The sequence below is a fragment of the Panthera pardus genome, unplaced genomic scaffold (genome assembly GCF_024362965.1).
Source record: "Panthera pardus isolate Hobbes unplaced genomic scaffold, ASM2436296v1 HiC_scaffold_13, whole genome shotgun sequence".
Lineage (NCBI taxonomy): Eukaryota > Metazoa > Chordata > Mammalia > Carnivora > Felidae > Panthera > Panthera pardus.
The window spans coordinates 145,295,128-145,366,103 of record NW_026526688.1 but is presented as its reverse complement, the minus strand read 5'-3'; the positions used below and the strand labels follow the sequence as shown (position 1 = coordinate 145,366,103).

At 40.4% G+C, this 70,976-nt stretch overlaps 4 protein-coding genes, 1 long non-coding RNA gene and 1 other non-coding gene across 6 annotated transcripts; 5 read left to right on the top strand and 1 right to left on the bottom strand.

Moving 5' to 3' along the window:
- The first annotated feature begins 4,375 nt into the window (after positions 1 to 4,375).
- LOC128776757 (U6 spliceosomal RNA) lies at positions 4,376 to 4,483 on the top strand. Its single transcript, XR_008421935.1, has one exon. It is a non-coding gene; the product is annotated as a U6 spliceosomal RNA (small nuclear RNA).
- A 23,124-nt stretch (positions 4,484 to 27,607) lies between these two features.
- On the top strand, positions 27,608 to 29,797 carry LOC109277752 (alveolar macrophage chemotactic factor-like). Its single transcript, XM_019467690.2, has 4 exons — positions 27,608 to 27,824; positions 27,988 to 28,120; positions 28,242 to 28,325; positions 28,696 to 29,797. The coding sequence occupies exons 1-4, from the start codon at positions 27,617 to 27,619 to the stop codon at positions 28,712 to 28,714; spliced, it is 444 nt and encodes a 147-aa protein (XP_019323235.1). The 5' UTR covers positions 27,608 to 27,616; the 3' UTR covers positions 28,715 to 29,797.
- A 3,761-nt stretch (positions 29,798 to 33,558) lies between these two features.
- On the bottom strand, positions 33,559 to 62,943 carry LOC109277750 (uncharacterized). The gene is made up of 4 exons (XR_002085304.2): positions 62,830 to 62,943; positions 35,592 to 35,697; positions 34,374 to 34,488; positions 33,559 to 34,157 (listed from the first exon to the last, which is right to left on the bottom strand). It is a non-coding gene; the product is annotated as an uncharacterized LOC109277750 (long non-coding RNA).
- On the top strand, positions 38,455 to 40,290 carry LOC109277729 (platelet basic protein). The gene is made up of 3 exons (XM_019467620.2): positions 38,455 to 38,698; positions 39,042 to 39,177; positions 39,330 to 40,290. Exons 1-3 carry the CDS (start codon positions 38,506 to 38,508, stop codon positions 39,430 to 39,432), a joined length of 432 nt encoding a protein of 143 aa, XP_019323165.1. The 5' UTR covers positions 38,455 to 38,505; the 3' UTR covers positions 39,433 to 40,290.
- Positions 44,833 to 45,834, top strand: LOC109277732 (platelet factor 4-like). The gene is made up of 3 exons (XM_019467634.2): positions 44,833 to 45,061; positions 45,366 to 45,489; positions 45,609 to 45,834. The coding sequence occupies exons 1-3, from the start codon at positions 44,959 to 44,961 to the stop codon at positions 45,694 to 45,696; spliced, it is 315 nt and encodes a 104-aa protein (XP_019323179.2). The 5' UTR covers positions 44,833 to 44,958; the 3' UTR covers positions 45,697 to 45,834.
- On the top strand, positions 62,546 to 64,257 carry LOC128772516 (growth-regulated alpha protein-like). The gene is made up of 4 exons (XM_053901486.1): positions 62,546 to 62,762; positions 62,850 to 62,973; positions 63,086 to 63,169; positions 64,008 to 64,257. Exons 1-4 carry the CDS (start codon positions 62,675 to 62,677, stop codon positions 64,015 to 64,017), a joined length of 306 nt encoding a protein of 101 aa, XP_053757461.1. The 5' UTR covers positions 62,546 to 62,674; the 3' UTR covers positions 64,018 to 64,257.
- Positions 64,258 to 70,976: the final 6,719 nt, after the last annotated feature.

Below are 70,976 nucleotides of genomic sequence, written 5' to 3'. Positions count from 1 at the left end.
TATCATTGCATTAGAGTCTTTCTTAGGACGCTCTATATCATATATACAGATGCATCATCCATGCACACTTTTTTCCCCCTTATTCATCAACTGTCACCCCCAGTATAATACTTGTTCCTTGACAGAGGAAAGTTGATTGATCTATTGTTATGTCTTCAGTGCTGGGAGAATTGTTTGGTACTTAGGAGAAGCTCAATAAATAGTTGATGAATGAATAAATGTCGTGGAGAAGAGATGGTGAGACATATAAAACATGGACGGGGATGGGTGGCATGAGCATGGAAAGTTCATGATGGCATCTTTGACACACCTGCCTTGTCATTGAAATAAGTCAAATTCCATCCTCAGCAGATAAAGTTGTGCACGTGCAAAGTGGGCCTTAGGAGAGGCAAGGAAGGCTATCAGGCATCAGTTATCTGAATTGGGTCTGCTGTCAGAAGGTCAGGTTTTGAACTACAGTTCCACCATGTTCCCGTGTGATGTTAGCCAAGCCACTCAGCCTCTCTAAACTTCTATGTGCTTATCTAAAAATGGGCTAAAGGAGTTTGTTGTTAGCAGGATTAAATAAAGATAATTCATAAAATGTACTTGACACAAAGTAGTTGTCATTAAATATTAGCTGCTGTTTATTATTACATGATAGAGTGGGGCTGGCTAATGGTGAAATAATGAAGGAAAGAGAAAAGGATCAGAAGAGCCAAGACATTGGGCTTTCTCTATAGCAAATATTTAGATAACCAAGGTATTTCTCACCTGTTAGAATGCTTGTTTAGAGTAAGAAGTAAATGGCATGGCAACAGTCACAATCTTTCTAGTACTGACCTAGTTAGACCTTTAGAGTTCATGAACAGAGGTAAGGCATAATTAGATCAAATGCCAGATGAAAAGAGGAAGACAGTTGAGAAAAACAAAAAGGCCTGATTCAGCAGAGGATTTAGTGCGTCATGTTATACCATATCCTGTTATTTTTGTCAGCCATTAACTAGTTACCATGTGTTCTAGCAGCATAATGAGAGTTAGGACTAATTTATTCGACACCAGTAACCATTGCCAGAGGCCACTAACTCCAGCTTTAGTTAACATGGCCATCAGATGATGAAGAAAAGTACAAACAAGAGATCTCTTTATAATCCCTGCATGTGGAAAAATGATAGATGAATTGTAGCATTGTGTAGATACAGAATTATATTTTTGTATCCAATAATAAATAAATAAAAAGCTTTGTGTTTTATTATATTTACTCTGTCATTTCTACTTTCTCCCCGTTTCCCCAATATATACACCTTTAGTAGGTTGTTAAATCCAAATATTAGTTCACATCCAATCATAGCATTTAAGATTTCTATGATTCATACACATGCTTGAATAGACACAGATAAATTCACAATTTTAGTATTTGCCAAAACATTAAATACTAAGATTATTGTATCACAAGTATCAACATGATTAAGGCAACCAGATTGCGGAAACCTCTCTCAGAGATGACTGATCTCAGAAACGGAAATGCGCAGTTGGGCATTAATATTGTTTTTATTGGGAAACTCCTATTTGGCACTCTAACATCTCATACTGCTAAATCAACAGACAGCTCATTCTTACCTTTGTCATTAAGTATCAGGGGTTTTCCATAAGCCCTAATGTTTGATGAGTTGACCAGTAATAAATAAATCTTTAAGTAAAACATTGAAGCAAAATAGTCTCATTGTTGAATGTGAAACAAATGTCTTAGTGTAAAATTCAAGGTTTAAATCACATCTGCTTTGGGACTCTGAGGAAAAGTATCTGCTCTGAAGATAGATATTAAGTAGATCTTGGAAAGGCTTTCCCTGTGTGTCCATCCATACAGAAAGAAGGCTGATACAAATCCCTATTGTGGTGGCCAACTGTGGCATAAACAAAACAACCATCAACCAACCAACTAGGGCTATACCAGGATGAGGTCTGACCCAGGCTTACAGCTGAGTGGATCAACTTGCCTGCCAGGCCTTTCTGTGATAAGAAGAAGACAAAGAAAGACGTGAATGAGGCTGCACTGATGATAAATCAGGAGGAAAAGTCTCTGGTGCTCTTTAATTCCTCACAAAAGGCAGAATGTTGGCCTAGTCATTGAGCCATGGACAGGTGCTAGAAAGGCAAGGCACAAGGCAAGCATGAAACATGCTGTCACAGCAGATTATCTCTAGCCAGTGCTACTCTGGATCGTGATAAATCAACTATAACTGGGCAACTTCTCAACGCCTGGAAACTAACATCTGAAAATGGTTTAGGGGTGAGGGGAATATATAAATGCAAGAGCCATTTCTAGAGAATAACAGACTTCATAACTTAATAACATCTTACATGCCAAAAGCCCACCTAGCCTGTTATAGCCTCGACACTTATGTTTAAGGCATTAAGTATTGTGTGTTTCAGGCAGGTTTGCTGTCTCAGGCGCAGAGGAAGAGAGAGGAATCACACATTTCCCCATCTCAGACATCACTATCCCTAGATAGAATTAGTGGGGGCATCCTTCCCAAATTGTGAACTAAGGGTTTGTATAACCTAACAAACTAAAGAGTTCATATGGACCCTTCCTATGTCTCCTGATCTTGACAATACCACCTGCAGATGATGGAACAGTTGTTTCACCACTTTTCTTGCTGTATCAGAGCCTTTAGATGAGTACATAACCTTTACAAGAAAGCGTGAATACATCGGCCTAGGGTTTGTGGGAACTGTCCAAGGTGGCAAAGAAAGAGACTCCCTTAGGAACTAATCTCTAAATCAGTAATCTCTAAGTAACCTATATAGTTATCCAAGTTTAAAAACAAAGTAAAAAGAGGGAATTTTTCCATAAGTAGAAGCCCCAGTTTTTTCTTAGTTTTCCAGGCACGCTTCTCTGAGGTTTGGACTATAATTCAGGAATTATAGTAATTGGATAGGTCTTAATGTTCATGATAGACTCTCTGACGTATCAAAAACTGTGTTTGTAGTCACAGGACTACATCTTTCTGGCAGGAAGCTAAATAATCTTGGAAAAATATAGCTGAAATAATCAGCTAAAAGAGAAAAAGACTAATGAACACAAGGTCCTCCTCTGAGGGCTGTTCAATGACCAAAGATTATGAATATCTCTGAGACTGTAGTCTTACTGTTAAAGATTATTGAGCAGATATTTGGAATATGGAGAAGAGAGAAAAGGAAAGGGAAGGGAAGGGAAATGAATGGAAAAGAAGGATATATATGTTAAATCCACCAAAAGACAGGAGAAAACAGAAATCTCTGAAAAACCTATTTCTGAAGATCGTGGAGAGAGGATAAATGGAGCAGATTCTGGAAGATTAAGGTTCACTTAGAAAATATGAAGGGGCACCTGGATGGCTCAGTCAGTTAAGCGTCCTACTTCAGCTCAGGTCATGATCTCACCATTCGTGAATTCAAGCCCCGCATCAGGCTCTATGCTGATAGCTCAGAGCCTGGAACCTGCTTCAGATTCTGTGTCTCCCTCTCTCTCTGCCCCTCCCCTGCTCACACTCTCTCTTTCTCTCAAAAATAAATAAACATTTTTTAAACATTTTAAAAAGAAAATATGAGAAGATACTAGCTGAAGCTAAGTTGGTCTTCTGTGTACGCATAGGTGAACTGAGAATGCTGAGTGACTGCCCCATCACCCTAATTTTTGGTGGTAGTAGCTAGAATTGGGGAGAAGCAAGATAGAGAAGTGGTATTTTGAGACTTAAAATAGGGACAAAAGGAGAAGATTACAAAGGCATCCATGGGATCTCAACTCATACCTTGGTTATAGGCACTGATGTGGTCATGACAGCATGTTGAAATCATGTCTTCCACACTGAAAGCTTTGGGGGTTGTGACTAGCCAAGGTTCCTTCCCTGAGTAGAGTTTTCACATCCTCAGTCCTTGAAAGACCAAGATCCTAGTGACATACTTGCATCTCTGCTACCACCCTGAGGCAACTTAGCTACCCACCAGAAGACCGCTGCTTGGAACTAAGAAAATGGCCTCTCAGAATCAGAGAAGAGACATAGGGATAGTAATAGTACAGAGATTTAGTCTCTTAATGACAAACTAGACTCTGAAGTACTAAAATCTATTCTCTTACTGCTAAGCCTCTATCAGAGAATAAACTGAGGGTAGAAGGAAGGAAGGAAAAATTTTGGGACCTTTTTCTGATTACCATCTGCCCTTCCTATCACTTACTGTTATACGACAATAGCCTCGCCCCTCCTACAGTTGGTGATCAATAATGTCTAGGGAATGAATGCATTAATAAGTTAATTCAGAAAAATGGGTCTTTGTGGTTTGAGTCCTGGTGATTTTTCAAGCAAGGGTACATTATGGAAAGATTGAAATTCTTTGATTATATTGTGAAATCGCAGTGCTTACTTTGGCAGCACATATTTCTAAAATTGGAACAATACAGAGAAGAGTAGCATGGCCCCCGTGCAAGGAAGGCATGCCAATTTGTGAGGCATTCAACATTGGTTAAAGGGGATTAAGAGGACACTTATATAGATGAGCACTGAATAATATATAGAATTGTTTACTCATTATATGGTATGCCTGAACCTAGTACGACTAGTGTAGCTAACTGTATGTTAATTATACTTCAATTTTCAAAATCGTGATATTGTAACAAGAAAGGAATGGATCATATGAATACTATATCGCATGGGAGTCCAACACAGACTATAGTAGTAATGACATTGATAGGACGATTTTTATCCTCTCTCATGTCCTGGTACGTTATCACAAGAGTAGTCTGGTAAAAATCAGTCACCTCACCTACTAGAAACTAGAGGTGGGGAGAAAAGAAAATGATTGATTGTTTCTTTTTCTTTTGAGGATCCTTTTTAGAAGACTCCAGGAATTGAGTTCAAATAGCTTTTAATTGATGAAAGCTAAATGATCTATGAATAGTAGAATGTATCAAAGGGGAATTCATGGCCAGGGTTACTGTACTTTATGTGAAATGAATATCGGCTATTCACAAGGCAAATAAGACATCAAAATGTTAAACGACTGTGAAAGTGTTAGAATAAACATGGGATAATTGCTTTATTAAAGATTAGTAACCTGAAGGCACCTGTTACCGAGCTGTTGGCTAACAATTGGCCAGAGAGTTATAATAGGATCCCACAACCCAAATGCCTCATCAATTGGAAAATAATTCTGGAAAATATCACGTGAATAACTGTTGAGTATGATACTGTTTTTTTTTTTTAATTTTTTTTTTCAACGTTTATTTATTTTTGGGACAGAGAGAGACAGAGCATGAACGGGGGAGGGGCAGAGAGAGAGGGAGACACAGAATCTGAAACAGGCTCCAGGCTCTGAGCCATCAGCCCAGAGCCTGACGCGGGATACTGTTAACTGTCTACCTAAAGTTGGCCAAAAAGCTGGCCCCCATGCCAAGCAAGATGCATTTTTTGGCTTGTTACAAAATTCGTATTTAGAATGAAGATGCTATTACTGGGTGCCAGCAGAGGATGAAAAATGAGGAAAATCCACCTTTGTGTCCTCAGTGAGGTTTCTCATGCATTTAAACAGATGTCTCAGGAGATGTTCTCAGAAGCCCCTGATAGGTTTCAGTACTTACTGAAGAAATTATCAGTGGCGAGACTCTCTAGAGAAGGTAGGGTGCTCCAGCATTGGGCGGTGGCAGTGATAGTGGGTACTTCTTGTTCCAGCTTCAGCAGTTCTCATGAAAGCGCCCACGGTCCAGCATCGCAAGGAGTAAAGCAAACAGTGGCGTCCATGATCATCGGGGAAGCTTGTGTTGTCTGCACCAGCCTGGTTCTGCTGTGTGGTTTTAGACATTTTTCTTGGCATGTATCTTTTGGCCTGGCTCTTTGGCCTTGCCGCATCTATTTAACACATGTCTTTTCTGTTTACATTGTTATTTCTTATTTGTAACTAATGACGCCATTGCCTTTAGCAAGGTATTAGAGGCACATGAGCGTCTGCATGAAGTCTCTTTGAACAGATCTCTGAAAAGGGCCAGCTTTGTGAAGCTTTTATGTACAATGTGAAGCAGATTGCACTCCAGGAGGGAGTGAACAGCAACGAGAAGTGACAGCTGACAGCACTGTCTAGCTGTATCCCACTAAATATGGCATAAAGACTTTCCCTAGGAACCAGTATGGCCCTAGGATCAGAAACTGCCATTTACAAGATAGGTAGCAAGACAATCACGCTCTCTGGAACTGTGTTTTCCTTACATGTATTCAAAGAATAATGGCATTTGTTTTGTAGGCTGTTCTAGGAATGATAGAAATCAATATGAAGTACTGAGCCAAATCCTGGAGATGAGAAGGGATCAGAAATGCAGAAAAGAAGGAAATGACTGAAACATGAAGACAGATACTCTCAGACTGGAGACCACCAAATATTGGAGTCCTCGAGCCACTTTTCTAGACCAGGGCCTCTTTCTAGCTCTCCCACTAGGTGGATTCCATGAGTAATTTTTTATGCTGATGTCACTCACACAACAGCTCTAGCACAGACCTCTTTCCTGAGTTTCACACTCACATACAACTTCCTTTTTGATGCTTCCACTTGGATATTTCTATGCCTAAAAGAGAACTCTCATTTTCACAACCATCTAAACATGTTCCTTCTCCAGTCTTTTACCTCTAAGTAAATATTGTTACCTTACACTCAATTTTTCCCATCAAACAACTAGAAATAATTCTTGAATTTTCTTTGCCTGCATCCAATCCATCAGCATGTATGGAAGGTTGCATCTCCAAATATATTCATAATCTTCCAACATCTCTACATCTCCATTTGATATTCCCATCAAACTTCTCATCCAGGCAGGGGTGGACAAACTTCTGTAAAGGACCAGACAGTAAATATTTTTGCTTTGTAGACTGTATGGTCCCTGTCAAAATTATTCAATATTGTCACTGTAGCACGAAAACAGTCATAGGCAATGTGCGTGAAAATCACCATTGGCTGTGTTTCAATACAACTTTATTTACAAAAACATGTGCCAGACCCATGAATGACAGCTTGCCTACTGTTCTCCTAAACTGTTAGAATTGCCTTTTAGTTTGTGTTTCTGTGTCCAAATTTCACACTACCGTTTCATGCAGAAGTTAGATGTTTTTTGAAACATAAAACAACTCCTATCTTCTTACAACATAAAATATTTGAAAGGCTTTTCATTACAAATAAAATAAAGTGTGAATTCTGTTCCTTGGCCTAGAAATTTCTGTATGACTTGGCTCGCTTATCCTTCTGACCTAACTCACACTGCTCTTCCTCTTTCTAACCAAATTCCAGCCATCGCCAGCCTCCTTTTACTTATTAAAACACAAGCGCTTTCCTACTTCTGTCCTTACTTTTCTTTCTGCCTGAAGCCCTCTTCACTAGGCTGTTTGCAGAGCTCTGTCATTTTGATGCTTCTGATGTCAGCTTAAAATGTCATCTCCTCAGTGGCCATTATTCTAACGTAAGCACTCCCGGTCCCTGTTCCTTTTTACCAAGCTATGAAATAGCATCTATCATGTATTGCAATTTCTATCTTGTTTCCTTGATGTTCTATTTTGACCTCTTTCACTGGATTATAAATTGACCACCCTGTTCATCATTGTATACTGATGAACAATGGAGATTTTTCAATAAATACAAGTTGTGTATAAGAATGAATGAATTAAAAAAAAAAAAAAAAGAATGAATGAATTAGGGGCGCCTGACTGGCTCAGTTGGTTGAGTGTCTGTCTCTTGATTTGGCCCAGGTCATGATCTCATGGTTCATGATAACCAAGTGCCACATCAAACTCTGTGCTAAGAGCGTGGAGGCTGCTTGGGATTCTCTCTGTCCCTCTCTCTGCCCCTCCCCTGTTTGCACTTTCTCTATTTCTCTCAAAATACATAAACATTTTTTTAAAAAGCTGAAAGAAAGAAAGAAAGAAAGAAAGAAAGAAAGAAAGAAAGAAAGAAAGGAGGGGAGGAGGGGAGGGAGGGAGGAAGGGAGGAAGGAAGAATTGGATGCTCACAGTCACTGATCATCAGGGTAATACAAATAAAAACTACAATGAGATATCACCTCACATCTGTCAGAATGGCTCAAATCAACAACAGAAGAATGAATGAATTAGAACAAGACAAAGCTAGGGACCAATATAGAAGGGTCTGAAGACAGGGAGATGTGAGTTGAGGAACTTTCTACCAGAGAAAGAGCACTTGAAGAGAACAGGTCAGGAAAATTTTAAACTACTGCTGAGGGGAACAGGAGAAAGAGCTGACCAAGAGAAAATAAAAGTTTTACATGGCATTGCATCAGCAGAAAGAATCTGGAGAACATGAAGTACTATAATCTGAATGAGTATATGATTTTTACAAATCTGCTTGACACGTGGTAGCCATTATTGTTGTTATTACTATAGGCTTATGAAAATTTTTTATTGTTACAAAGATCTATAAGGGCATATTCTGAACCCTTGATAAGAGAAAGGTGCCAAAAAGGGCATTCTAAGCACTAATTTGCTAGTCTTTTTTTTAAATTATTTAATGTTTTTTTAATATTTATTTTTGAGAGGGAGAGGGAGAGGGAGAGGGAGAGGGAGAGAGAGAGAGAGAGAGAGAGAGAGCAGGGGAGGGGCAGAGAGAGAGGAAGACACAGAATATGAAGCAGGCTCCAGGCTCTGGGCTGTTAGCACAGAGCTCAATGCAGGGCTCGAACTCATGAATCGTGAGATCATGACCTGAGCCGAAGTCAGACACCGAGACACCCAGGTGCCCCTAATTATTTAATGTTTTAAAATAGTGCTTCTAAAACCTAGTATACACAAAAATCTCCTGGAGAGCTTATTAAAACACAAATCCCTAGCAACCTCTCCACCACCCCAATTCTTATATAGTACTGCTAGGGCAAGGCCCCCAAATATTTTTTAAATTTTTTATTGGGATATGATTTATATACCAGAAAACTCACCCTTTTAATGCATGCAATTCAGTCCCTTTTAGTATGCTCACAAAGTTCTGCAACTATCACCACTAATTCCAGAACATTTTCATCATTCCCAAAAGAAACTCCATACCCATTAAAAGTGTCTCTTCATTCCTCCCTTTGTCTAGCCCCAGGACACCACTATGGATTTATCTACTCTGGACATGTTATATAAATGGAATCATACAATATATAGCTTTCTGTGTCTGGCTTCTTTCACTTAGCATAAGGTTTCCCAAGTTCATCCACATTGTAGCATAAAACAGTCATTTCAATGGCTAACTAATATTCCTCTGTATAGATATACCACCTTTTGTTTATCCGTTTGTCAGTTGATGGACATTTGGGTGGTTTCCATTTTTTTGTTATTACGAACAATACTGCTATGAACACTCATGGACAAGTTTTTGTGAGGACATATTGTTTCAATATGTTTGAATATATTCAATAGATTCAATAGATTCCTAAGATTGGAATTACTGGTTCACATAGTAATTCTATATTTAGCATTTTAAGGAACTGCTAACTTATTTTCTGCAGGTGCCACACTATTTATATTCCTACCAGCAAAGTAGGAATGTTCCATTTTCTCCACACACTCACAAAAGTCACAATACTGACTTTTTGATTACAGTGTTCCTAGTCAGTATAAATTAGCATTTCATTGTGGTTTCTTACTTGCATTTTCCTAAAACAATAATGATGTTGAATACTTTTTCATTTTCTCATTGGCCTCTTTTTAAAAAGCTTTTATTTTAATTCCTGTTAGATAATATACAGTGTTATATTAGTTTCAGGTGTATGATATAGTGATTCAACAGTCCCATACCACACCTGGTGCTCATCACAAGTGCCCTCCTTCATCCCTGTCACCTATTTCACCCATCCCCCTACCCTTCTCTCCTCTGGTAACCATCAGTTTGTTCTCTACGGTTCGGTTTGCCTGTCTCTCTCTTTTTTCTCTTTGCAAGTTCGTTTTGTTTCTTAAATTCCACGTATGAGTGAAATCATATGGTCTTTCACTGTTGGTAGGAATCCAAATTGGTGCAGCCACTCTGGAAAACAGGATAGAGATTCCTCAAACAGTTAAAAGTAGAACTAACCTATGATCCAGCAATTGCACTACTAGGTATTTTCCCAAAGAATACCAAAATACTAATTCAAAGGGGTATGTGCACGTCAATGTTTATAGCAACATTATCTAAAATAGCCAAATAATGGACACAGCCCAAGTGTCCATTGACTAATGAAGGGGTAAAGAAGATATGGTATATACACAATGGAATATTACTCAGCCACGAAAAAGAATGAAATCTTGCCATTTGCAATGACATAGATAGAGATAAGGAGTACTACGTTAAGCAGAATAAGTCAATTAGAGAACAGTAAAGGTCATTTGTACATTTTCTCTGAAGAAATGTACATTAGAATTTTTTGTCCATTTTTAATTGGGTCATTTGTCTTTTTAGTATTGAGTTGTAAGAGTTCTTTATATATTCTTGATACTAGATGCTTATCATATGTATGATATGCAAATATTTTCTACTGTTACGTGGATTGCCTTTTCACTTTCTTTATTATATCCTGTGATAAAAGTCTTTTATTTTGGTGAAGTGCAATTTATCTATTTTTTTCCTTGTTTCTTTGTTCTTTTGGTGTCATATCTAAGAAACCATTGTTTGGGCACCTGGGTGGCTTAGTCGGTTAAGTGTCCAACCTCAGCTCAGGTCATGATCCCACCGCTGGTGAGTTCAAGCCCCGAATCGGGCTCTGTGCTGACAGCTCAAAACCTGGAGCCTGTTTCGGATTCTGTGTCTCCCTGTCTGTCTGCCCCTCCCCCACTCACGCTCTATCTCTCTCTCTCTCAAAAATAAATAAAAATTAAATTCTTTTAAATAATATTTTAAAGAGAAACCGTTGCTTAATTCAAGGTCATGAAGACTAACATCTATGGTATCTATGTTTTCTCCTAAGAGTCATGTAGTTTTAGCACTTATATTTATGTCTTTGATTCATTTAGAATTAATTTTTGTGTCTGAGGTGAAGTAGAGGTCCCTTTAGTCTTTTGCATGTGCATGCATATCCAGTTGTTCACCACCATTTGCTGAAAAGGCTTTCTCTCCCCCATTTAATTGGCATGGCACCTTTGTTGAAAACCAGTTGATCACACATTTATTATGGATTTATTTCTGGACTCTCTCTTCTATTGCACTGGTCTGTTTGTCTACCTTTAAGCCAGTAGCACATAGCCTTGATTACTGTGGCTTTGTAGGAAGTTATGAAATTGAGAAATGTGAGGTCTCCAACTTTTCCTTCTTTTTCAAGATTGCTTTTGGCTCTTCTTGGTTGTCCTGCATTTCTGTATGAATTTCAAGAGCAACTTGTCAGTTAGACTGTCTTTTTAACTCCTCAGTCTCTGTGGGTAGAAGGAAAGCATGCCTGTTTGCTTATAAGGATATGTTTGTTGTTGTTGTCTTGGGATTTGCTTGTGGTTAGGCATATAAGGTTTTAGTGCATAACTGATAAAGGACCCTGGGCTGCCATTGCTGGACTGTAAACAATTCCTTTAGTTTACGTTCTAATATTAATTTTGAGGGTCTATGAATTTATTATATCAGGATAAAAAGGAAGAAGAGTTTATGAATTTTTTCCTCAAAAAAATATATCCGCTACTGACCCAACATGCCAAGATCTCTTCCTCTGAGGAAAGCAACAACAAATGTTTTCAGGGAGAATATGTCCAGTATAGAATATGTCAAGTATGAACTGACAACAACTTCCTCTCTTACCTGTGTCCTTACCAGAGCAAAGGTAAACGTAGATGGAGGGATTGCCAAAGGTATTTGGCAACCCTACTGATTGTAGCCTCAGCATATACTAAAAGTCAGATGATGGCAAAAAGAAGGCTGAAGAACTTTTTCAGTAAAAAAAAAAAAAAAAAATTCTTAAAGAAATAAATGATTCAAGAATCTGAACCAAAATAGGATTAAAATCCTTTAAAAAGGATTTAAAAAGAAACAGGCATTCCAAGCAAAATTTTAGATAAATAAATCAGAACTAATTTTGCTCCCAGAAGTATTATCTTTTATTCTAATAGTATTACTCTACAATTGTGATAATCTAGGAAGAGAAAAGAATCTAAAACTGGGATGAGTCCAGGTTGGCGTGGTTGATTCTTTGGCCCCAATGGCAGAAGACATCCAATGCAAATGTGAAACATGCCTGTTGAATATAAAACCAAGGAGATTTAATTCAGTCTTGTAGTTCATATACACTTAAGTCAAAGTTAAGGGATTATTAGAGTCAGCTATTGCAGTCTTGAAACAGGTTTATGCAAGGGGACAATATTTTGAAATATTAACTAATGTGTTCCCCTCATATCTGCCAGCAGATTGCAGAGTTAGCAGATTCTACCCAAAATTGTCACTCCCAGGGAGCCATCTGGAACCTAACCTAAAACCTGAAAATCTCCATTCAAATGAGCACTATATATGACCTTTGTTGAAATATATACTTTCTTCTGGTGGCCACTTTTGAAGACATACCCAAAGAATCATTTGGTATGCCATTCATTGAGCATCAAGACGTCATCATGACTATCCATCTAAACTTTGTTCAGCTTCTTTCTAAATTATGCCATGTAGATAACCCAGTTTTCAGGATCCCACTTATATATAATCTCAAAATAAAAAGTGAAATATTTCTAGAGTGTTCATGATGGTATAGAAAGGAAAGCCTGAATATGTAGTGGGGCAGAACTAAAGAGAAACTAACTGAAATTCTCCCCCTTTCCCAAGTCACAAGACTGGTGACACTCACTGCTACACACACGTATATACTAATTTTTTATACTTGTAATGCTCCTAATAATGCTGCTCCTGGTTTTGTTTCTGGTTTTTGTATGTTTGTTTTCGAGACTTGGTTAAGAGTTATGGCTGCCTATAGATATTTCATATGCGGTGGAGATTCTAGATGCTCAAAAAATATGTAGGTAAAAGAAGGGAGAGATTTAAAACAGCTAAAAAAATAGGAAGGAAGCATCCCAATTGGTCAATGCTATGGACTGTAACCAATGCACCAGTAATTGAGTATAGATTCAAGTGCAGCAAGCTAGTCCTTTTGTAAAACTCATTGGCTGTACCCTGAACATTTATAGAATTTGAGGAGTAGTAAATAGGTATAAAATAGCTGGTGATGGGAAAATTTCACCCTTCTGAGTCATGACAGAGTATGGCATATAATCTGTGTACATTGCAAGAAGAAAAAAATGAAAAGAAATGTACATATAATGAAAATCTCTTGCTAGTGACGGAACTGAAGTTAAATTTTAAGGCAATAAAATGAGACATTCTTCCTAGAAGCTTCTGCACAGAGTTGAGAGACAAAAAAGCTAAAAAGTGGGCAAAGAGGAAGGAGTATTTAATATTTAGGTTCACGGTCAGATGAATGAATGAAATTAACTTTGAACCCATGAAGTTACTCTGTAAGACTCTTACTGAAATATCATCTTACTTAACTTTACCTAACACGCAGTAATAGTTGCCGTAATATTTAACACTATTCAGCTCCTTACACTTTATTAAAAGCTTTCCAGGTCTTTCCTTCATGGCCACGATGGAAAAACTGCTACTAAATTTGCCCTTCTGCCAAAGACAATTAAAATCTAACCAAATTCATTAGGCAATCGCTTTCAGGCTCTGCACAAGAGGCAGTGAAGAATCGTAATCACTGAAAGAAGGGAAACACGTTGTGTGAACCCCTCAATCATTCTTCCATTCTGTGTTCAGGGATCTTTAACCTTCAAGGAGGAGGAAACCAAATAGAGCTCAGGCAGAGTGGATTTCTGAAGTAATTGCAATTGGTGTGGCAGGGAACTAGGGAAAATGGAATACTGCAGTTCCCTGGCCAAAGGCTGCTACAGGATGAGGCACTGAGGCTTAGAGAATACAGCCTGCTATGTGATTATGAGCTGGATAGTAATATCTGGAATATAGCAACGCTAGGAATGTTGCAACTTTGGCCTAGAAAGAGTAGAGACCTTGTCTGAATATCTCCATTATTCAAGTGAGATGCCAAAGCCCCTAAGATGTGTGCCCTAAAATCAAGGACAGATCCCAGGATTAAATACAAAACCAAATAGAAAAATAACCCATCCTGCAAGGACCAAAATAATCTACTGACACTGTAATACTATTCAGAACAAAAGTCAATACCCTTTAAAAGGAAACAACATTATTCCAACTCCTGACAATGTTGTATGTACAATGTTCTGCATATCGTCAAATATCACTAGACATATGAAGAAAAATATGACAAAAGCAAAAAGGAAAGAGGTAACTTAAAATAGACTGAAGCTAAAGCAGATGTTGGGATTGGCATACAAGGATTTTAAAACAGCAGTTATGAATATTTCCAAGAATTAAAAAATATATCATAATTAGTGAATAGAGGAGACATATCAATAAGAAAATGGCAACTATAAAACATGGAAATTTTAGAACTAAAAAGTGCAAAATTAGAAATCACAAAATAAGCATGAGAAGTAGGACACAGACATCAAAAAAAGCCCTTAAAATATAATTAGTAAACCAAAAACAATACGATAGGCTTAAAATTAGCCACATCAATAATTACATTAATGGAAATCAACTGAAACTTACAATATTTTAAGGACAATTCTGTAGAAGTTGCACGTAAGCTAGAGAAAACTGCCATCCTTCCATGACTGGGTATGGCTTATTCCCTCCTTGATATTTGTGTGCTAAGATTGCAAGTATGTAGGGGCACCTGCCTGGCTCGTCTGTGGTACATGCGACTCTTGTTCTTGGGGTTGTGAGTTCAAGCCCCACATTGGGTGTAGAGATTACTTTTTAAAAAATCCCAGTAAAAAGGCAGAGTTTGTGATGAGCACTGTGTTTTGTATATAAGTGATGAATCATTAAATTCTGCACCTGGAACTAATATTTCACTGTAAGTGCACTAACTGGAAATTAAATTAAAACTTGGGAAGGAGGGAGGCAGAGGTTATTAGACTAGATAAACACAACAGGACAAAATTACAAATTATCCAGAAGAAATGCACTTTAAATATAACGGCACATATACATTGAAAGTTATTGGATCGAAAAAGCCATACCATGTAATAAGTAATCATACAAAGCCTAGAATGGTCTTACTAAAATTAGCCAAAATATACTTCAATTAAAGGAGTTTTTCACCCTAGAATACCAGAGATTTAAAAAAGGACATTTTTATAATGATAAAGAGACAATTCATCAAGAAAATATAACAATCCTAAATATGTATGGTCCTAATACAAAGCTTTAAATTACATGAAACAAAACTTATCTTCAATCACAGTTAAGAGATTTTAGTACCACTTAATAATTGACAGGAGCAGACAAAAATATCAGTTAATAGACGTTTTCAACAACCCTATTAATCAACTTCACCTACTTGAAAGGAAGTAAGTCTCACTATTTCAACATTACATTATGCTGGAAGTTTTAGCCAGTGCAATAATGCAAGGAAAAGAAATAAAGGCATAAAAGATTGGAAAAGAAGAAGTAAAACTGTCTTTATTTACAGATTAAATAATCTTTTGTGTGGAAAACTCTAATAAAACAATCAACAAAATGAAGGTACAACATATGGAATGGAAGAAAATGTTAGCAAACTGTGTATCAGATAAGGAATAAATATCTAGAATATATAAGGAACTCATGCAACTCAATAGCAAACAAACAAAAACCAAATAATCTAATTTAAAGATAGGCAGAAGACTTGAATAAACATTTTTCCAAAGAAGACATACAAATGACCAACAGGTACATGAAAAGCTATTCAACATAACTAATCTTCAGGGAAATGCAAATCAAAACCTCAGTGAGATTATCACCTCACACCTGTTAGAATGGCTAGTTTCATAAAGACAAGAAATAACAAGTGTTAGCAAGCATCTGGAGAAAATGAAACTTTTTTTCACTGTTAAAGGGCATGAAAATTGGTGCAACCACTAAGGAAAGCAATATGGAATTTCCTCAAAAAATTAAAAATACAACTACTATATGATCTAGCAATCCCACTTCCATCAAAAGAAACAAAATCACTGTCTCAAAGAGATATTTGTATAACCCATGCTCACTGCAGCATTATTCACACTAACCAAGACGTGAAAACAACCTAAGTGCTCACTGACAAATGAATGGGTAAAGAAAATGTGTTATATATGTATATATCCAGTGGGATGCTATTTAACCACAAAAAGGAAGCAAACCCTAACGTTTGCAACCACATGGATGAATCTTGAGAACATTATGCTAAGTGAAATCAACCAAAGACAAACATTTCATGATATCATTTTTAAAATTTCTCTTTTAATGTTTATTTGAGAGAGAGAGAGAATAGGTGAGCAGTCAAGGGACAGAGACAGAGAGAGAGAGAGAGAGAGAGAGAGACTGAGACAGAATCTGAAGCAGGCTCCAGTCTCTGAGCTGTCAACACAGAGCCTGACGTGGGGCTCTGACTCACAAGCCATGAGATCATGACCTGAGCTGAAGTTGGACACCCAACTGACTGAGCCACCCAGGTGTCCCTGTATGATATCATTTATATGTGTAATCTACAAAAAACCAAACTCATAGAAACAGGGAATAGAATGGTAGAATGGTGGTGTTTGCCAGGGGCTGAGGGGTAGAACTAGTGGAGGTTGTTGGCCAAAGTGTACAACCTTCCAGTTATGAGATAAATATGACTGGGGGATCTAATATAAAGAGTGGGGGGGAGACAGATTTGTTAGAACTAATAAGTGAATATAGTAAGATTTCAGGATATAAAGTCAACATATTAAACTCTAGTTTACTTTTGTATCCTAACAGCAAATAATTGGAAATAAAATATCACTTATAATTCAACAAAATTATAAACTACTGAAGAATAAATTTAACAAAAGATATAAAAAATCTACACTGTAAATTATAAAACAGAGCATACACAAAAAAGGTCTAAATAAATGGATAGCTATTTATGCCGTGTTCATAGATTAGAAGATGCAATATTGTGGAAATGAAAATTCTCTCCAAATTGATATGTATATTCAGTGCAATATCAAACAAAAATTCCAGCAAGCATTTTTCTTGAGAAACTGGTACATGCCTTACAACATTTATATAGATAAGCAAAGGAATTATCACAGCCCATATAATTTTAAAAAGGAAGAACAAAGTTGGAGGAATCACACCATCTGATTTCAACACTTATAAAGCCACATTAATGAGCACTTGTGGTATTGACATGAGAATAGGCAAATAGGTCCATGAAACCAAAAAAAGTACATCAATAGACACACATGTATACCATGAACTGAGTTTTGATAATGGCTTCTACGAAACTCAATAGAAAAAGATTTCAGAAAATTTTCCTGGAATAGCTGGATATCTATATGGAAACAAAAATAAAGCAATGAAACTCACCCACTACTTTGAATGAGTCATAAGAATTTAATTTGTCACAGTCCATATCCCTAAACATAAAAGCTAAAAGTGTAAAGCTTCTAGAATTAAACACGAGAGAACATATTTCAACCTTGGAGTAGACAGTAATTTCTTAGAGGGGACATAAAAAAATTAATCATAAAAGAAAAATTTGGTAAATTGGACTTCATCAGAATTTAAAACTTCTCCTCAAAAACTTTCTTAAGAAAATGAAAATTTGGGATGCCTGGGTGGCTCGGTCCATAAACATCCCAGTCTTAATTTCAGCTCAGGTCATGATCTCACGGTTTGAGGATTGAGCCCTGCATCAGGCTCCGTGCTGACAGTGCAGAGCCTGCTTGGGATTCTCTTTCTCCTTCTTTCTCTGCCCTTTCCCTACTCATTCTCTCTCTCTCTCTCTCTCTCTCTCTCTCTCTCTCTCTCTCTCTTCTCCCTGCCCCTCTCCCTCTCCTCTCTCTCAAAATAAATAAATAAACTTGAAAGAAAATGAAAATTGCAGCCGTCTGAAACTTGGCTGGGCTGCCATGTACAAGATGATCACTCACATGATTGTCAATTTGTGCTTTTAGCTGTGAGCTCAGCTGATATCAATGGATGTGAGCTCAGCTGATATCAATGGATATCAGCTGGAGTGCCTGGGTGTCTTCTATATGGTCTCTGAATATATCAGGTAGTGTGCCTGGGTTCTCTTCCATATGGTCTCTGCACACAGCTCAGAACTCTCACGGCATAGCCGTGGGGTTCCAAGAAGGAACATTCCACCAAAAGACCAAGGTGAAAGCTGAAGATATACTTTTGTAAATTACACGGCATTGCTCCTGCAAAAGTATATTGATCAAAATGAGTCAGAGACACAGTTCACATGATGAGTATAAAAAATAGATGCCACATTTCAATGAGAAGAAAGGCAACAGATTTATGGCTATCTTTAGTCAACAATACACAAAAATATTTTATAATGTTTTTAGCTGCTTTATTCATAATAGCCAAATTGTTAACCAAAAACTGGAAATGGTCCAAATGTCCATCCACAAATGAATGGATAAACACATTTTCATATAGTTGAATAATTGAATACTTCACTTCAATTATTCAAGGCATATTCAACGTAATAAAAAGGAATATGTTACTATTATTCACGGTAACATGGATTTATCTCACAAAGTTTAGCAAAAGGAACCAAACATAAAAGAATACATATTGGATAGTTCCATTTATGCAAAGTCAGGTGTAGACCAAACTAAAAATCAGAATAGTAGTTTTCTTTGGAAATGATAGATTGAATTAAAAAGTAGAGGTTGTCTGAGACAATGAAAACATTCTATATTTTAAGTAATTGTTTTCATTTTTCAAAATTCAGCGATCTATATATTTATACTCAAGGTGTATGCATTTCACTGTGCAAATTTTATCTCAGTTGAAAACATAAAAATTAAGAAAATATTTTCAAAAGTTATCATAGCTATCCTGTTTGTTCCTTTCAATATAGTCTTGTGAAAAAAATAAAAGGTATTGGTAGTTTCATTTAAAGAAGTGATACATTTTTGTAAGATTACACATAAAGTTAGTGGCATAGAAAATAGATAGAATCCAAAAAAAATAAATAAATAAAAAATAAAAAATAAAAAAAATAAAAGAAATTAAAAAAAAAAGAAAGAAAATAGATAGAATCCAAATAAGGCAATAATTAATGACTGAAGAAATGTCTTTTTTCTTTTCAGAATTTAATTTTTAAATTTTTAAAATAGGCTTTATTTTTTTAGAGCAGTTTTAGGTTCACAGCAAAATTAAGAAGAAGGTACAGAGATTGCCTATGTATTCCCTTCCTTGACATATGCTTAGCCACCTCTGTTTTCAACACCCTCCCCCATCAGAGTGGTGCATTTGTTACAACTGATGACCTACATCTGGAGTCCACAGTTAACATTAGTGTTTACTCTTGGTGTTGTATATTCTATGGATTTGCACAAATATATAATGGCAGGTATCAACCATTACAGTATCACACGGAGTAGTTTCACTGCTCTAAATATCCTCTGTGCTCCTTCTCTCTAACACCTAACCCCCTGGCAACCATTGATCCTTTTACTGTCTCCACAGTTTGGCCTTTTCTAGAATGTCATATAGTGGGAATCGTATGGCTTTTCACATTGGCTTCTTTCGCTCATTAATACTCATTTAAGCTTTCTCCATGTCTTTTCTTCTCAGCCCTGAATAACACTCCACTGTCTGAATGTACCACAGTTTATTTGTTAATCTAATGAATCTTGCTTGTTTCCAACTTTTGGCAATTATGAATAAAGCTCCTATAAATACCCATTTGCAGATTTAAATGCAGACATAGTTTTCACCTCCTTTGGGTAAATACCAAGGAACATGATTGCTGGAGAGTCCTGTTTAGTTTTGTAAGAAACTGCCATTTTACATTCTCAACAGCAATGTATAAGAGTTTCTGTTGTTCCATGACTTCACCAGCTGTTGGTTACTGATATTCTGGATTTGACCATTCAAATAGGTGTGTGGTGATATTTCATTGTTTTTTTAATTTGCATTTCCCTGATGATATATGATGTGGACCATCTTTTCATATGCTCATTTGCCATCTGTATATATATTTTCAGTGTGGCGCCTATTAAGGTATTTGTGAGATTTTTCAATCATACCATTTGTTTTCTTATTGTTGAGTTTTAAGCATTCTTTGCCTATTTTGGACAACAGTCGTTTATCAGACATGTCTTTTGCAAGTATTTAATCCCAGTCTGTGGCTCAACTTTTCATTTTCTTGGTAGTGTCTCTACAGAACAGAAAATTTTAATGTTACTAAAGTTCAGCTTGCCAAGTTTTTCCTTCACCAATTGTACTGCCTCAATTTACATTATGATTTCATTTTCAAACCATCATAGAAAGCTAATTGGGTATACTTCATATACAACTTTCATAACTTTCATTTATTACAAAAAACTAACTTTCACATAATGACATTATAAAAGAAACCAGTGTTGGTCTTCTTCAAGTACATTAGAGATACTATTTTCACCTTTTCTATGACATAGTCCTTGGTCATAGCATTTATCATTCTGGTTCTCAAATTTAAAACAGGGAAAATTAAATTGTTTCCAAAAGGACATCCTGTTCCAAAGAAAATTACCTCCCATCTGATTTACTAATACTGAATTTTTGGGAAACCAAAATGATTCAAAGCAAAGCATTCTGAAGTGGTTTCGTCGATTTACTCTCCAGCAAGAAGCCATGTTTTAAAATTTCAACTTGTTAATAAGATACTCATAGTTCAGCAGTAGCCAGAATTTCTAGGATTTTGTGACTTGCTTTGGCATTGCAACACTTCTATGTCAATGGGATCAATTTCCTAATTCTTAACAATTTTGTTTTAGTTATGTGTCCATTCTGACCCATTAACTGTGGCCAGGGAGAAAGGGGTTTTTTTCTTTCTTTCTTTTTTTTTTTTTTTTTTTTTTGGTAAATTTTTAATTAATCAAATGTTTTTAAATTGAAGTATAGTTGGCATACAACATTATATTAGTTTCAAGTGCACAACATATTGATTGGACAACTGTATACATTATGCTATGCTCACCACAAATGTAGCTACTATATGTCACCGTACAACGCTATTACAATATCATTGACTATATTCCCTATGCTGTACCTTTCATCCCCATGATTTCTTCATTCCACAACTGGAAGCTCCCATTTCCTTCACCCATTTTGCTTAACCCCCACTCCCTCCTTTTTGGCAATGTTTCAAAAATGCATAAAAGTAGTTATTCACTAAGAATTCATAATCAGATTTACGAAAAAATTTGTGGCAAGAAATCAACTATAAGATATGCTCTGTTCCTATTTTTCCCTTGATCTTATAAACAACAGAAATTTATTTCTCACAGTTCTGGACACTGGGAAGTTCAAGATCAAGGTGCTGGCAGGTTCAGTGTCTGGTGAGAGCCTGCTTCCTGGTTCATAGATGGCACCTCACTCGTGCCTTCACTTGGTAGGAAGGGGTGCAGGAGCTCTGTGGGGACTCTCTTATAAGGACGCTAATCGCATTCATGAGGGATCTGCCTGCATGACTTAATTACTTCCTAAAGGTCTAGCCTCCTATTACAATCCTACAATGTTAGGAATTTCAATATACGAATTTGGGGAGGGAAGCACAAACATTTAGACTGGAGTATTGTTGCCGTTGATGGTGGCGGTGTGTGTGTGTGTGTGTGTGTGTGTGTGTGTGTGTGACTTTTAAGTTCATGGACATCATCTATTCAAGTGATGACAAAGGAAGACAACAGAGAGGGTTTTGATTATCTACAGAGTATATAAGCCACAGACAGGCAAATACATCACAATTATTCCTACTAAATCAGCTATCAAGGAGATTCTAATACATGTTAAATGAGAATGAAAGATATTGTGAGTTCATGAAGAAATGGATATTCTCCTAAATTAAAAAAGAAAAGGTAGGAAGGTAAATGGTAGTCAAAACACAGTATAGTAAATGACCATTATTATGCAAGCATTAGAAGCCTAATTTTTCATAAAGGACTCCGCAGTCAGTATCAGATAAATGACATCTCAAAGAAGTTATTTAAAATAGCTAAACCCCTAAAAGACTTTTGTTGTTTTGCTGAGCCCAAAACAAATTTCTGAAGAAAGTAATGAATGCTTCCTATTTCTGAGAAATCCAGGGTTTTTCAAAACATTTATGTTTTTAATCCTCATCTTTGTATCTTCTCTTGTCAACAAAACATTTTGCATCTTTGCACAGAGGAACAAAAATTACTAGCTACCCCATCCAACCAGGAAATTTCAAGAAAATGTTCCCTTAGGGTTCTCTGGAGTCCTGCTGAGTTTGGATTCAATTAAGGTTCGTTGATTTACTCCTTTCTCAAGCAGATTTCATCTGAAATGGGCAGCAAGGCAAATTAGATAATGGACAATAGAAGGGAAAACATTCCTGACATTTCACAGTGCAATCGGGGCAACTTTGAAGCAATGCTGTTCCCTACATAATACTGTTTCTTCATGGGACTGCCAGGCCAGTGTGGAAGCAGACAGAATGCATGGATATTGCAAAGTTAACCCAAGATGTAGCTGGCTTCTTCCTTTTTTTTTTTTTTTTTTTTTTTTTTTTTTGCGTGCAAGCAAGTAACTCTATCCTCTACTTAAACTCTTAGTGATTGAGAAATTCTTATACCGATATCCTTGATGCACCTAACCTGACAATTATATGTCTACATCTTTAATTACTGTAAGGCATATAGCATTTCTTAAAAGTAATATGAAGAGTAGTACAAATAAAGAACAATAGAAACTTAGAAAAATATTTTACAAGGCCTAAGGCATGATCATACAATTAAAGCTCTCTTTGATTATGTTGGAAGAGATCAATTTAGAATAATAGTCCCACTGTGAACATCCAATACAGCATAACTCAACCAGAAATTTCCCTTATCATTTATCTCCAACAATCTCTAAGTCCCAGAAAATACGTAATTTGGTTGATACTGTAGTTGTATCTGTACTGTTGATACTGTTTTCTTTCAATATCGAATATCCTGCTGGTTTCTGAACATTCTTTTGACTAGTTCAAGTTCCAAAGACTGAAAATATCATCTGAATTGTCCCTAATAATAATCAAGAAACAATTTCCAACACAGGCAAAGCTAATTCAAAATTGAGGAGTTCAAATGACTAATGGCAGCAAACCACCCTATTCTTTTCTCCTTGACTTTAACAGCCATTTGTAATTCAAAGAACACTGCAAAATAAAAGGTTATCATCATCTGTCATTAAATGTTCTTAGACTGTTACTGAACCTGGAACTTACAGAGATTAGGTGAAAGATGTAAGACATTACCACTGATCTTATTTTTTTAAGTTTTTATTTAAATTCAAGTTAGTTAAGGGGCACCTGGGTGGCTCAGTCCGTTCAGTGACTCTTGATTTTGGCTCAGATCATGATCCCAGGGTCACAGGATCGAGCACTGTTTCAGGCTCCAGTATGGAGTCTGCTTAAGATTCTCTCTCTCTCTCCCCGTCTCCCTCTGCTCCTCCCCTGCTCGTGCGCTTGCTCGCTCTCTCTCTCTCAAAATAAGTAAATAAACTTTAAAAAAAAACAAATTCCAGTTAGTTAATATACAATGTATTGGTTTCAGGTGTACAATATAGTGATTCAACACTTCCATTGTCCCTGATTTATAGTTGACTGGAAAGAGACAAAAGCACAATTAAGGAATAAGTAAACTCTGTTAATCAGATAGTTATTGCAAGTACATTAGATGTTCAAAGGCTGAAGATGAAAAGAAAATACATATTAATTGGCTTTGTCAGGATAAACCTTTCTCAAAGAAGATGGGACTTCACACAGGTCTTGAAGGAAGAGAGGAATTTGGAAAGCAGGTGATGGTTTCAGGCTGGAGAACCTGGAAATCTCTCAGATGTTTGACATCATTGTTGCTTCAAAGGCTAGGAATACACAGACTGAGGATTTCAACAGATTAAAATATGGTTGTTGGGCAATACAAGTGGCTAACCAGATGTGGACAGCCATGGGGTATTTGCTAGTGACTGTGTAGAACATGGTTTGTAATCTGAAAAACATTAACATTTTTTTGTGAAAAGAAAAAATAAACAAATGGGATTACGTTAAAACAAAGAGCTCCTGCACAGCAAAAGAAATCATCATCAACCTATTGCATAGGAAAAGATTTTTGCAAATCATACGAAGATTTTTGCAACTCCTTATCCGTTACATAAGGAATTAATATCCAAAATATATAAAGACCTCATACAGTTCAAAAACAAAGAAAAAAATCCAATTTAAAAAATGGAAAGAGGATCTAAATAGACAGTTTTCCAAAGAGGACATGCAGATAGACAACAGCGTCCAACTTCGTCTCAGGTCATGATCTTGTGGTTTGTGGGTTCAAGTTCTCCCAAACTGTGAGATCATGACCTGAGCCGAAGTCAGACGCTTCACTGACTGAGCCACCCAGGTGTCCCCAAAAATCTATTGCTTCTGTCAAACAAATAAATCTTTCAGGCTATCAAGATATCAATGTCATTTTGCAGATTGTTTTATTATAGTTTGGGACAAAAATATCATGTTGCCTTTCTCCACTACCTAGACAGAGTGCCGGAAAGGCAAATGGCTTCCCTTTAAAAGGGGAATAAAGAAACAACTGCTTTTATTTTTTTTTTAAATAATTTATTGTCAAGTTGGTTTCCATACAACACCCAGTGCTCGTCCCAACAAGGGCCCTCCTCAATGCGCATCACCCACTTTCCCCTGTCCTCCGCCCCCCATCAACCCTCAGTTTGTTCTCTGTATTTAAGTCTCCTTGGGGCACCTGGGTGGCTCAGTTGGGTCATGATCTCATGGTTTGTGAGTTCGAGCCCCGCATCAGGCTCTGGGCTGACAGCTCAGAGCCTGGAAACTGCTTCGGATTCTGGGTCTCATTCGCTCTCCGCCCCTGCCCCACTTGTGCTCTGTCTCTCTCTCTCTCTGTCTCTCAAAAATAAATGTAAAAAAAAAAAATTAACAGTCTCTTATGGTTTGCCTCCCTCCCTCTCTGTTTGTAACTTTTTTTTCCCCTTCCCCTCCTGCATGGTCTTCTGTTAAGCTTCTCAAGATCCACATATGAGTGAAAACATCTGATATCTATCTTTCTCTGACTGATTTATTTCACTTAGCATAATACCCTGCAGTTCCATCCACGTTGCTGCAAATGGCTTGGCCATAAGAAAGAAGAAACAACTGCTTTTAAAGAACTCTGCCTCCTATGGTACTTGGTGCTTTCATTCCCAACTGCAGGGAGTCTTTGGATCATCCCCATGCTTATCTGTCTTTGCAGAAGGCCCACACCAGCATTGCCTAGACAAGAGTTACACATGGGCAAAGGGCCAGCATGATTTCAGTGAGAACCCAGGTTAAGTTGCACACTGTTTCCTGGTTAGGTTGGGCAACCCAACAACCCACTTCTAGCGGGGACTTTCTATTATCTGCTTGCCAGCTGCAAAAAAAAATTTTTTTTGCCTTATATTTCACAAATAATCCACGGCAAGTTGATTCAGAGTACAAACCAAGTGAAGCAAGAAAAGCTATAAGAGTATCAGGAGGAACTGGAAATCACGTCTCATGACCGTTCTCCAAACTCACCATTTCATGCCAAAATAACTCATATGTTCATTTATATTTAAAATAGATTATTTGGAACTAACCTAAATACACACACACACACACACACACACACACACACACACACACCCCTCAATAACCTATGTCATTATGGTGGGTTTTTTCCCCCAGAGTCTTATCATATTGTGGTTTCCCCGCTTCGGTCAAGTTGAATTTAATTGCCCACGATTTTTAGTCACATTTTTGAACTTTTATTTTCTCCGTATCAGTGAGGTTTACCTTTGGTCTTTATATGCAGTCTAATCTCTAAAAAGCCAATCTAAAAAATCTGCAGGCTGTTTTCCCAGATTACCACTCCCTAGAAGGACGAAGGGTTGTATCAGCTGAGTCAGGTCTGATGCTGATGGTATCAGAAAGCTGTGCAGGATAGCGAACTTCCCATCTAGCTTCCCCACAAAGTGAGGCCAAGCCTCCCAGCCTCCCTCCACTAGAGAATTTTTCAAGTTTCCTTCCAGACCAAAAGTTCTAAAGGTTTATGAGACTTCCCCCTTGCCCGCCAAGGTGGTGGTGATGTTCTGCCCAGGAAGGTACATGGAGGAGTCAATGCAACTCCCCAGGGCCTTGAGGGACAAGGAAAGTAGTAGCTTCCAACTGCCATCATGTTTACCCATCGCCTTTGCTGGCCTACCGTGAGGACAAGGGTACCGAGAACAATCCCGAAGAGGATCTAGTTAGATTGCCATGAAAGAAAATCTAGGTGTCATTCCAATATCATACTCATGCCTTGCACGGAGGTAGACGCGTGAAAGGCCTGGCCATTAATACTTGAGTGTTCTAACCGTTTCCACAGTTATGAGAGAGGGTGAGGAAGGCACTTCACCTCTTAACTTCAGGGGGCAGCTCCGAGCTCACTTGGATTACAGCAGGCCTGTGCATTAAAGCAGCCACTAACCATGAAGCTAAATCATTCCAGAAGCCAATGTCTTTGATCCCCCTTTCCTTCTGTGAAGTTGAGTGAGGCCAGAGTGGGTGCTGTCTTGCTACGAAATTGATTCAAATGCCCAGACCAAACGCCCAGAAGAATCCCTCAGACTTGGCAGCCTGCCACAGCTTGGCCAAATTGGGTCAGTTACACACCTGGCTAGAGTCTGGAGCTGGACGAGGCTCAGCTCTCTGTCACCGCTTAAGTCTGCGCTCACCCAACCCCATCACATCCCCAAAGACCGTACCTCCTCGGCTTCACTAGCGTACTGAACAGTGGAAAGCAAGTCACTATCTTCCAGGCCAGTTTGCTGAGTGAGCTGAGTGATTTTTGAAGATTTTTAAAGACCACCCGGACGCGCATATGCTTGCTGCAAACTACAAGGGTGGCATTTCCAGTTAGAATTGCTTTGGGAGTCCCTTCCTGCCACTGACTCCAAGCTGGAGTAGAGACACCTCCATCGAAGTATCTTGGCCTCTGAGGCTAGCCGAAGTCCAAAGGATGGTAAGTTGATTCGAAGAACCTAGAATGACCCGCCTGAAAGCAGGAGAGGAGTGCCTTTCAGTTCAGCGCAGTTTCCACCACCGCTGACATTTCCTGAATGGTGGTGGTGGTGGTGATGATGATGATAAATAAGCAAGAAGGTTCAGAAATTTGTCTGAAGTCAAACCTGCCAGTTTGGTTCCGGTCTTCCTCTTCAGCCGGAAACCAGGGACAACCCGCAAAGGGCTCTGTCCCCAGGAGAAGCTGGCCTGCGCTTGCCCCGGCTGGCCTACGGGATGAAATCCCTGCAGGATCGCTCCCCACCGCCGGCGGGAGCAGCAGCTCCATCCTCCACGGGGCGCGGCTACCAAGTCCACCCACCGCGCCACCGGTGCAGGGAGCTCCTCCCAGCCGCCCTCCTCCTCAACTCCTTCTGCTCAGCCCCCCTCCACCCAGCCCCCTCCCCGCACCCCTCCTCCAGGGAGTTTCCCAAGCATCCCAAGGCTTGAGCTTCCTGCGGAGGGGGGAAGGGGCCCGTGCCGATAAAAGGGATGCGGAGAACTTGGGGAAGCCACAGTGCGAGGGAGCTTCAAATCCGGGCTCCTCTCCCGCCTCTGGAACCCGCACCCCTCGCCGCACTCGTGGCCGCCATGAGCCTCCCGCCGAGCCGCGCCGCCCGCGCCCCCCGCCTTTCGGGCTCGCTGTGCGCGCTGCTCCTGCTGCTGCTGCTGCTGACGCCGCCGGGGCCCCTCGCCAGCGGTGAGAGCGCACGGCACGCGGCACGCACCCGGGCAGGGCGGCGCGCCCAGCCTCCGCGGCCGCCCCGGGAGCCGGGAGGTGCCCCGGGCCGGCGGGCGCGGGGAGAGCTCTCCTCCCACCTGCCCTATAACGGTGTCTCTCTCCCTCTGTCTCTGTGCCCCAGCCGGTCCCGTCGCGGTCATAGTGAGGGAGCTGCGTTGCGTGTGTTTAACCACCACACCGGGGATTCATCCCAAAATGATCGCTAAAATGCAGGTGATCGCGGCCGGGCCACAGTGTCCCAAGGTGGAAGTCATGTAAGTCCTCGTGCGCCGCGGTGTCCACTGTGACCTTGACAGGAGAGAAGTCCCTCAGCCCGAGTCTTCAGCTCCCGTGGCTCTAGGGCTCATCCTTTTGTGTGTGTGTGTGTGTCTGCAGAGCCACCCTGAAGAACAAGAAGGAAGTCTGTCTGGACCCAGAAACCCCTGTGATGAAGAAAGCCATCCAGAAAATCTTAGACAGGTACACTGTCCCTTTGATCTTTGTGCTTTGTAATCTCTTTTGAGAGCGTAGACTTCTCAAGTTCTTTATTCTCTGCAACGGCTGTCTTTGCCTACCCGTTGGAGACCACGCTTGGGATAAAAGATCCTTGAAGAGGGGGCGGGGGGGGGGGGGGACTGTTCAGCAAAGTCCTGGGGAAACTTTTTTATCACCAATCTAATTGTCATAGAGGGTTCCATAGAGATCGTGGCTGAAATGTATTCTGTTGTGAGTATAGTCCTTGAGTCCACCCTTGGCTTTTCATTGGGCTTAAGCTCTGTGTTCTGAAAACAGGTTGGAGTAGAGAGAGTGTGGAAATTCAGTTCAACTGATACAATTCTTTTCTCAACAGTGGGAAAAAGGCTGATTAAGAGAAAGGACCATGCGTTGGAAAAAATTGCCCAGTTCCTTGGCCAAGCCGTTTTCTGCGTGTCTCAGGACCCAGTGAAGACAAAAGCAAGGGCTGGTTTTCTCCAGGGAGTTAGGCTTCTTCATGAACTCCCTACTTGTGAGAGAAGGGCTGAGCGAAGATTTATTTTTGTCCTTCCAGCTTAATGCCCCGGTCCTGAAGTACTTCACATAGTATTCCCTGCTATTTATTTGCTGTTATTTTGCCTGCTGTGCTATTGAAACCTTTGGCAATTGACTGAACTGTGAGTCAAAAATCACTGGTTGTTAATCGTTCAAGGTGACTTTTGTCATTTTAGAATATATTCCTGATACTGTTACTGAGGAGGCTGGGGATTTCATGTGTGAATGGTATTTCATTAGAATGCTGTATGTGAAGATATATTGCTATCTTTACTCCTCATGAAATAGGAAATGTTTTAGTATTGTTTCTTGGGGAATATGTCAGGAGAACTCCTTGCTCTTAGACCTGAAATGCTGAGTTGTATTGCCTTAGAAAGCTGAGTGTATCGTGCAGTTATCTGTATAAAATATATTTCCTTATTTAGAATTTTTAAATGTTTAAGTTCTATAAGGACTAATATATTCTTTTCCTATAACTTTAGACATTTGATGTCTTCTTAGTATGGCATAATGTCATGACTTACTTGTTAAACTTTGATTTTATGGTATATATTAACCATTTTGCTAGGAGTACTTTTATTCTAGTCACTAAAGATGTTTTGGATAAATGAAGAAGCTAGGAAATAGGTAAATTCCCTACTTCCAGTTTTTATAGAAATGCATTGTTTGCATTTTTTAGCAACAAAGGCAAACTTAACCATGACCTGTACTCCGGCAGTTTTGAAAGTGTATTTGCACCATTTAAATATAGATTCACATTTGGTTTTCAAGAAATATACACAGGTTGAGGTTTTGACCATTTTGTTATAAAGAATTACCTATGCATCACACCTGCAATGTCAAAATTACTTTTCATCATATGTCTTACTGGTTTATGGTACTTCTTCTGTTCTTTGGAAAAAATAAAAGATATATAAAATTTACTTATGTTGTTTCTTCCTTCTGATACTGTTGCAAAAACTTTGCTTTATCTTTAATTCTACATTATCTGAGAAATAACTATGCTGCTCTCTGGCTAGCAGAGAGGACCCTCATTTCCCCTGGGGCCCACTGTATAAGTTCAACCTTTCTCCAAGATCAGTCCCCTTCCAGTTACTCCTTCACAGTACCATCAGCCTTTGGGCTGTTTAGAAAACACAAATTTAAGGTAAGGCTTCCTTGCCGTAAATCCTTAACTGGTTCCCTATTTCCTAGATGGGAAATAAAAATTGTGAAACATGGCATATTCGGTTCTGTCTCATCTGACTGACTCCTGATGACTACTTTAACTTCACGGGTCCTTTGCACCCTTGCAATCAAGAGCTTATTAGTTCCCTAATTGGGAGTGTTCTTTCCTGGGTCCACACCTTTGCATTTGGTAGGGCCTCTACCTGGAAGGGCCTCACCACTTTCTGCCTGTAGGAGGAAGCTTATTCATCCTTTAGAACTCAGCTCAAACAATGCTTCCCTCAGGGAGTCTTCCTTGGCACTCCCAGAAGAATTTGTGGTTTCCATTTTGTTGTTCTCCTAAGGATCTTCTAAATATTTCAGTGTTTTTGAATAGCAAATATTGTATCGTGGGGTTTTTTGTTTGTTTGTGAATTTCTTTATTCTTTATACGTAAGAGTTCTCCTCGATTGTCAACCATATGCATCTCTGCATCCCCAATACCTGCCACAGATTGACTTAAGGAATTAATAAATTATCCCGAACCTCAGGTTATTAGACAGTGCCCTAACATCAGTAACCTGCTCAATGTGATGTTGCATAAATGGTAATTCCTTTACTCTCTTTTCTTCAGCTTGTCTGCAAGTAATCTAACAAGAGCCCTGGGGTAGGTAGTCCCCTCAACCTGTAACATCTACTCCTCACTTTCACGTGGCTAACTCCATTCTCCCTTTGAGGTCAGTTGACCTGTCACTGAGGACCTCACTGATCCTTGCCCTCCCCAGATGAAGGCCTCTTTTACATCCTCTCATAGCACTTTGTTCTTTTCCTTCATAACATTTTGCCACTGACATGACTGTAGAATCCACAGAGACTAGATCCCTGTGGTCATTTATTTAGGGTCTATTCCAGCTTCACTGTGAGCTCCATGAGGGCCAGAATACCTTTGTCACATTCGTTGCTGTTTTTAGGCCATTGCCTAGCCCATAGTAGGTGCTTAAGCAGAAGACTGGTCCGGACTGAAGGAGTCCCACTGTCTCTCAGTATCAAAATAGCAATTTCATGTAAATAACTCATCCTTAGGAAAAGCAGGAAAATGAAAGGAAGGAGACTAATCCAATTGATATGCATATACACATACACCAACTGGATCAATATATATGCTTATATTGGTGCATATGTATTTATTAGTACATGCTACTATATTATTAACACATCTGTATCTAAGCTAAATTATTCTACATCTTTTCATCTCTCTCCTTATACATAAAACACCTATTAGATTAGTATATGTTATTAACATATTATTAATGTATTATTACAGTAATTATAGTAATACATCATTATTATGTATTAATATAGCTCTACGTAACACAGAAGAGGGAGAAAGACAGGAAGATACAAAGGTATGGAAAATTTTAAAGAGATGATTTACTGACCAATTTTTTAGCAATATTGAAAAAAAACAAAATACCTCAAAAATTTTTAAACTTTCATGATCTTTTTACTCTCCCAAGTAGTACTTTTTTCCCTTTGAACCTATGAATCATATACTAATATTAGGGAAACATTGAGAAAGCAAATCAAATTACCATAGATGTGTGAACTATAAATTTCAGTGTTTTAAATAATCTCCTATTTGTCATACCAGCCCCAAAATACTCATTGAGTCAGTGCCTGACAATAATAAATGAAAGCATATTAAATATCCTTTCGAGAGGTGAAATGTACGTTCTGGAAGAAATAAACATTACTGATTACTTTTTTCTTTGCCATCATTCAAGATCTTTGTTTTACCCAGAAACAAGACTTAAAAGTTTGGTTTCTTTATAGACCATAGAGTAAGACCTCATTTGTAGTATTCTTGCAATTCTGTTTGTCATGCTCATGCTATAATTGGTTGTTCTATAAAGAAAAGAGATGATATTACGGAAGTATAACCTATACAAGACCCTCATTGGCAGTTACTACTCACTAATAATAGCATTACCATTTATCTTACCACTAGCAAATTCAACGACTAATATATCTGGGGGAAATTAACCCACTGTAAGTCTTCTAGAGATACATTTTCCTCACACAAACTCCTAAATATCACATTCACTCTACTGTCTATCTGAAACTCACTCTCAGTTATGAAAGCACTAGGACTTGAACAAGAGGCCAGCTAAAATATCTGTTACTGCCCCCCTCCAGACAATTTCCAATGTTTAATTAATGCCCTTCATTTTACCACATTTTCCTGCTTGCCTCTGGGTGTGACACATTCACATAATCCTTCAATTCTTGAAGGTATGACAAGATCTATGATAAATCTGACTAGTGGCTTTGTTTTTCTATCATACTTGTAATTCTTGCATAAGGAAAATCACTGCGGGTAGCTCTCATATTGTATTTAACTTCAAAAGTCTTTACAGGATGTTACAAATTGAGAAATTTACCAGACAGAATGAGTACCTGGGGATTTTGATTTGCCTCCCTGACTGAATCACAGAAGACAGAGAGAATGCACATGATTGTAATTTTGGCTGACCGTCCTGGTTTGCTTTTAGTCAGCAAAATTAATATTATATTCCCGAAAAGGATTGTTCATACTTCAAATATGTACAGTGAAATAATGACATAGGGAGACTTAGAGTTTACATGCAAAAGTTTCTTTCTATGAAGTCTAGAGTCCTATTTCGTAAATATTGAGAAATTGCAAGAACCCGTACCTCCTCTGTAAAAACCACATTCTTTTTTTCTTAATTTTTTTTAAACGTTTATTTATTTTTGAGACAGAGAGAGAGAGAGCATGAACAGGGGAGGGGCAGAGAGAGAGGGAGACACAGAATCTGAAACGGGCTCTAGGCTCTGAGGTGTCAGCACAGAGCCCCACGCGGGGCTTGAACTCACGGACCATGACCTGAGCCGAAGTTGGACGCTTAACCGACTGAGCCACCCAGGCGCCCCAAAAACCACATTCTTAAAAGATGTGATTCCACTGCCACATAAATGTGGGATGATTGTTTCTGACCCACCTCTAGGCTGAACAAAGAGAAAAATCGCTAACTGGTTTCCAGCTGGAGAGGTCAGTAATTGTAATTCTTTACAGTTTGTGGTACAATACAAAGTCAGGGTAATTATGTTTCAAATCTGGTTTTGAGTACTTCCAGCTATTTGACCTTGGCAATTTATTTAACATCTCCATCCCTTGGGTTTCTCATCTGTAAAATCAGTACAGTAATAATATCTGTCTCACAGGCACTAAGGGCTGATCCTGGAACAGAGTAGGTACTTGACAAATATTAGTTCCTATTCCCTAATTTAAAGTCAGAAAACTGAGAGCTCTGTAGCTTAAGTGCCATCTTTTTGTTCAAGTGTATCTGTATTCTTTCTATCTATGCATGGATCCTTAAGTTTTAGCGCAGGATTTGTTTCCACAACTCATTTTTAAGAAGCTTCTGGGAACAATGTATTCATATTCTCTGTATTTTTTTTCTGTCATTCATGTGTTAGTATTACCAACATATACGGTATATTTTTCTTCTTATAAATATTCATCCATCAATACCCATTTATTGATAATCTTGTTACAGAATAGACCCAGTACAGGATTCTTGAGATACGGAGATTACAAAAATGAGAAGCTTTCAGCCTAAGTTAAGGTCTTATGGCGGCCAATATACTGAATTCTCTCTGACAAAGCTTTACTCGAAAGCTGAATGATAAGGGACTAGATTTTTTTAAAAGAGAGAGAGTCTCTTGGGTGGGATTCCCCAGAATCAAACCCTGAGAGGACCTTTGTGTGCAGGAAGTTTACTGAGGAGTGCTCTAAAGATTAACATCTGTCAGGAAGTAAAGAACCGGAGAGAAGGAGAGCTGTTGTTACAATAGAAGACCAGGCGATCCTATGAGACGCTTTGGGGCTGGGGTAGCCTTCCAGAGTTATTCTGAATTGTGGCAAGGGAGCAGACCTCCAAACTCTCCCACTGACAGGTCATTAGATGTGGGCTACCTCTGGGGAGTGGGGACAACTTTGGGTGAGACATTTCCCTGGGGCCCTGGGCTGTGCCCAGAGAAGGTCTCAGTTGTGAGCTGACTGCAGCCATCATTTCCGGCAACTGGAGACAGCTGTGGTGCACCATCCAGAGGATCCTGAAAGGGAAGGAGTGTGGGTGGTGCATCTGGGTTTCAGGGACAGGGGAGGGGAGAAAAAAGGAGAAGAGAAGAGGTGGGGGAGGAAAGGTCAGAGAAGGGGAGAGGCCGGGAGGGGATGAGAGGAGATGGAAAAGATTGGGGGGAACAGAGGGGGCAAGGAGGAGAGGACAGTAGGGGAAGGAAGTGGGGGAGAGTGGAGGGCCTTTGTCTTACCTTTTCTTTTTACTTTTCTTCCTTCCTTCTTTTCCCTTCCCAGATCTCCTTTCTCCTCCCTCCTTCCTTCTATCGTTTTCTCCCTTCCTTCCTTCTTTCCACTCTTTCTGTTCTCCTGAGAAGTACAATAATGCTACTTGAAAGAGAAGGAGGAGCAGGGGGATGAAGTTACCCCAACAGCCGGCACAAGGCCCTTCCATGTGGGGGACTTCTCAGCGTTTCCAGTTGTGCTCTGATGACACCCACTTAAGTGAGGTCCAAGTACCACTCATTAACATATGGAACCATCAGAAATAATATATTGTCGTAAGCCACTAAATTTGGGCTTGACTTGTTACACGAGAGGGTCGTTATGCATTTGACGCTCAATGGCTAATATTAATTGGCATTAAATTAAAGTGAAAATTCCCAGCTCCTCGAACCTTTGTGGAGCTTCTGTCCAACAGCACCCAGGAAGACACTCCCCCTCAATTCTTCCGCCCTCCCTACTCCTTCCCTGACTCCACCCCACCCCAGGCTTCACCTCTGGGTGCCGAGTGCCAGAGTAACTAAGGTCTGGGTTCTTCTTGTCAACTGAGAATTATACAGAAAACATATTTGGTTTCAGCACATAGAGGAAATCTTTTATCCTCTAGTATTTCAATTGATTACTTAAGGTGCTTTGACAGCAAGACCCCAAATTGCATTATCCCCAAGATCTTCTGTACTAATTGCTTTTATGACTAATTTGCAAATGACAGCTTATTTCCTTCATACTTGGGAGATGTCAGTTCAAAATCTTTTACGTATGACAGTTAATCTATGCTTTATTTTAGTGGGTAATGCTCCTCCAATGTTTAGATATTTTCTTTCAAAAGAGCTAACAGATAAGTTGTTTGAGTCTTTGAAACCTTGCTAGTTTCCTAAATGACTGGGACTCTGCTATTTATACAATGACTTAAAGGAAAAAGAGATAAAGTAACTTACCACACCAGAAGAATTAAACTAATAAACAGCGTGACAATGTTGGATCCATAAAAAGGCTGCCCAGTTATTTTAAAACCCAAAAACTTTGACACTAACTTTCTAGCATTTGTTTAAACATACTATTTTGTATAAGCTTCTTTTCATTGAATAACTGACTTCAAAGTATCTTTTATCCACTTAGTAAGCCAGTTTTTCAGAGTTTGTATTGTGTTTCTCTTCATGGAAACAAAAACAAAAACAGAAACAACCTACCGGGTGCAAATGACAGTAATACAGTTAGCACAGTTAGCAGTATAGTGGTAACGACAGCACATTGGTATTGGTGACCCATTGCTTTGCACCAGTATTTGAGGTCTCACTGTAAAAAAAAAAAATTATGTGTATTTATTTTTGAAAGAGAGAGACAGAGACTGAGCATGAGCGAGGGAGGGGCAGAGAGAGCAGGAGACAGAATCCCAAGCAGGCTCCAGGCTCAGAGCTGTCAGCACAGAGCCCGACGTGGGGCTTGAACCCACAAACCGTGAGGTCATGACCTGAGACGAAGTTGGACACTTCACCGACTGAGCCGCCTCCGGGCGCCCTGAGGTCTCATTTTTAAAAAAAAGAAATAGCACAATGACCAAGTCACCCAATGCGGAGAACTTTTAAACATCTGGCACATACTAGATACTTAATATTTACTGAATCAGCAAAAGCTAGCAAAACATTATTTACCTCAAGTGCCAACTAATAGGCTTGTGAAATTTCAGTGACTCAAGAAATTTGTTAATGCTTCCTCATGAACCTTGCTGACGTTGTATCTTTTGTGACAAATATGTTGATTAAGACAATGGCTTAATGATACTCTGCGACATGCCTACCGCTTTCCTGGTACTAAATGAACCAGGAAAGAAATTTGGATAGTGTGTGTATAGAGGGAAAAGTGTCCAGTGAAACTAATAAATACAGCAAACAATATGTGTTGGGGCTGTGATGGATGGGGAAAAAAAAAAAAAAAAGACACTATAATACTTAAAAAAAAAAAAACTACAACACTTTATATCTTGATCTGAAAATGCTTTTGAGTTTACATTTGAATAAAATATATCTGACCAGAGAATGAATAACATTTCAATCACAATAATGAGGAAAGACTATAAAGTCATCGCTCAGGAAGAACTAGAAAGGCGTTCACTCTCCTTACTCTGTTTCCTGCTGAGAATCTCTCTTTATTCACTCCACATCTCAGCTCTAAGAAGGATAGGCATTTTCAGCTTAACCTTTTTCTTGACTTTGCTTCTTAGACTATGAATTTCTGAGTTGGAAGAGGTGGAAAATCAATTTAATATGTTCTACTGCCAGACTGTAAGATACATGGGGAAAGCTAAAGGGGTGAGAAAGAGAAATACATTTACAAAACAGGGCAGATGAACTTAAGTAGGTGTCGTCTAACTTAAACAAGAGGGAGAATTGGCTTTAAAGTTGAAAGAAAAAAACAACTGGAAACAATAATTGACTGTATGCATTCTTTTGATAGAAAATGTAATTTTGTACATTTGAATATTTTGAGTTTCTTCCAAAATGTTAAAGGTATAAAACATAAGCAAATAATGAGAAGTTTAAATCATATTGTGTAAGATTTGTACATAGTTGTAATAGGAAGACAGCTTGTGGCTAGAACCTTGTCCGTTATTCCCAGGCTTCCAAATCACCTCTTTATACTATAGGTACTTGGGACCAGATGGAGTTTGGTCTGAGGATTGTCTGATTAAAAACTTTCCTTCATACGATACTCATTGATCTACTCACCAACACTGTTTAAGACCCACTGTGTAATGTATTATCCTACACACCAAAAAATCCCTAAAGCATTCAAAGAAACCTAGGACATGCCTCTACCTTCAAAAGTGTATGGTCCAGTTGAGGAAGCAAGGCTCATAGAAGAAAGCGAGATCCAGACAACAACACACACAAGCCAGACTGTGATGTGCAGGTGCTTTCTCTATATCACCTAGGGTTTGAGATCAAGACTCTTGATTGCGCTCTGAGAATTGAGGAACAGAGATTTTGTTGCAGTTTGTAATACTGCAAACCTGGAAACACCCTCAAGGTCACCAATAAGACAGAGGTTGGTTGAGGATTGCCCATGCCATACAATGTCACGCAGCCATTAAAAAGGATGGGGAAAGATGACCTTGGGGTAGCATGAAAGGAGGCTGAAGGCGTATTTCTGAAGGGCAAAAGCAAACCATCTAATGATCCCATTTATACTAAGAAATCTATGTCTACCTCTGTCGATATATGTGTTTCTCTACGAGTGACGTGTGTCTGTCTATATACACATATGTGTGTATATAAATGTAGACAGAACAGAAAACTAATATCAAATTGTTATCTAAGGTTTCCACTGGAGAGCGAGGATACAGAATAATGATGAAGAGAAATTTACATGTTTTATTCCACATACATCTGCAGTGTATGAACCTTTCACAGTGAATTATATTACCTACTTCCCTGAAATATTAAAAATAAAAGAAAAAGGAAATATGCTGGGTGTTGTTTTTTAGAGTAGACGCAACAAGCAGTTTATTTTACAACACGAGGGAGGAGGTGCTTTTCTTCTAGTTTCTGGATGACATTAGAAAAAAATAATACATTCTGAAAACAGAAAGCAACCCACAAACTAATATGCAAAGTGGGCCTTTGGCGGTAATTGGCTCCTACTTTATGCACATACTACAAACAAATCCTAACATTTATCAACAACCAAGTTAGGAATATCTGCTTTCTTTGGCTACTGGAAAGGGCCATATATGTATGCTCTCAGATAGTCATAAAGTGTCTGTTAAGCCCATAAATTGCCTTATAGGAAAAGCAGAGTGTTATCATGTAGATATACAAAGAAAATTTGTGTAAGACTTCAGTTTAGTTCTTACCTCCCTACGTGGAAGGTTATATTCGTGTAAAGGATATGGGTACTAAGAATGGGGGAAGGGGGCTGTGGAGAGCACAGTGTGAAGGGAAGTATAAATAAAATTGAGCAGGAACCCCGACCTGCCTGGTGTTTATCTGGGTTGAGCACAACTTGCCCATCCTCCCACATGTATTTCCACACACCATCCCTTCTTCCCTATCTTTTTTCTCCTTGCTGGCCTCGAGGGGCTTGTATAAAAGGCATCGGGAGAGCATGAGACACCATGACCGCAGACTGGAGGCAGCAATTCGCCCTCACACCGAGGCCTCCAGGACCGACTCCAGCTTAGTCTCCACCATGGGCCTCAGTCCTACGTCCTCCTGCTCCAGCACCAGCCGGCTTCCCGTCCTACAGGGCTTGCTACTGCTGTCGCTGTTCCTGAGCACGCTGGTTCCCTCTGGGTTAAGTAAGAGAAACTGCGGGAGGGAGCGCTGAGAGTGGAGTCCCTGCCTCTCTGCAGCTGTGGCTGCTTCTGCTGCAGCAGGGCCTGGGGGAAAGTCTGCACTGTCGCTCCTGGGGCTGGAGAGGCCGTTATACCAGTACCTCCGGGAGGAGAGGGTATGCTTAGTGGGCACTTCACGTGTGCCAAGGCATTCTGCCAGGGTACTTTACTAAAGATCGGAAGGTCATAGACGCAGCGACTTTAGGAGAGCGGCACAGTTAACAAATAAGGGGCTAAGGAAACAACCCACTAGATAAGATCTCCGCAAGAATCGGGACCACTAACAGAGTCACGCTTTCTACCCTAGCTAAAAGTGCAGACGTGGAGCCGTTCATTGAACTTCGCTGCCTGTGTATGAAAACCGTCTCTGGCATTCACCCAAGTAACATCCAGAATTTGGAGGTGCTCAGGGCAGGACCCCACTGTGCCAAGGTCGAAGTGATGTAAGTCCCTGTTTTTGTACCATTGCCTCATTGGGCATTAGGGAAACTCTCCGCTTCTGTCCCCACCGACGCAGTTTTATCCATCCAGCCCGGTGAATGGCTTCTGAGGGTCAGGCCAGGGCACTCACAGATCATTCCATTCCCTCTTGCAGAGCCACGCTGAAGAACGGGAACAAAGTCTGCCTGGACCCAGAAGCTCCCAAAATCAAGAAAATAGTCCAGAAAATTTTGGAAAGTAGTGGGTCAATGGCTTAATCTGTTCGCTTTCTGTCAAATCTTTCTATCTCCCAAGAAGAGTAGGAGTTTGAAGGTTTGACTTTCTGGAGTTCTTATTTATCCAAAATACCTATTCATATTGTATTAAACTTTGGATATGTGTTCAATTCTGCCTCGAAAAGTCGCATGACATTCTGAGAAGGCTGGTTCATAGATGACAGAAAGAAGATAACAGTAAGCAAACTTACTGCCAAAATATAATATATGGTTTGTTCCCTAACTCTTGGCTAAATGTGGCACTATGCTTTGCATTCCTTTATTTAAAATTTTCTTTCCAAATACTCACATGTGTGTTAACCTCTCTTGCTCTACTTGACTGTGAGACTAGCTATACTCATGATGATTAATAGATTCCATAATGGCCATTGTTATTAGGAATCACACAGAGCCCAGAATAGAGCACTTGCTCAATAAATGTTTGTTGATTTATTTAGGGACTTAATAGAGTTTTTCATTGTCTTCGTCTTAGGATACTTTGCCTCCAAGCATTTTTGAAAGGTTTTTCTAGTGTTTATTTCAGCCTTCAAACCCTAAAAAATAATAAAGTTGTAGAATGTGAGTCTCGTAAGCTGTGGTTACTTACTTTAAAGTGAATATATTTAATACTATAGAATAAAAAAATATATGATGAACAGCATTAACATTCTCTCTATTAAAAACACTCCAGTATTTTCAATAATAATCCTAATAATAACATAGGTTCTCTATGGTGTTAAATGTTTTAACCTGGAATGTTCGTATATATTTGCATTCACATCCTGTCTGCTTACAATTTTTGTGGTGGAATCAACCTTGCGAATACGAAAATAAAAAATTCACACTTTGGCAGACTTCTAATCATTGTTTTATAAGAAACAGAGCTTTCATTTTTTTTTTTACATTTTTTTTATTTGAATATAGCTGATAGCCAAAGTTGCATTCATTTCGGCAGAGTGACTGACCATCTCTCTCCCTTGTGCTGTGTGCTCCCCAAGTGCTGCTACCCCCCTGACACCGTACAACATCATTACAACACCATCGACTACATTCCCCACACTGTGCTTTTTATCCCCGTGGCCTAGTCATTCCATAACTGGAAGCCTGGACTTCCTATTCCCCTTCACCCATTTTGCCCATTCTCTCCCCGCTCCCTCTGGTTCGTTCTTTCTTTCTTTCTTTCTTTCTTTCTTTCTTTCTTTCTTTCTTTCAACGTTTATTTATTTTTGAGACAGAGACAGAGCATGAACAGGAGAATCTGAAACGGGCTCCAGGCTCTGAGCTGTCAGCACAGAGCCTGACACGGGGCTCGAACTCACAGACCATGAGATCATGACCTGAGCCGAAGTCGGACGCTTAACTGACTGAGCCACCCAGGCACCCCTGGTCATTTATTTCTTAATCCCTTAAATTTATACCCACACTATCCTCACAGAAGTATTAACATGAAATCAAAACTTGTTGTTGCTTTGCAGTCATATATTATTAATTTTAACAGAATTGTTGAGGGGAAAAAGCCTTACTAACCCATCCCCCTTTTTTTTACACTTCATTTATTTCTCAATACAGCACACAAAATCACTAGTTGATGATCTGTGTCAATTTTAGATTTTTTAATATATTATTATTATTTAAAAAAATTTTTTAAACATTTATTCATTTCTGAGAGAGAGAGAGACCACCAGTGGGGTAGGGCCATAAAGAGAGGAAGACACAGAATCTGAAGCAGGATCCAGGCTCTTAGCTGTCAGCATAGAGCCTGATGCAGGGCTCGAACTCACAAGTTGTGAGATTATGACCTGAGCTAAAGTTGGACGCTTAACCGACTGAGCCACCCAGACGCCCCCATTATTATTATTTTTTAAGTTTATTTGTTTATTTTTGAGAGAGAGCAAAAAATAGCATGTACGTGCAAGCAGGAGAGGGGCAGAGAGAGAGGGAGAGAGAGAATCCCAAGCAGTCTCCATGCTATCAGCACAGACAGAGTCCGATGCGGGGTTTAATCTCCTCAACTGTGAGATCATGACCCGAGCTGAAATCAAGAGTCGGACGCTTAACCTACTGAGCCACCCACATGCCACTGATGTGTGTCATTCTTAATTTATTATAATAGTGAAAATTTTTGGATACATTTTAATATGCCTCGCATACTAAGTGTTTTGTATGGATGAATTAAATGATTCTCACAAGATAGATATGATCTGGTTAAGAGTTCATCCTCTGTAAAGAGAATAATTGGGTGAATTAGCTCTACCCCTTACTAGCTGTGTAACTTTGGACAGGTTGCATAACCACTCTGTGCCTTAGTTTCTTCATCTCTAAAATGGGATAATAATATTGCCTGTCTGACAATCGATGTGAAAATTAAGAGTTAACAGATTCAAAGGGCTAGAAGCCCCACAAGAACCCCTATATAAATGTTAGCTATTATTTTATTTGTTGTACTATTAGCATTCCCAGTGTTCTACAGAAGAATACTGAAATTCAAAGAGATTAGGAAATTTGCCGCAAGATCAGATAAATAAGTAGGTGACAGAGTGAGTAATTGAAGCTCTGCTCTTAACCACCACACCACGTTCCGCGATTCTTCTTTCTCTAATGAAGAGATTATATTCTATATCGCGATGTTATTGGCACACAAAAATAGGAACCTGATCACAAGCAGCATACTTTGATGGTTGAAGGAGAAACAAGTTCACCAACCCCAATCTGTAGATGGACTTTGGGGGAACACTCACGTATTAAGCATTTAGTTCACAAATTTTGTATATGAAGATCTACTTTTATTATCTCCTCATCAGTATAGGCTCAGTGCCTTAAAATGTTTTGTCTACAAAATAAATGCATTTATTAAATGATAGTTAATATATACACACATATATATAAACATATAATAAAGCAGTAAGTGGGGATTGCAATCGTTTTCATTAGTTTTTCTCCAACAATTCACAAGAGCTCAGACATTTCATTCATTTCTCTAGTGGTTTCCTCCTGCTACCAACAGGGTCAGCTCCTGAAACATGACACAGGTTTTTTCCACTATGCGATACCTCCTAAGATGCACATGTCTTTCGTTTTTGTGTGCATTAAACTATTTCATGTAATGCAGAGAAAGAATCATTTAATGACACTTACTACTTCCTGTAAATATTGACATCTGGGGGTAAGGTTGTAAAATCCAATATGCCACCCATTCATATCCCAAACCATCTCTCCTATCCATCCCCTCTGCCACTAACCCTATTTGGGATCTCAAGTTTTAGTGCAATACACTTGTGTAAGTTACAGCACCTTCTGGATCATCCATTTGCATTGGATGCTGGATGTTCAACATATGTAAGTCCCAGAGAATTGTCCTTGAAGAGATCACTGTCTGGTTGGAGGGGCTGACAGGTTGACAAATAATCACAACCTGATGGGACACCTGCAGATATAGAGGTCTGCTCTAACTGTGTGAAGAAACTGACAGAGGAGCAAGCCAAAGCCTCAGCATCATCATTTTCAACATTATCTTCATGAATATAGTACTTTATATTGAGTCCTTACCCATGTTCTAGAACAGTGATATACATTATGACCGCTCACCTCATACAGCTTTGCATGTGGGGAGATAAAACATTAAAAAAAATTTTTTAATGTTTATTTTTGAGAGAGAGACAGACAGAGTGCAAGCAGGGGAGGGACAGAGAGAGAAGGAGACACAGAATCTGAGACACAGAGCCCGACTTGGGGCTTGAACCCACAAACCATGAGATCATGACCTGAGCTGAAGTTGGACACTTAACCGACTGAGCCACTCAGGCACCCCAGAAAACATTTTAAACACTTTCAAACACACACACACACACACACACACACACACACACTCGCGCACATGCATATGTATCTACATGTATAATATCTATATCAGTGAGAGATCTCAAATGCAGTGATGCTACAAGACACAACAGGGAACACAATTAGCTGTAGCTGTCAGGAAAGGCCTCCCTGAGGAAGTGATGTTAGGTAGACACCAGAAATTTGAAGGGACTTAGCCGAAAGGCAAGTGGTGGGATACTAAGAGAAAGAACATTGTAGGTGGAGGAGGGACATTGCATAGCCCTGCAGAAGCCTGGTCCTCCTGAGCATTCAGAAGTCAGCTAGTTTCCTGCCGTGGACCACTGATGCCCTTCACCACTGTTAATCAGTGCAACAGAAAACCTCTGGCTTTGAGATGAGGACATACTTTGCCCTAATTAAGAGCCCAAGTAAAGGCACCTGGATGGCTCAGTCGGTTAAGCACCTGACTCTTGATTTCGATTCAGGTCATGATCTCACAGTTCATGAGTTTGAGCCCTAAATCAGGCTCTGCGCTGACAGCACAGAGCCTGCTTGGGATTCCCTCTCTCTCTGTGTGTCCCTCCCCTGCTCTCTTTCTCTTCTCTCTCTCTCTCAAGAAAAATAAACTTAAAAAAACTAAAAAAAAAAAAAAAAAAAAAAAAAAAAGAGCCCAAGTCATCCTTTTTTCAGGGAAGGGAAGATGGTCCATATCGATTTCTTGACCTTTACTTTGCGGATTTTGTTACCTACCCTCCACCCCTCTTCCACATCTTTCTACACTCCACTCCCAGAAGCTCTGTGCCCTCTTTAGAACATCACTGATCCAGCCACAGTGCAGCCTGACTTAAACTGGCACTTGTCCAGGTCACAGCAGGCTCTGGGAAATGTGGCCTGGAAACTCTCCTGCTTGACCTCATTTCTGGGGCAAGCCCAACGCAGTAACATGGGCACCAAGTTTTTACAGAATGAATGCATTCCAATATTACTTTCATAATTTTTCTCAGGGTAAGAGGATAGACTGGGGTAACAGACTTTGCTTGCTAGAGGGTGGCTGGTAGGGCAGGGTAGATCCTGTTCAAGAGACCAAGGAAACTTCACATTCGGGTGAAATTCAGAGCTGAGTCATCCCAAAGACCAATTCAAGTTTTTACGAGCAAGAAAACAATTACGAAGACACACCTTTAACACACACAGCCACAAAGCTCAACTCTGTGGTAATCAGGACACGCTGGCAGAAATAAGCAGTTCTTGAAAAGGCAGTTTGTTGCCAGTTGGGAAAGAAACAGAAACTGTCTAGGGTCTGAAGGCACCACCTGTATAAATGGCAACATAGTGATCACAGAGAACTCTACAATAACACATAACAAAGGCAACAGACAGGTTCAAATACTGGCTCTAACTGCACCCATGTGCACGTACATGAATTTAGATTGAGGGTGTTGCTCCTGCTCCCAGCTCCCAGCCAAAACAGCTGACCCCAGTCTTTTTCTTCTTCTTTTTTTTTTTTTTTCCCTCCTAATCTTGGCTGGCCAGAGCCTAACCCTTCCCAGAAGTGTCTCCACTTCCCCCACCATCCGCCCCAGTTTTCCGGACAGGACAGGACTGACAGTGGGGATAAAACCGGACTGGAGAGTCTTGGGAGCCACTGGCCTGCAAAGCCTCGGCCCCAACTGCCCTTGCACTCTCGGCTCCTACTGGCACCTGCTGGACATGAGGCTTCGAGTGGGTGCCCGCGCCCCCAGTCCCCTGCCCAGCTCGGGGCTCCTGCTCCTGGGACTGCTGCTCTTGCCAGCTGTGGTCTCCCTCCCCAGAGGTAAGAGCTAAAGGAAGGCATGGAGGGGACGGGGGCAGACAACAGGCAGTCGGGGAACCCCCAGGGCTGGGGTGGAATTTTTATAATCTTCTGAGCTCTGCCTAGGTGTGCGGGCGCTGTGCCATGAGCTGCCCGGTGCACTTTACCATCTTGTCAGTAACACTTCTCTCTGAGGGAGGTATGATTTATGGGTGAGGAAATGAAAGCCAAACGCAATGAAAAATGATCCCTAAGGTAAGTTCGAAGGTTCACTGACTCACCGCTCTCTCCTCCGCCACCTCCCCGCCCCCCCACCAACCCTCAGAGGACCCAGAAGATGAGCACCTGCGCTGCGTGTGCATGAAGACCACCTCCGAAGTCCGTCCCAAGTATATCCGCAGCCTGGAGGTGATGGGTGCGACAGTCCACTGCCCCGTTCCCCAGATGATGTGAGTCCCTGCACTGGCTTCGGGGGCCCTACCCTCTGCCTCCTTTGCCTTAGCCTGCGCTCCTCCACACCCCGCTTCACTACGCGTCTAACCCCACGTTCAAATCTTTTCTCTGGCAGAGCTTCTCTGAAGAATGGTAGGAAAATATGCCTGGACCCTAACGCCCCCCTGTATAAGAAAATACTGCGGAAGCTTTTGGAGAGCTAGCTACCAGCTGCCTCGCTCTGTACAGTTGCAATGCAGCATGTTTTCTGTTTTATTCATTTTCAAGCTAATGGTGGAAAAATCTCCTGATGTTTTTTTTCTTTATTGTCCTCCAAGTTCTAAATAAATAAAATAAATCGACGTGTCGTGTATTTCTTAATAGAGCAAAGAAATAGTGTTGACTCAATTTCATTTAAAAGAAAATCTCCAGAATTTTAAGCAAAAAATATATTTGAAGGGAAGTTGGGTTTAATAAGGACTGGTTCATTTAGTGTGACACGTTCACTGATATATATTTGCATATTTACGTGATTGCATTACTTTATTTACATATTAATGTTATAATTAGCTTTGCCAGTAAATATTAATCACACTGAAACGTCATAGGCTTTTTTAAATAAATAAATAAATAAATAAATAAATAAATAAATAAATAAATAAATAAGTCAGGCTCTCTTTTATGCCCTTAAGATTTATACTCAACCGGGGTGCCTGGGTGGCTCAGTCGGTTGAGCGACTGACTTCGGCTCAGGTCATAATCAAACGGTTTGTGACTTTGAGCCCCGTGTCAGGCTCTGTGCTGACAGCTCAGAGCCTGGAGCCTGTTTTGGATTCTGTGTCTGTCTCTCTCTCTGCCCCTCCCCTTCTCATGCTCTGTCTCTCTCTGTCTCAGAAATAAATACACACTAAAAAAAAATTTTAAAGATTTATATTCAACCTAAGTATTAGAAAAAATAATACAAATGAAACTAGGATTCTCTACTACTTAGTGGAAATATATTTATACTTTCCAGAGAATTACATTAAACTATTTCACTCTTTATTGGTGCTTTGATAATATGGACATGTCACCAAGGCAAAATGTTAAAAATAGTTCTGATACCCACATAACTACCTTAGTGAATCCCACATTTGTCAAACCTACAGAATTGGGTTTTGCTACACCCCATTAATATGCTGGGAATGTTCCTGTAAGCCTGCAAATGTCTTGAACAGATGTTCTCCTTGGTATTCTCACGTTCGGTAAACCTTTCTTTGCAGCCTACCACTGTTCCATGAATCCCTTGACATTGGAGAAATCACGAATGTATGTTAAACAGCTGTGGAAAATAGAGAGGTGCACAATTGTACATGTTTCATGTTTCGGGAAGACACCACTATACCTTGGGGAGGAAGGAGGGTGCTTCCAGATAGGCGTGTTTGTTACCTATTGCTTCTGTACCAAAGTACCATGAACACAATGGCTTAAACAATACACATTTATTATCTTACGGTCCTGGAAGTCAGAAGCCCAATTTGGGGCTCACAGGCTAAACTCAGGGTGTCCTCAGAGCTGCTTTCCTTCTACAGGCTCTAGGGCATAATCCGTTCCCTTGCCTTTCTTAGCTTCTAGAGGCCACCTGTAGTGCTGTGCTGGATGATCTCTTCCTTCATCTCCAAACTACATCCCTCCAACCTCTGTTTCTGTTGTCACATTTCCTCTATGACACTTCTTATACCCTGCTTGTCTCTCTAAACAAAACAAAACAAAACAAAACAAAACACCTGTGATTACATTGGGCCCATTCGGATAGTCCAGGATAATCTCCTCTCAAGACCCTTAACACATCTGCAAACTCTTTTTTTTTTCCATATAAGGTAACATTTTCACACATTCCAGGGATTAAGGCATGGAAATCTCTGGGAAAGAATAGTGCTGTTCAGCCAACCATTCATGGGCAAGGAAGTAGAATCTAGTGGAAGCAGGAGAAAACTACAGACCCTTGCTTGTGACTTAATGTCATTTCAACCTAATACAACAATATGTAGAGGTAGGATTGGACGGCTAACAGAAAAAGGAGACTGGTACAATTCATTCTCCTTGGGTGTGGGGAGGGCCTCTGAGATGACAAACTACTTAAGTAAACTCTATTTATAGAGGTTTTCGAAGTTTCAGAGTGTCATCTAAATTTCCGCACCCCCTTCTCGTGTTATGTAGTATTATTCCCACTGCAGAATTGAGGTAAGTCTCGGAAACCTAAGAAATGTCCCAAAGCCACAGCTTGTTAGAGGCTGAGCAGATGCTTCTGACGCCCAAATCCCTCTACGCTGCCATTCACACAGGCCATTGACCTCTTAACTACGTCTCTCTGGAGGGACTGTCCACGCATAGCGCTTGGAGGTGGAGTAGGAATTTGCTGGAGGCAAAGGGAAGAATGGAATTGCCACAAGATGAAAAATAAGTAGAAAGACGTAAGACCATTAACTCCTCAGCACGACCGGAGGGCAGTCTATGATTCTGCAGAGCCGAGGTGTCTATGGGGAACGAACGATGGTCTTCCAACTAGTTTTCACCCATCTGGTGTTTTTACCTTCAGCCCAACTCACTCAAGCCACCTGGATTAGCTTTCCAAAATACAGATACTTTTTTGCATAACCTTCAAGGTGTAAAGTCTCAGCCTGGCACCCAATGCTTTGCCAGAGCTTTGCCTGAGTTTCCTCATCTGTGGAGTGAGAATAGTATGAGTGTCTACCTCATAGATGACCGTGGGGACCAAACAGATGATGTGGGCAAAACACCCAATGCAGTTCCTCCTGCTAAGGCTGTACTTAAAAATTAGCAACTATAGGGGCGCCTGGGTGGCTCAGTCGGTTGAGCGTCCGACTTCGGCTCAGGTCCAGATCTCGCAGTTGATGAGTTCGAGCCCTGCGACGGGCTCTGTGCTGACAGCTCAGAGCCCGGAGCCTGTTTCAGATTCTGTGTCTCCCTCTCTCTGCCCCTTCCCCACTCGTGCTCTGTCTCTCTCTGTCTCTCAAAAATGAATAAACATTTTAAAAAATTTAAAAACAAATTAGCAACTATATCAGGATGCCTGCATGGCTCAGTTGGTTGAGCGTCTGACTTCTGCTTAGGTCACGATCTGCGGTTTGTGAGTTCAAGCCCCACATCGTCAGGCTCTCTGCTGTACGTGCAGAGTCCACTTTGGATCCTCTGTCGCCCTCTGTCTCTGCCCCTCCCCAACTCGCTTGCTCTCTCTCAAAAATAAATAAACATTAAAAAAAATCAGCAACTATAATGATTATTGTTGGGAATGTTGCTTTCAGTGTACCACCCTAGTCAGTCCAGAGTGTAGACTGAGGCATTTAACAGACTGATTCTTGGTGGTAAGAAGCAAGATATCGTTGCAATATAAATCAAAGTTCCTTAAGTCAAATGAACTTTGAGAGAGAAAATACTGTAAATGGAGTATGGGAGGTATGGGAGGTAAGATCCTGTTTTGTTTTGTTTTTTGCTTCTTTTCCTTTTATGGCTTGCCTCCAACAATATACTTAGTTAGAGTCAGTTAAGTGGGACTCAAAGGACTAAAACAAATTTTGCAAAGTCAACCCATGCAGAGGCCTTGCAAATCCTTCCTTCGAAATTGCCAGAGAACACTTTCAAGTGGCCGCCTTTATCAGCAATGGTGTTGGGAAAAAACTTTCCTATTCAGGCAGCAATTTGTTTGCTGTAGCTCCCGCTGTTGAAATATTTACGGAATGATAAGGATTCAATGCACTCAAACTTTTTTTTTTTTTTTCCTGCAGAAAATATACAAACTATACACTTACTGCACAGTCATGGACCTTATCAACAAAACCAAACCAAAACCACCAAAAGATATTTTGCTCTTGAAAGTTGCTCTGCAGTTTTAAATGTATTGTTTTTTTTTTCCCTTTGAAGGCCTTTGTGGTAAGAAAAAAAAAAAAAAAAAAAAACCACCACAGTTTCCTTTTCAGTACATGGAGCACTGAGGGTTTAGTTGTTTTAAAAGATACATCCATATTTTTTCTTATTATAAAAAACAATGAACACATGCTCGTTACGGATAACGTAGAAAACATAGTGGAAACTATAAGGAAAAATTTTTAAACAACTGTAATTTTGCCACTCAAAACTACCCTGTTTTTTTTTTTCCAAAATATTAGTTATTGGATATTGGTTGCAAGGTGAACTGCTAATTTTCAATAAATTCTCACTGCACACAATTATAAGGAAATGGGAATTACTTTATTGTTAGGGAGGGTTCCTATCTCAATCTTACATGGAAGAAACCAAGTCCTGGGGTAATAAATTTTTCCTTGGTCACAGAAAGGTGTCAAACTCAGGAGATTAAGCATTCACTTACATATTTATAAATATTGTGTGTGCATGTATCCACTGTGTGTGTGTTTATGTATTTACACACATACACATACCCCTAACACAAGTTCACAATACAATACTTACATTTCCTTTGTACAATGTGTTTGATATTTCGTTTTCTATACTATCCTCCTTTATCCATTTTTGAGACATTTGGCGACAAGCTTGTGAAGTATTTCACAACCCATTAATGTATCATAACTTGTCGTTTTAAAACATTGTTATAAAATGAATGAATGAATGAATGAATGAATGAATAAAATATTGCTCTAGTTCTTTGGTTAAAGACTCAAGTTTTACCATTTCGTGTTGGAGTCCATACGCTAATTAATGCTTCTCAAGATACTTGGAGAGGGATGGGAAGCTCAGGGCCAGCTGGATAGTTAACTCTCCTTGCCTGTGGTCTGCTTTTGCTCTCATTCTCGAGGGCTGACCTGGGGCTGGTGTCTCTGGGAACCCCATGAGGATCAGATTTCAAGGGGAAGATGTAAGGCCAGAGAGGCAACTGTCTGGATTGTTGAGATTTTCTGTCTTTTTCAGCTTGGGGCTCTTCCTTATACTCACTCCCCATTGAGCGTCAGCCTTGCTATCCTGGTTTGGTCCCTAATGTAAAATAAACTGAGAGCAGAAAATACCTTACTTCCTAGGGGGGCTGGGGAAAAGTAAACACATTTTGTAAATTTAATTGGTGGTTTGATACCTATTTCTCCTTTGCCTACAGTTCTTTTCCTTATCCTTGAAGTCGCTGGCTTTATTTAGCCCAGTGGGGTTTTGTATAAGACAATCTTGACTACAGAGTTTTGACTCTGTGACCTGGGTCTCTCAGTTTTCTCGTCTGAAAAACAAAGGCAGTAATATCCACCTCACAGGGAACTGGGAAAGGTAAGTGTCACTTACAAGGGGGAGCCATCAGGGGTCTGACTCAGAATTGGGATCTAACGAGTTAAAGTTACTCTTCCCTTTTTCTTGGAGTTTTGCTTTCAAAGCACATATCATTTCCAAGCAGTAGTGGCCACATCCTTGACTTGTACAAGGAACCATTAAGAACATGTCCAACAAGCCAGAACTTTCCCTGCACAGAACCACAACTCAAAGTTTGGGTGCAGATAACCAGAGCAGTCATCCCTTTCTGTGGTTTTGTGTTCCTTGGTTTCAATTACCCACTGTCACCCGTGGTCTGAAAACTGTGAAAGCAGATGGTTCTCCTGACTTATGGGCAGAAGGCCAATAGTAGCCCAATGCTATATCACAATGCCTATGTCATTCACCTCACTTCATCTCATTATGCAGGCATTTTATCATCTCACATCATCACAAGAAGTAGGATGAATACAATGCAATATTTCGAGAGACCACATTCAGATAACTTTTCTTGCAATATATTGTTAGTGATTGTTCTATTTCATTATTGTTGTTAATCTCTTACTGTGCCAGATTTGTAAGTTAAACTTTATCATAGTTATGTATGTATAGGAGAAAATGGCATATATAGGGTTCAGTACCCTCCATGGTTTCAGACAGCCACTGGGGGGCTTAGAATGTACCCCCTGTGGATAAACGGGGACGACTGTAGATTAGAAAAAAGTTTAACATGACAGGGGTACCAGGGTGGCTCTGTCGGTTAAGCGTCCAACTTCGGCTCAGGTCATGATCTCACGGCTCATGGGTTCGAGCCCCACGTTGGGCTCTGTGCTGACAGCTCAGAGCCTGAAGGCTGCTTCAGATTCTATGTCCCCATCTCTCTCTGTCCCTCTTCCACTTGTGTCCTGTTTGTGTCTCTCAAAAATAAATAAATATTAAAAAAAAATAAAAATAAATTAAAAAGATTAACATGACAGATACAAGTTGTATTTTCCATTCATGGTAACAGCTAAAAGAAAATCAAATAACAAAACCACAATGCTTATCAACCAGCATATAAGATTCTAAAATTATAAAAGTATAAGATTATAAAACATTCAGGAGATTTGGTGATTGGGAGCCTGGCGAAACTGTTTACTCAGTAAAGAAAACAAGGAGAAGAAAGGAACTTTGGCTGTAACCTTGTGAAATGTTTATCTCTTTGCTGAAGCAGACACGTGGGCATTAGGCTCTTATTAGCCAGGGTTGCCATAAGAGATAGTAAAACTTGAAAGCAGAGTTGGAGGAATCAGCTCTTATCAGCTGTGTGGGAGAATCAGTTTTCTTGTTGCAGTAATTCTAAGGATGAAGATGGGATCAGTGGGGAAAAAAGGCAATAAAGCAGTTTATCCATCTCACCAATAGAAAAGTGATTAGACTCCATTGCAATTATTTATCTGCTCCTTCTTTTAGATCAGGGAATAAGGATCTTGCCTTCTCTTCATTCTCTCTTCCAGAAAAATGCCTAGCAGAGTAGATGCTAAAGAAATGTTGGTTTATATTTATTAACTACATGGAAACAGGAATGCAGTTAGTGCTACGACACAGAGGTGCAGTGGGGTGCTGGATAAGGCATCTTGCCAAGAGAAAGTGGGTTCAACATTAAAGACTCTGTTTTCCCTCACCTGACTTTGTGAGGCCCAGAGATTTCGCCCAGTCATTCATAGACATTACAACACCTTCATGCCATTTACCCTATTGATGATTTGCATGATTTTTAAAAAATTTTTAATGTTTATTTATTTTTGAGATAGAGAGAGACAGAGCATGAGCAGGGCGGGGGCAGAGACAGGGAGACGTAGAATCTGAAGCAGGCTCCAGGCTCTGAGCTGGCAGCACAGAGCCCAACAGGGGGCTCGAACTCACGCTCAACCAACAAGACCTGGGCCGAAGTCAGACGCTTAACTTACTGAGCCACCCAGACGCCTTGGTATGATTTTTTAGTTAGAGCCACATCTATAGCTATCAGGAAATCTGCCCCCTTCATCTGTCCAACCGCACCCTTCCATCACACAGAGATGCTATAAATCATACTCATTACACATGATTTGACTGCAGATATTCACAGCCGATGTGTAACATACACATAATTAAAGTACACACAACCAAGCCACCCTTTCTCCACTTCTACCATAATTCCCACCATATTTAACTGTATCTCATATTTCTTTAACATCCTCAACTACTTCGGGAGTATCAATCAATGAACTAGCACAGTCACACATCAGCCGAACGACCCCTTTGAAATAACTATTATTCAGAATCCTCTGTCTCCCAGATTACCTGAGTATATGGACAGAGCCTAGAAGGAAAAGATAAAAACAAAATATTTCGGGCCAAAAAATGTTAGGTAATGAATACTGGAATATTGTAGCTAGTGAATATTGGAAAATACTGTGGACAGCGTGCTCAATATCTAGTTTTTATGATGATTCATACATTTCCTAAGTTGAAATCTGTATCTTTATGCCATGCGTGCAGTTTTGTTTTTTATGCTTTATACATTCATCTTTTGACTTCCTAAATTTTGTTTTCATAATACCATAATGTCATGATGGTGTTTTCATCTCCCAAACAAATTCCTTGTGTGATTATTTCTAAGAAAACTTTTTTCACTTCCTTATTCTTTTGCAATTTTGGCAAGCCTGTATTTCTTCCTGTTACTCTATATGATCATGATGTCATTCATTTACTGAGCACCGCTTCTGGAAAGTTCAGGAAACAATTTTAAGAAAATGGAGACAAAAAGCAATTTATAAAAACATTTTAAGAACCAATAAACCTCAAAAAATCTGACAAAAACTAATGTATCAAATGGTTCTCAGTGTTTACTGAATGATTTTAAGTATTTGTAGACTGATCATACCATCAGATGATCATGTCAGCAACAGAAAAATGAGTGATCTTACATTGCAGAAGAAAGCAGACAGGATAAATAAATTTATGTTAGAAACTGACTTCATCCAATGTCATATCTCCTAGTATAACTGTCACTGTGCCTAGCACACATAGATGGATCAAAAAAAAAAAAAATACATGAGGTAAATAGCAATTATCCATTCACTTTCTGCCCAGATCTTGTACCTTTAATTAAATGGACCTGCCCATCTATCATGAAGCAGATGGTCTATAAAGGTCAAACACATTCCAACTCCATATGTGGCAGTCAACCTGGACCTCCTTTGCTTAATTCCTGACATGGTTCCGGTGCTCTGGCTTTGAATATATTTGTGGGTCCTACTTGTGTTTTTTGGACATGTTGGCAGACCATGGCCTCAGAATTTTCTAGAGAATTTGGTTCAGACTCATTTCTCTGGCTCCCCCAGATAAGATACTCTTCAATTCTTACACTGTAATTTAAATTCTGGCTCATCTGGGTTCACCCATGTCCCCAGAAAGGTTTTACTCAGATGCTGAGTGTCAAAAGAGGCAAAAGTAAGGAAATCTAAGCTGTTGGCAATCCTTCAAAGATGGTTCCCTGATGTCCCAACGTCAGGACACATTGGTTACATGAAACAGTGGCCTGAAACCATTTATTCATGCATTGTTTCAAAAACATTAGTCAAATACTTTATATGAACCACACTCATACTGGAGATGGGATGCAAAGAGAAATGAGATATGATAGCTTCTTTGCAGAATACATAATCCAACATAGGAGTAGGTAAACCAGTGGTTCCCAACAACATGATCTGTATCCAAGGGCCAAGATAATCCCTTGGACAGCGTTATGAACTTTCTGATGGAAGTGACATTTGAAATGGTTCCTGAGTGACAAGCAGACACCTCTGGGCCGGGCCTAAATTCCTGTTCTCTCTGCACTTCCTGCTTCAATGTTAAACTCCAACCTAAAAAAATAAACTGCTTATTTTTGTAGTCATGTCATACCACACTGCTTCCAGCTTCCATGTCTTTGCTTATTTGGTCCTCTGTTTCTGGAATGGGTCCCCTACCCACTCACCTTAGGTAGCACCCTCCTCCAGAATGTTTTCTCTGACAGCTCCCACCCTTCCAAGAAAGGGAATCAGAGCCCCCCGCCTCCTCTGAGTGTCTATAAAGTTCTGTGCATCGCCATGTATCGTATCCAGGCAACTCCTTATCTTTTTGTCTTCCTTCTATAGACTGTGAGTTTGGTAGTGACAGAGAATATCTTTTTCCCTCTATGAAGCCTAATTTATTCCTTAGCTTGTAAGTGGTAGGTAAATGTTGAAGGAATAAATGGATAAGTGGGTTAAAAATAGAGTAAATAGAACTACTTGTGTTGGCAAGTTATCTGTAGCAGAAATATGACAGATGAATGGTGTTAAGCCAGACTAGCAAGAGACAGATACCTAATTTAAATGGTGTGAAAGAAAGAGAGAAAGAGAGAGGAAGGAAGGAAGGAAGGAAGGAAGGAAGGAAGGAAGGAAGGAAGGAATCAGGTAGGCAGGAAGGGAATGTTGGCTTACATAGATAGCATCCACAAATAAATCAGAGCCACCTAGAGGCCATGGGTGCCCAAACAACGTCCTTTGTAATTTTCTCCCATGTCATGTGCCTTCCTCTGGGCCAGTTTCATTCTCAGACAGACTCTCCCCAAGCACTGGCTCACCTCTGGGTCCCATGTTGCCAGTTTAGCAGCCCTAGGAAGAATTAAGGACTTCTTTTTCAATTATTTCAACAAAAATTCTAAGGATTGCTTCTCATTTGAAAGGGCTTAGGTGACTTGCCCATCTCTGAGTCAATCAGCAGGGCTTAAGGGTGGGCCCCAACAGGAAGGAACTGAGAAATGGGTCATCCCCTGAACTTCATGGATTGAGAGCAGGTGAAACTAGGGTGTGTTACCAGGGAAAAGAGAAAGAGGAGCCCAACACACCGTATCTGAGGAGACTGAATAGAGAGGTTGGCCCGATTCCTGGTACACACTAATGCCTTTGGCCTGTACGGTGAATGGATCCAGGAATTTAATACCATGTTCAGACATGGTCACTCTTCTCCCCTCAGAGCCAGAATTATTACATCAGAAGAGATCATTTTAGGCAAGCTATGCCCTTTCCTGCTTGCCAATCAGCATGGGCAGCAGTGTCTCAGCCTGGGTGCCCACCTGCCCTCCCCCCCCCCCCCCCCCCCGCCCCCAAAGCAGAACCTGAGTCATCAGCTCACCATACAGGCAGATTTATTCGAGGAAATGTTCCCAAGGCTGGGACGGGAGAACTGGGAAGAGTGAAACAGAGCGTAGGCATCTGGGTTCAGTCCTCCTGGGGATCTTGTGAGAAGTCATGTACAGTATCTGCCTAAAACATGAAAGAGGAGGAAATATTTATCGTTGCCTCCTGTCCCAAATTGGCAAGAGATTTTCCACAGCAGTGACAGAGAAACTTTGCGGCAAAAAGGCGTCTGGCGCAGCTATGGCGAGGACTTGTAAATGTATACCTGCACGCAGCTGGTTGCGTGCGTTTACCAGGGTAAAACAGTGGGCCTAGATGATGTAACATCCTAGATTTTACTAATTGTTGATTCCGAAAGATTGGTAAGAAGTACTGGGGGCAAATGGAATTTAACCACCAAAGCATCCATTTTTGAAAAAAGACTCTTCCATTTCTTAAGAGTCTTGCTTGTATTGGTTTAAAGCAATGTGCACAAAGGGGCACCTGAGTGGCTCAGTTGGTTAAGCATCCGGCTCTTGGTTTCAGCTCAGGTCATCATCTCAAGGTTCATGAGTTCCAGAACCCACCAACCGCCCCCCCTCCTCCCTGCCTGCTTGAGATTCTCTCTCCCCATCTCTCCCTGCCCCTCCCCCACTCACTCTGTCTGTCTCTCTCAAAATAAACTTAAAAAAAAACGAATGTGCATAAAACCTTGATGTTTAACTCTTGCGGAAGTAATTGACTCAGAGAAGCACACAGTCAAACAAGAGAATGGATTTGTTCGTTGTAGTAGGCCGTAGCAGTCCTGTGCTTATAAATATTTCTGCATTTTGGTTGAGAAAGATTTCATGGATTTAAGTGGCATATTACAGAAAAAATAACAACCAAAAAGGAACCTTTTCCTTTTTACCTCATTTTCAAGAACAAGCGGCATTAAATCGTTCCTGGAAGTTTAATTCTGCACAAGCCACAAGTGTTTGCTGCTTCTTGACATGCTCCATTTACTTCTACTTTTTTTTGTTTGTTTGTTTTGGCAGCTTCTGTAGATAAATTGGAGTTTCTGATGTCCCTGAACACCCTCGTTTACGTCAGTTTTAGGTCAGTCTGGAGATCATTACAGCAAAAACACTTTCTGTTTTTCTTTTTCTGTTTTTAAAAAATTTTTTTAAAGTGTTTATTTTTGAGAGAGAGAGAGAGACAGACAGAGACAGAGTGTGAGCTGGTGAGGATCAGAGAAAGAGGAAGACACAGAATCTGAAGCAGGCTCCAGGCTCTAAGCTGTCAGCACAGAGCCCAATGCGTGCTCGAACTCACGAGACTTGAAATCATGAGCTGAGCTCAATTTGGACGGACGCCCAACTGACTGAGCCACCCAGGCACCCCCTTTGTTGTTTTTTTTTTTATTTACATGAAGTTGAGAGATTTGTACAGTATGACTTGTGCTGAAGCCCAACTATTTGAGCCTATAAAACATGATGAAATGTTCAAACCGGGGTAGCAGATATTTCAGATTTTCATACCTGAGCAAATACGAACTCAACAAACATTCACTTTTCTTTAAGAAGCTACCAGTAAAGCATGCATGTCCACTGATTTCATTTTGGTGGTGTTCGAAATTGATACAGAGAACAAACTTTTTTAAAAAATGATCTTTTTATTTTGAAGTAATTTTAAGTTCACAAAATTTGTAAAAATAGTACAGTTTCTGTGCACCCTTCACTCAGTTTCCCGGGTTGCAAACACTTGACATTAACAGGGAACATTTGCCAAAGCTTAAGAAACCAAAATTGGCACATTATTATTATTATTTTAAGTTTATTCATTTGTGAGAGAGAGAGAGAAAGAGAGAGACAGAGCGTGAGTGGGAGAGGGGCAGACAGGGAGACATAGAATCCAAAGCAGGCTCCAGCTCTGAGCTGTCAGCACAGAGCCCTTTGAGGGGCTCGAACCCACGAACTTGCACATCATGACCTGAGCCGAAGTTGGACACTTAACCGACAGAGCCACATGGCACATTATTACTACTATTAATGAAAACTCCAGACTTGATTGGACTTCACCAGATTTTCCACTTATTGTCCACTTTCTGCTCCAGGACCCAACCCAGGATGCCACCCTCAGTGAGTTATGTCCCCCACTTCCCTCTGAACTGTGACAGTCTCTGAGTCTTTCCTTATTTGTCATGACTTTGACGTTTTTGAAGAGTTCTAGTCAGCTATTTAATATTCCTCAATTTAGGTTTAAAGGATGTTTTCTCATGGCTAGATAGAGTTACAAACTCTGGGGGAAAGTACCAAAGAGCTGAAGTGCCCTTTTCATCATATCATATCAGGAGGTACATGATATCCACTTAATACCAAGTGACACCATTAACCTTTATCCTTTAGTTAAGGGGAGGTTTACCAGATTTCTCCACGTTCAAATTACTTGGTTTTCGGAATTGGACAATTTAAGAAAATGCAACAACGTATATGAACAGGTTATAACAGGAGAGAATTATGCTATTAGTGAAACAAAACCATGCAAGATGTATGATCATTTTGCTGTGCTCACAGTTTAAAATATTAAATTTGAACCACTCGGCTAGGAGGATAACAGTGTTTTTTTTGTTTTTGTTTTTGATTTTGTTAAATCACTCCTCTCTAGGAATTCTTAACTGTGTATCACAGAGCATCTTTATCATAGCATTATGGTTAAAAGCCATTCTCTCTGAGTGTGAGTGCTGGACTCAATATCCTGTGACTTTGGGAAAGTTACTTAACCTCTCTTCGCTTTAGTTTTTATATTTGTAAACTTAAAGCCCCATAAACATAACCTTAAAGTCCCATAATAATATCTATTTCACAGGGTTGTTTGGAAGATTGAATGAGTCAATATTTGTAAAAACCCTTAGAAAAGCACCTGCAATTAAGCACAAAATAAATGTGCTGCACCTTGGAGTAGGTGCAGAGGCTTAGTAACTAACCCATAGTATGTGGCAACTAAATAAAGGAAGTGGTCTGTTTCGTATTTACTCAGAATCCTGTAGACTCTTATTCATTAGCTACTATGTTTGTTGAATAAAAACTCAAATTTTCAGCGACTTTGTTAAAGTTTATTCTGCAGAACAAACAAAAGTTAAGAGATTATAGAAAAAATAGTCTCTTCATGACTTTCTGATTTTATAAACTTCATAAAATGAGGCTGTCTTACATTTACAAGTAGAAAACAAAGCAATGCACCTTTCAAGTTTTAAAGAATGCTTTTGGATTACTGGCCAGTTTCACATCAAATCCCAGAGCACAATTTATATATAACAAGGGGAGACCCACACAGACTCAATTACTCATAAGCTAGTCTCATATTTACAACTTTCAGGATTTTTTGTTCTCCCTTCTTACTGCTTAACACAAATTTTGATCTTTCAATTTCCCTAGTTTTTCCTGTCAGGAACATACTGACAAAGGCTAGAATGTCTTTAAAGATAGTCATCTTTTCCAACAAATGCGATGAAGAGTCTTTAAGTCAAACTCCTTTTTATAGATGAAGTGATTGGAACTAGGACCACAAACTAAATCAGTGGTAGAGCTCAACAGTAAAATTGGAAAATTGAAAACTCCCGGGTAAGTGTATCTCCTGGTAGAGTACAGTTGTGCCTTCCTTTCAGGAAGCCTAATACAGAACATTTTTTTTTGGGGGGGGGGGGGGCTAAAATATTTTGATCTGCAATAGACAAGATATTTTCATTTATAAGGGTACAGATAATTTTACATTCACTAGTAGTACTTCACAGCAAATGAAATACAGTATGTAATTAACTAAGCAACATCCATAGGCTATTGCTCCCCCTTCAAAAGTTCCTGAAAGTCTTAGTTCTCATGATAGCACAGGATCCCTGCATATAACTTCGTTTTACCCTATATTCACTCAACACCTTCTGTTTTCCCGAATTTTGTCCCTATTTCACACTTTCATGACTTTTTTTAAAAACTAAAGCAAAATTAGTGAGGAAAAATGTTCACAATTACTTGGAGAACTGTGTAGCTTTGAGTTTTGAGTGTGTAGGAAACAATTGGTTTACAACATCTGATGGATTTCGTTTTCATTGCCATGTTAGAGTAACTATTTCTCCCCAAGAGGGAGAGATTCAACAAGTAAGTATTTAAAAAGAAGAAAAAGGAGAGGAAGAAAAGGAAGAGAAGGAAAAGAAGAAAAGGAAGAGAAAAGGGAGAAAGAAATTTTTGTTCTTGTCTTTGTCTATTCTTGTGGTAGTTGGTTTTCCTTTTTATTTTTTAAAAGTAAACTCTACCCTCAACTTGGGGCTCGAGCTCAGGCTCTGAGATCAAGAGTCCAATACTCTTCCAACTGAGGTAGCCAGGTATCTCTGTTTTAGTCTTTTAAGGTGAATATGCTCATTTTCATTTTTACACATGAATTGAAATTACTTCGTCTTTTTTTTATTTTTTTGCCTTTGTCCTGTGTTTGCTGTTTATTATTTTATTATTTTTTTAATTTTATTTTTTAATTTTTTTACATCCAAATTTACATTACAAATTTTAAATTTACATCCAAATTAGTTAACATATAGTGCAACAATGATTTCAGGAGTAGATTCCTTAGGGCCCCTTAACCATTTAGCCCATCCCCCCCCCCCCCCACAATCCCTCCAGTAACCCTCAGTTTGTTCTCCATATTTATGAGTCTCTTCTGTTTTGCCCCCCTCCCTGTTTTTATATTATTTTTGTTTCCCTTCCCTTATGTTCATCTGTTTTGTCTCCTAAAGTCCTCATATGAGTGAAGTCATGTGATATTTGTCTTTCTCTGACTAATTTCACTTAGCATAATACTCATGTAGTTGCAAATGGCAAGATTTCATTCTTTTTGATTGCCGAGTAATATGCCATTGTATATATATATATATATATATATATATCTCACCTCTTCTTTATCCATTCATCCATCAACGGACATTTGGGCTCTTTCCATACTTTGGCTATTGTTGATAGTGCTGCTATAAACATGGGGGTGCATGTGCCTCTTCAAAACAGCACACCTGTATCCCTTGGATAAATGCCTAGTAGTGCAATTGCTGGGTTGTAGGGTAGTTCTATTTTTAGTTTTTTGAGGAACCTCCATACTGTTTTCCAGAGTGGCTGCACCAGCTTGCATTCCCACTAATACAGAACATTTTAAATGTGAAAAGAAAAATTGGGGAGTGAACCTTTCCATTACAATTGTTTTTTTTTTCTTTATGGAAGGATTTACAACGGGTTGAGTTTCTGTTTGGGCAATGCTGGGAAAAGTTATTCCACTCACTTAATGAACATTTATAAAGTGTTTAATCTGCACCACCTCTCACAAATGTTGACTCATTTCTCATAACTATCTTGGTGTGGACAGAGAAATGTTTAACAACTTGCAGGTGATAGGTGGTTTCGCTAAGGGCTCAGTGGCCAGCTGCCGGGAGCAGGCTCTTACCCACTAAGCTGGGCAGTCTGGGAGCCCTGTTCCTACATACCCATCTCTGGGCCAGAGGTCATTCTTGTTTGTTCCCCCCTTCCCGCATGGGATTCCACGTGTCCAAGAGGTCTGAATCCAACCTGGAGAATTACACTTAAACCCTCTCTACCTAATATTGAATTCGTCAGATTTCTCTAAAACTTCTGGTGAAAAAATAGCAAAGGTGTCAGCTTCAGAGACTGAAATTCCTAGTACGAAAACAGACAAGTCACTGTTGCTAGAGAAAGGGAGACCAGCCCTGAGGGTTGTGTGGTAACGGATTTTTGAGGGTGATGTGGCGGTTCATGTGAGGGTGCCACACAGCAGGTACCCGCTCACTGGGGACCTTGTGCTGCTTTGTTCCCGGAAAGACCAGAACTCGTGAATTCCGGGAGCCTGGCCAACTTGCCCCTCTCCAGCTTGAGACTGATGGCCGGTCCCGTATTCCATAGCTCAAATTTGAACCTCTCATGCATGGAAAAAGAGATTTTCCGGGATTTAGGGCATTCCAACATTTTGGAGTACAAGGAAGTTCAGCAGTATACAAAAGAAGAACAAAAAGGTCATGTTACAGCCCTCTCCTTTCACTGAAATCCACACTGGAATCGACTCTAGACACTGATTCTTATTCCCACCAAATGGAAAACATAACCAAGGTAATCTAAGTGTGGTTTGAGAATATACAAGAGAAACAGTTTGAACATTTTTCTCTGGAATCCGAGACGCTGGCTGTATTTTTGACAGCATTCCTTTCAGGCGTAGGACCTGTGCAAGACGGAATTCAGAGACAGAATATACAGAGACGGAAGGTAGAGAGCTAAGCAAAATTTACCCCCTCGCTATCCTTAATTCCCCCAAATCTGATCACTAACGAGGCAGAACTCTCCCTCCAAAACTGCCGCGCCACCCCTGTCCCGGGCTCACAGATCCGCCCCCAGCTCCTCTCCCAGCGCCCGGGGATCCCTGGGCGCCCACGGTCGCCGCACCCTCCCCCGCGGTGGCAGCCGCCGCCGGGCGGCCACTCACGCCCCCTTTGCGCATTGGGGCGGACAACGGTCTCTGAGTCGCCGGCACCCGCGGGCGGGTCCCCCTCCACCCCGGGGGCGGGGCCGCGCGAACCTTCTGCACCCGGGAATGACCCGGGGCGCCGGGAATTTCCCTGCCCCCCCACTGCGCCCTGCGCCGCGCCGCACCGAGTCGACAGGGGATAAAAGCGGTTCTCCCGGCTCGGGGAGCCACAGAGTCCGCTCCGCCAGCCCTCCCGCTAGCCGTCCAGCTCCAGCCACCGCCGCCGCGACTCCCCGAGCTGAGCCCCATGGCCCGCACCGCGACCCGCGCTCCCCGGCTCCTCGGCGCCGCGCTGCTGCTCCTGCTCCTGGTCCCCGCCGCCCGGCGCGCCGCAGGTGAGGCCCGGAGCCCGCGGGGGGACGGGGTGGGGGAGGGGTGCGCGCCCCGGGGCCGCTCGCTCACCCGGCCTGCTCTCCCCGCAGGGGCGCCCGTCGTCACCGAGCTGCGCTGCCAGTGCCTGCAGACCGTGCAGGGCATTCACCTCAAGAACATCCAGAGCGTCAAGGTGACGCCGTCCGGCCCCCACTGCGCCCACACCGAAGTCATGTAAGTGACGCCCCGCGCTGCCGCCGTCCTGGCCGTTCCCCCCGCCCGCCCCCGTGCCCCCCACCCCGCGGCCCGGCCTCCCGCCAACGGGGACTCTGCCTTGTCTCCGCAGAGCCACTCTCAAGAACGGACACGAAGCCTGTCTCAACCCCGAAGCCCCCATGGTCAAGAGAATCATCGAAAAGATGCTAAGCAAGTGAGTTATGCTTTCTGTTGACGCGTGCCGCTAGAGTCCTTGGTCACGGATCCTGGCAAATGCGTCCAGGAAGTTTGATCAAGAAAACTTGATCAGTCCTTTGCTGAAGGACTGAAAAATCTGTTTCACACTAAATTTGCTGTTCAGGTTATTCATCCGCTTTGTTGCGGGAAGAATATTTCTAGTGCCCTTTCTCCCCATTCAAACGAATGTGGGTAAACCTGCTTTTATTACAGTTATTGGTGTTGGTCAGTTACATTAAAAAGCTTTCCACCTGTTAAGAAACATAGGCATGCCCCCCCCCCCCCCCCCCATTCCTTCTGGGCTTCACGTCTGCAAAGCAAAATCCTTGGTGTTGTGCAACATAGGCTCTAAAGCTTAGAGGTGAAGAGCAGGCACCTCGTAGTGACACTGTACTAGGAACAAATCTGGATTCTTTCACCTATCAGACATGTGACCCAAGGATGATGACGATGACGATGATGATGATGAATCTAAAGCTTCTGTATGCCCAGGAAAAGAGTAAACCGTAGTAACTACCATATGGGGTTGCTATGAGGCTGAAGGGAGGCCCAGTGTGACAGAGAGAAACACGTTGTGGCTGTTTGTAGCCAATAATTGAGCCGAGACCACAGGCTCCACCTACATTCCCAAATGAAAGCATCCAAGAGCTTAGAGGTCTCTGCCACACAGTGTAGGCAGTAGCCTTTAGATGCCAGGCTGGGGAAACTAGCTTCAGAAAACTCTGGAACGTCACGGTTGGGACAGGAGAGGGGTGCTGTGCCAGCCAGCTTTCCTGAGCAGTACTAAGGATGACATTTTTCTCATTATCGGGCAGCTCCAACTGACCAGAGGAAGGCGGAAGCAGACTGGTGGCTGCACCTGAATCCGGCCTTGCCCTTACAGGAATCAAAGAGGAAAAAGTGGAATCGTCAGCGCCCAGTGCCACCAGAATTGGGTCTCATACGTTTTGAGTGTCTCTTAGGAGAAGCCTCCGATTTATTTATTTATTTATTTGTTGGTGGGCTGGTTTTCAGAGATTCTCTGCCACTATTTTACATGCAACGTAATTATAGGCTGCGATTGAATCTCTTTGCGGCACTGTGCCGTTATTTTTATTGTTTATTTTATGTTAAACCCAGCTTAGTTCAACCCTGATTTTTATTTACTTTGAAGGTAAAGGTTTGCACATATACCCAGTCATTAAATTAATACTTCTGAGGAACCCACAGCATACCAGCCACTGCGACAGTGGCTGGGGCATCCAAGTAGAGAGTGAGGTTGTTATCAGGCTGGGGGAATGTATGTGCACAACTATTTTTGTAATTGTTTAAAAGAATGGCTGTTATTTATTGAAATGATGTCACAGTATGTGGTCAACATTTCTCATGTTGAAGCTTTAGGAACTACAATGTTCTACATATCCTGTGGACATTTTATGTCTTTCCTGTAAGGCATAATGCCTTATTTATTGTTAAATATGCAGTGTTTCTCTATGTCTTATAACAGAGAGGCTCACATATTTATGGCTGTTTTTGAAAAGAACTTGAAAATAAAGTATTTCAAAATAAAAAAAAAATGTTTGTTTCATTTAGGGGCAAAAAGTCTATCTTTACTGGATCATCTGATGATTTATAGGAATATTTCTTGGCCTTTTTAAAAATTGTTTTTCCTCCTGGGCATTCAATTTGCTACACAGATAAGTCAAACTATAATTTATGCTTGACTTTACCTGATGATAGCTGTCATTTCATTTACCCAGGAATATGCTTGGGTTTCATTTACCCAGGAATATGCTTTTCCCAAGTATGGGTTTCCCTCTGTCCCTCAGTGTAAGAGTCACTGATATTTATTGCCATTTGTTACAAAGAGCTCCTCTCTACCCTACTACTCAATTTTCTCTCCTCAAAAGCATTTACATTCTTAGAGCAATCTTAACAAGGAGTCTCATTTAATTGCTTTTGCTAAATGAGTCTTCAAACAATTATTGACAATTTAATGAAGCTGGCAGGGAAATGGCCGTAAAGTGAATTTTTTCTTCAAACCTCAAATAAGTTGGGTCACCAGTAGAAGCACAAAAAGTGAATAGCTGAGTACTTTGTGTACAAAAAGATATAATTGACATTTGTGTTCAATTTTCTAAACTTCATTTATAAGTAACTGACACTGGGGTGCCTGGGTGGGTCAGTCGGTTGAGATCCCAACTCTTGATTGTGCTCAGGTCATGAACCCAGGGTGGCGGGATGGGGTTTGACCCTGAGCGTGAAGCCTGCTTAAGTCTCTCTCTCCCTCTCTCTCTCTCTCTCTCTCTCTCTCTCTCTCCCTCTCCCTCTCTTTCCCCCTCTCCCCCACCCAGGTGTTCTCTATCTCAATAGAAAAATAAATATATATATATATATATATATATATATATATATATATATATCTGCCACTGAGTTTAATGTTACTCCAATTCTTTATATCAATTTATCAAATAGTTTTAAGGTTTGAGTATATTCGTTCCCATCCTTCCTAGTGCAAATTTTATGGAACCTGATAGATTGTTTAGCCTGAGAAAGCCCTCTGGAAGTTGGTATCCAACTGCCCCAGGATGACACCAAGCACTTGATGTTTCCAAGACAAACAAGATTTGTACATAAAGAGAGGAAAGATGCCTATGATCTGAAACCACACTCCAAACCAGGAAAGGAAGAATGTTCGTGAATGTGTGGGGTGTGCTTGTCTCTGACTCAGGACTCATTCAGGAAATCCTGAGCCCTAGGTAAAAGTCTTCAGCAGAGGCCAGAAGGCAGGGCCGGCAGCCTCCATACCTAAGATCAGATTCTGCTTTGCCCAAGTAGCTGGGTAAATAAGGATTCTAAGTAGCAAGAAACAACCTGTGTGAGCTTTTTTTTCATAAAGTTAAAAATGGGAACCTCTTTGTAACTGCAGTGTTATTAGTTATCACTGAGATAAGAAGGAAGAAAATTTGTGAATGGTACAGAAGTAAATAAGGTAAAACGTTGCATTGCGAGTAACTTGTTCTGCGAGTGTTCCGCAAAAGGAGCAAACATTAACCTGATAAATGAGCCATGTCTTGAAATACGAGTAGTACGTGATGCCAAATGTCACATGATCACAATTGAGACAATGGTTCCTTCTCTCTTTCTCTGTCACACACACACACACACACACACACACACACACACACACACTGTGGGATTGTAGGTGATCGTCTTCCATGCTCGGATGCTCGGTCTCAGGCTGTGGTGTTTGGCAGAAATCAGTGATTTTTCGGAACGTTGGAAGGTGCCCACAACTGTCACTAGTGTGTTTTTTGTCGCTTCAAAGCACCTATGGACAGTCCTTTGCTTTTCCATATAAGAGTAAGCTTAGGAATGCTCTGCTTCATTCTAGGTCAGGCTGCTTCCAGATAGAGACCCTTTCCTCAGCAGTCGTATCACCAGTCACATTAAATACAGATAGGACAAGAGTTGATTCATACTGTACTGTAGTCAACACCTGTTAGTGATAGTGAAAATCATCCTACTTAATAACCCTCCTCCCTCTTGTCTCCCTCACACTAGTCACAAAGGTTTTCAAAGGTAAGTGTAGGTTAATTTATTTTTCTTCATATTTTGTATTTTCTTTATTATTTTGTATCATATTACAGTATTGTAATCATTTTTAGATGAATATTTTTGGGTTTGGGATGAATCATCTGCGTTTCCATTTTTTCTTATGGGGAAATTCGCTTTGATATACAAGTGCTTTGGATTACACGCATGTTTCCAGAACGAATTATGCTCGCAAACCAAAGTTTTACTGTAAATGCAAACCATTATTGAAGCTCCACAAATGCTAACATTTACTCCCTCACCCCAAGGTACGGGACATTGGAAACTATTTATAAGAGGGACCCCGAGGGCTCAATAACACCCTCACACCTAAGACCAGTTCTTACATTCAAACCCTGGCTTGAGCCTGCTGTACTGGCCACTGAGCTTTTGTCAGTATGGAACACACAACATAGAAAGGAGAAAGGAGATGTTCTGTTCATATGGTGGTTAAGGACATATGTTTCAAAGAATTGGGTAAACTTTGGATAAATTCCAGCTCTATCACTTGTTGACTGTGCGATCTTGGGCATGTTTCTTGACTTCACTCAGCCTCATGTCCCTTGCTACAGAATGAAGGGAATAAAAGAACACACTTTCTCAAGTTTTTGCAGGGATTAAGCATTATCAGTGGCTCCAGAAATCTGCCATTGGTCCTTAGGCCAATTCTATGGACATCGTTTCAGTGCCTGTCCTCAATCAAGTGGATATGTACTATACTTTTCCCACCAAATCAACCTGAGACTTTGCAAGTACAAGGCAGTCTCCCATTAAGAGTGATATGGCAGGAAATGGGACACAAGGGGTGTAAGGTGGTGGTCATGAGTTTAAGTAGGAAAAGAATACTGGGTGACACATCACAACTTTGAAAGATCATCAGCAGGAAATAACTATGGCAACATTGACTAAAGTTTCTTGAGCAATGTTACCAAAGGAGCTAAACCCAGAAAGGAGTCATTATGTCATTATGAGTCCTTCTTTGTGAATGCAATGGAGGTGTCCTCTCAGGATTTCAAGAAGTAACTGGAAGGACACTGGGGAATGGTGGAAGTGGCAAACCTGAAATAGCATAATGGAGACAGTCCAGAATAACAGATGATACCGTTTCTCTTTTCTTCCTGACTACCCACACAAATAATCCTATCTTCACCATTGATGCCCCCATTCATATTTCCTTTACTTACCCATGAGTTGCACCGTTACAATGGGCAGCATATATACTTGGTGACAGCTTCCCAACTCAAGCCCCCTGTCCTTCTGATCCTCTTCCTGAGGGCTATCTCCATTTGGTGTGGGGAGGAGAGCATGGCAGAGAGAGTTTGCTCAGCTCAGAGGCAGGATGGCCTGTGATTTAATGCCCTAAGAGGCCACACTCATTCAGGGGCAGGACTTAGTGATGAAAATCTATTTTCCTGTCCTTTGGTTGGACAATTCTGGAAAATACACTATATAAATATGAAGAAGTTCCTGTCTACCTTGATACTCAACTCTATCTCCTCAAAAACATTTACATTCTTATAGCTACCTTAGCAAGGACTCTCATTTCATTGCTTTGCTAAATGATTTATTTATAAATATATTTATTATATATATAAACTTTCCACTTCTCTCCTCATTATGTTCACATTTTCTCTTAAACCCTTGAGCATATTTGTAATAGCTAGTTTAAAATCCTTGTCTATTAATTCATTTTAATTTTTATTAAAAAATTTTTTTAAGTTTATCTATTTTTGAGAGAGACAGCATGAGAGCGGGAGGGGCAGAGAGAGAGGGAGAGAGAGAATCCCAAGCAGGCTCCATACTGTCAGTGCAGAGCCTGATATGGGACTCAAACTCATGAACTGTGAGATCATGACCTGAGCTGAAGCCAAGAGTTGGAAGCTTAACTGACTGAGCCACCCAGGTGCCCCAAAACCTTGTCTACTAATTCTATCATTGTGTCATTTTTATTTCTATTGACTGATCTCCACCACCCCCCTCCCATTATGGATCATGCTTTTCTTCCCGGCATGTTTAGTAATTTTTGATTGGATGAGGGAAATTTTGAATCCTATGTTGTTAAGTGTCAAGATTTTGTTTTCTTACTTTCCGATCTTGGCCTCTGCTATGACGGGCAGTTAAGTTACTAGAGAACCAGCTTGATATTTTTGAGGCTTGTTTTTAAGCTTCATTAGGGTGGTCTACAGAGAGTTCTTTGCCCCAAGGCTTGTTTAACTGTACTGCTAAGTCATGCCCTTCCTGTGCCTCTGCCAAATGCCCTGAATGCTCACAAGCTCCCTCCACTCTAACAAGTCTGAACTCAAGTATCTCCCCACCCCATGCAGTCTAAGAATTGCTCAGCTTATAGATCTCTGGCCCCTCTCTGCTTGACCCAGTGGAGTTTCATCATATGCATGTGTGACTTAGCATTGATCAGAGAGACCCAATGGAACCTCAGTACAGATTTCCAGAGCTCTGTTTTCATGCATGCAGCTCTCCTTCCTGCAACCCTACTCCATAACTTGTAGTCACCTCAGTTTCCCTTAATTCAAATCTGTGTCTCCTCAAGTCAGCAAAACCACTGTGCTCTGCTTGGGATCCCCCCACCCCCACCCCCTGCCAAACCATGGTCCAGAATTGCTCCAGCAAAAAAGCCAGGGTGATCATGAACCTGACCTTCTTTATTTCCTTTTCTCAGGGAGCCTGGTCTTCTGTTGCTTATTTTCTAGTGTCTAAAAGCAGTTGTTCAACGTGTTCTGTTGAGTTTTCTAGTTGTTCATGGCAGGAAGTTAGGACTGTTCCCTTTTATATGGCTGGAAAGTCTTGGTGGCACAATTCTGAGGAACATTTTACAAAATTCCTCAGCGGCTCCATAGCAAGATTAGTCTCTACTTACTTAACAGTGACAGCTCATTTATTACGTAGACTGTATCGGTATTTTTCTCTTCCCTACCCTACACTCCCTCATTCCCTCACTTGCTCTTTGTATGGTTCTTTCAAAGGTAAACTACTGCACTCAAGGGATTGTATCAGAATCTGCTTTCAGCGAAACTTGGTCACTTGGATTCCCCAGAAGTTAGATCCCAGTGTTGACTCATGTACAATTATTTTAGTAAGGAGTATAATACCAGAGAATCAGGAGGAAGGAAAATGTGAAGTGGGCAGGGAAAAAGTAAAAACCTAGAAGTTTGGTCCATAAGGCCTTGAAATGGATGTGTGTGTGTGGGGGGGGGGGGGGGTAGAATCTACCAACCCCACATCCAGCACCTTATCTTCTCCTGTGAAAAGGATAGTACACCTATTGACATTTTGTCCTCAAAATTAAAATGATAAATATTTTCTCTTTTAAGTGAGAAGTAGTCGGAAGTATTTCCTTAGCTCTCAGGGGTTCCCTGAAAAAAAAAAAAACACATAGTTTGAAGAGGAATAAACAAGTCACAAATTAAAACCAGGAACTGGTCTTTTAGCAGGCAGATAAGAGTTTAGTTCAAAACCTTGGAGATCACACAAAAAAATCAGTTCTCTCATTTTATAGATGGGACTGTGGAGGCTCAGAGACCCCCAAGGAATTACCAAATGTCACAGAACAGTCCTATTTCAAAATGAGTTAGGACTCAGCTTTCTGATATTTAGTATAGGACTATTTCATTAACTAGATTATTATTAAATTTATTTAGTTGTGGTTCTAGGGTTGGCTTTCTAAAATTTGTAGAATCAGTATCAGGGCACTAATTAATAACTAAGAGCCCATTCACACCACAAGTTTTTGTAGGGTATTCTAAAGGAAATATGATGATTATTATGGCCAATTTGAGGTAAAAAATGGGGTCAGCTACATTGGGTGATCTGCTGAGTTACTCTCTCAGTTATCTATCACCTCCCCAAAATGTAGTGGCTGAAAGCACCAACCATTTTATCTTGGCTCATGACCCTGTAGGTCATCAGATTGGGCTAAGTGATGCCACAGCTGGACTGGGCTCAGCTGGGTGATTCTTCTGATGGTCTCTCCTGGGTCACTCATGTGGCTACAGTCATCTGTGGCTTGAGCGGGTCTGCCTTGCTCACTAGTATGGTGCTTGGTGCTGGCTGTTGGCTGGGCTTCGTGTCTCCAGCAGAGGAGCTCTGCCCTGTTCTTATGGTGGCAGCAGCATTTCAAGATTGCAGAAGTGGAAACATTTTTTTTCCTATTTATTTATTCAAGTGTAAATTACATAGAATGTTATATTAGTTTC

Excerpts from the sequence above, each read along its gene's own strand:
- LOC109277752 (XM_019467690.2), top strand. The coding sequence starts at position 27,617 with ATGCGGAGAACTTGGGGAAGCCACAGTGCGAGGGAGCTTCAAATCCGG. Across the intron at positions 27,825-27,987 it reads GCCGGGGCCCCTCGCCAGCG|CCGGTCCCGTCGCGGTCATA; the intron begins GTGAGAGCGCAC and ends TCTGTGCCCCAG. Across the intron at positions 28,121-28,241 it reads TGTCCCAAGGTGGAAGTCAT|AGCCACCCTGAAGAACAAGA; the intron begins GTAAGTCCTCGT and ends GTGTGTCTGCAG.
- LOC109277729 (XM_019467620.2), top strand. The coding sequence starts at position 38,506 with ATGAGACACCATGACCGCAGACTGGAGGCAGCAATTCGCCCTCACACC. Across the intron at positions 38,699-39,041 it reads GCTGGTTCCCTCTGGGTTAA|CTAAAAGTGCAGACGTGGAG; the intron begins GTAAGAGAAACT and ends TTTCTACCCTAG. Across the intron at positions 39,178-39,329 it reads TGTGCCAAGGTCGAAGTGAT|AGCCACGCTGAAGAACGGGA; the intron begins GTAAGTCCCTGT and ends TCCCTCTTGCAG.
- LOC109277732 (XM_019467634.2), top strand. The coding sequence starts at position 44,959 with ATGAGGCTTCGAGTGGGTGCCCGCGCCCCCAGTCCCCTGCCCAGCTCG. Across the intron at positions 45,062-45,365 it reads TGTGGTCTCCCTCCCCAGAG|AGGACCCAGAAGATGAGCAC; the intron begins GTAAGAGCTAAA and ends ACCAACCCTCAG. Across the intron at positions 45,490-45,608 it reads TGCCCCGTTCCCCAGATGAT|AGCTTCTCTGAAGAATGGTA; the intron begins GTGAGTCCCTGC and ends TTTCTCTGGCAG.
- LOC128772516 (XM_053901486.1), top strand. The coding sequence starts at position 62,675 with ATGGCCCGCACCGCGACCCGCGCTCCCCGGCTCCTCGGCGCCGCGCTG. Across the intron at positions 62,763-62,849 it reads CGCCGCCCGGCGCGCCGCAG|GGGCGCCCGTCGTCACCGAG; the intron begins GTGAGGCCCGGA and ends CTCTCCCCGCAG. Across the intron at positions 62,974-63,085 it reads TGCGCCCACACCGAAGTCAT|AGCCACTCTCAAGAACGGAC; the intron begins GTAAGTGACGCC and ends TTGTCTCCGCAG.